The sequence below is a fragment of the Phyllostomus hastatus genome, unplaced genomic scaffold (genome assembly GCF_019186645.2).
Source record: "Phyllostomus hastatus isolate PE091 unplaced genomic scaffold, TTU_PhHast_1.1 phas_scaffold_501, whole genome shotgun sequence".
Taxonomy (NCBI): domain Eukaryota; kingdom Metazoa; phylum Chordata; class Mammalia; order Chiroptera; family Phyllostomidae; genus Phyllostomus; species Phyllostomus hastatus.
The window spans coordinates 67,514,246-67,586,122 of NW_025334033.1; positions in this window are offsets into that span (position 1 = coordinate 67,514,246).

Consider the following 71,877-nt stretch of genomic DNA (forward strand, 5'->3'; position numbering starts at 1 on the left):
CAAACACGCCGACCGCTCTACTCCACACGGTTAGATGTTCCTTTATAGAGAAGAGCACCGAGTTAACGAGAGAATAAATAGAGAAGAAAAGAAGTGCCAAGTGCGTATTTCATTCATTTGTGCCAGAAAGAGGGGCTGGGCACACAAAGACCCCGGGGCAAAAGGAAGCCTCTCTTATTAAAGGAGCTGCAATGAAATATGAATGGAGACTCGGCAGCCTTCTGGGAGCTGAAGCCAGAGAGCTGGGCAGGGACAGACCACACGGGCCTCACGGGTCCTTTTACACGACTGTGCTTTCTCTCCGGAGCTATGGAAAAACAATAAAAGGTCGTAAAAAGATCTGTAAAGTCCAAGTTTAAATATGGATCACCACAGTGTTGGTGGCCAGGGCTTCTAAGGAAAACTGCCACTGAGTCTCTGGCGACATCAGGGCTCCTGATTCGCCGGCCCCCGGAGCCGTCCTGTGATGTTTGCACACTGGATGTCTGTGAATGATTCATCGGAGCCTCAGAGTGTCTGTGGGACAGGAATTACCGTGATACCATCAAACTCAGCACCACGGCAAGGACCCACACTGGGAGATCCCTGTTCTCAGGGTTTTGGACACCTCACCCGTGGAACCCACCTGGCCGGCCGTCAGAGCGCCCGCGCACGGACTGAGCACTGTCCCCGCAGAGGCGGACCTAAGAAGTCATTTAATTCTCCAAACATCTCTAGGAATTACTCACGATTGTCACCCCCATTCCACAGGCTTAGAGAGGGTCACACGGCAACGCTGAGATCTGGACCTGAGCCTCCTGACGCTAAAGGCTGAGCCTCCATGCCCAGGACCATTGCTGAGTGGGAGACCATGCATTGTCCCCCATTCCGCATAGAAGGGTGTGTGGCAGAGCCGGTGCCTGGTGGAGCCGAGATTTGAACGCAGGGAGGCTGAAGCCAACCGGGCTCTCAGTCACCGCTGCGTGTTCCCCTTTGTGGACATGTACGCAGACGAAGCTGGCACAGACATGTATGTGTAAGCAGCACACGTCAGTTCTGATGTCTCCATGGGCTTTAGTCGGGACCTGTAGAAGAACTCGGTAGTGGGAACCCTCGCCACTAGTTGGCTGTCGTGAGCTGTCACCGATGCTGGGACCTGAGCAGAAGGTGCCACTTTTTAGTGCTTCCTCCCAGTCACCAGCCTGGTGATTACGGTGCAGGCACAAAACTCAATTCAGAGCACACTACCTCTTAGGTTCCCTGTGCCGGGGGGAAGGAAGAGATAACTTTTGCACAGCTACAAACCCGGGCAGCTTGGTTGCTTTGCAAATCGGGCTTTTAATAGCTGTAGTAAACATCGTCTACAGATGCACAGCCACAGATTAGGGCAGCAAGAAGGCGGAGCAGTGTGGTTAATCCACGGTGTGTTTAGGTCGGAGGTGGAGCTTTGTGCAACTGGGAGGCTCCTCCCTGTTTGGGGCAGCGTGACCTTCCAGGAGTCACCAGTCTACTGGCTGGGGGGGCCTGACAGCCCACTGGTGGTGCACCTAAAGCCCCCTCCTCTTGGCTCACCCACCTGCACAGTCCCAATCACAGGAATGCCTTTGGAGCCTCCATAAAGCACCCCCTTCCCCCAAACTCACAAAAAAAGGCTAGACAGTACAGGCTGTCTCAGGACGGCAGACAGCCGACCTTGGCGGTGAGTGCTTCTGTAGGATGTTGGAGGTTCATTTTAGTTGCTGAATGGATGTTAATTGAACTCCAAAGCAGGCACGACCCCAGGGACAGAGACACAGAGTGAAACCACACACATGCCCCATCTCTAGAGAGTTAGGCAGAGCTGGGGAGATGGACACAGAGGAAAGGGGAAGGCTGCACCCACATTCGCCCCCGGCAGCTTGGGAGCAGCCGAAGCCAGGGGTCTGCTCTCAGGGATCACACATGCAGAGCCATGAAACATCCCAGAGGGTCTTGGGGAGGATGCGCGATGTTCCATCCCTGCAGGAGGGCGGAGATGCTGGCTTCGGGTTTGAGAGATGTTTCAACAGGCCGTCTTATTTCAGGGGAAAGAGACTGCAAAGCCTCATTGGGACCCGGCTTCTTGCTCCGCAGGGTCTCCTCGCTCTGGGGTGGACAAGGCTCCGCAGACAGGGCCTCCTGGTGGAAGGAGCGGAGGAGTGGGGGACTCGTGCCTCAGTGTTGCCCCTTGGAATCCTCCTGGAAACCCAGGAAGGGGAGTCCTAGCCATGGCCCCACTGTCACAGCCCCCGGTTCATGACAGGCCTCCGTGTTGAAGCAGGACGCAGCAGGGGCCTTGGCGGCGGTTTCAGAGCCTCTCTTCGTCTCTCTTCCCCCTCAAAAGGCCCACTGAGGGGCTCGACAGGTTCCAGAAGGGCCACAGAATCTTGCCCATCATGCCCAGCGAGGTCCCGGAGCCTGCAGCCCCTTCCCTTTGCCAGGCCTCTGCGTCCAGACCCGTAGACGCTTGGCTCCTGTCCCCGGCCCCGGGGGCTTCTTCCCTCGGGGCCTGGGGCCGGCTGTCTCAGCAGAACGGCCTCTTCCTGCCCCGCTGGTTTCTGGGTCTCTGCCCTACAAGGCCAGAGCAGCCTGGCCTACTTTGGAGGTGAACAACGACCCAGCAGACCGGCGATGGGAGGAAGTGATAAGTGCAGCTGCGTCCTCAGCCCGTGCCTTCCTCCCGAGCAGAAACCCCGGTTCTCACGGTCGGTCGGTACCTGCGGGCCGGCAGCGCGGCTGGAGCTCTGCCCTTTGCAGCCAGTCAGTCACCGGCTCGGGCGGCTGCCCTCCCTCCCGCGGAGCCGGAGGTGACTGCGGCAGATAAAGCGGAAGGGCAGCTGAGTGCCGGTCTGCCCCGCCCGGGTCCGCAGAGCACCTCTGGGCAGCCCGGCTGCAGAAATCAGCTGGCACGGGCCTCATCCGAGGGCACTGTCCTTCCGGACGCAGGGTCCAGTGCCCTGCGCAGGGACAGAAAGGGCCCAGAAGCCATCCATGGCCTTTCTCGTGTCTTTGCCAATTCTGGATTCTGGTCTGAAGGCTCTGGGGCAGTGTCTCAATTACTCGTCACAACTCGTAGCTGAAACCGAGGTTGTGCACCTCGGCTCCGCTGCCACCGGGGCCCGGGCCATCCTTCGTGGTGGGGCTGCCCCTCACGTGCTCATTGCCAGCAGCGCCCCGATCCCTGGCTGTGACGGGAAAACCTGTTCTCCAGACACGGCCTCTGTCCCTGTGGAGGACCACTGAGATACAAACAGGGCACATCAGAGGTCACTGAGCACAATGTGGGAAACACTTGCTGAAAACAGGAGTCACAGCCGAGACGTTGTGTTATTTCCGTCCCTGCCTTTCATACCACCTGCTGTGTGAGTTCAGGAAATCCCAACCTCCACGAGTTTATGTCCTTGACTGTGGCTGACTTCACTGTTGTCTGCCTCAACAGTGATCACAGAGAGAGCATAGGATAATGTCCTCAGGGGGCACATGGAGGCGTGAGGGGTGGCTTTGGGGTGGGGCTCTTTGCCCTGAGATGGCAGTATTCTTTTGAAGGTGAACGAGTGCCCACGGGCGTACTGTGTGCTTAACCTTGACTGCACATTAGAACTCCCTGGGCCTCTGATGACCGTGGTCCCTGGGCCCCAGGGCATGGAGGTCTGGTCCAATGGGTCTGGGTGGGGCCTGGCATCAGCAGTCCCTAGAAACACCCCAGCGAGCTCCCTGCTCCCCCAGGGTGCACCCTCGCTCAGGGTCCCTCCTGTGTGCAGCAGTGGCTCCCGTCTCGGGCCTGCCTGTTGTCCATGCTAGGCAGGGGGCGAGGGCGTGTGGGTCACCAGCCTCCCCTTTGATGGGAAGGCCTGACACAGACGGTGCCACGGAGGAGCTGCTGGGCGGAGATCTTCCTACAGAGTCTTCAACCGCTGACCCAAAATATTTACCAGGTGGTACATACCTGAGGTGACTGCTGCTTAGGGGTTCGTGAGAAGACATAAACTATGAGCCTCGGGCCAGGTACTGTGTGTGATTGAATGCTTTATATGTTATTAAAATAAAGCCATGAAGAATTTTCTTAAGTGAGGGCTAGACAGAAAAGGTGGCCTTCTTTTTCTCTTTTCTTCTTCTTCTTCTCCTCCTCTCCCTTCTCCCTCCCTCCTCTTCCTTCACCCCTCCTTCCTCTCCTTCTCCTTCCTATTCTCCTCTTCCTCCTCCTCCCCTCCCTCTCTTCCCCTTCGTTTCCTCCTCCTCCTTTCTTCGACTGTCTCTACAACACCTATTGGCTTCTTCTGGGTTATTGCCCACCTGCAAACCCAAGAATGAGGCTGTGTGACCGGCAGGAGCCAGCACCGTCAGCTGCACGTCAGTGCCGAGGCGTCTGTTCACTAATGAGAACACACTTGAGGGACACTCCAGGGCCGGGCCACCCCGCCTGGTAGGTGGTACCAGCACGTGTCCGTAGCTCTCGTTAATTCTTGAGAACCCGACCTTGCTCTCCGTACCACCGTCTCTCCCGTGTCCACCTCTCTCAGTCACAATGCCCCTCCTCATTTCCCTTCTGTGGCTGTCCATGTGGTCCCCATATTGAGAAAGAAAATAGCGTAAATGAAGCTGAAGGAAGCATCCTTGCAGCGTCTCTAAGTAGTCCTCTGTTTCCTCAGGAAACATTTCAGGAGGTGATGTTATTGGGACAGAAAGAGGCATTGGTGACGTCACACGTCGTGGTGACAAGGAACTGCCTTCTATGAAAAGGACGGATGCATTGAGATCTCACCCCCCAGTGTGAGGAACCGAGTCACCCATCTTCGTCATCCGGATTAATATCACTCAAAAATGGACAATTTAATCACTAAAAATAGTACCTCACTTTTGCTCAAATTGCCTCTGTTGGATTATGGGAGATTAATATTTTTCTCATGTTTATTAGTTACTTGAAGATGTTTTGGTTGAGGATTTGTTTGTGAGTGTGGTTACTTTTCTGGCCTGGCTATCCATGGGGACAGCTTTTCTTTAATTCATAACACCTCCGTCTAAATTACAGATATTAATAACTGTCTTTGTGTTACAAACATGATTTCTCAGTTTGTTTTCATATCTTGTAAATTTTTCTGTGCTTTAGACAATGTTCATTATTTCTTTTCTCTCTGACATTTAAGAGGAAAATATGCTCATGAGAAAAATTTATAAAAACAAAGGTTGAAATGTAATCTATAAAACCAAACATGTTATGAGTTCCACCAGAAATAATCACTATTATGTTTTCATGCAACTCCAGCTACTAATAGGGTGCAACCATTTGTAAAACTTTCACTTGAGAATTGGAACTAAATAGTGTATGTCAAATTGTAATCTACTTTGGTGTGCATTTTCCTTGTTTGGTCAATAGTCCTACATGGCATGATACCCAATAGCTATAAACTCTTCCATTATGGGGATGAAATACATCATTTTAAACAGTTACCACTTGTTGGGAATTCTAGAAACTTCCAACTGTTACCCAGCATGTATACTGGTGAACACCCTTCCACAGACAGACCACATCTAATTATCCCCTTTGGATACAGTGCTAGCGGTCCGATTGTTAAGTCTAAAATCTGCCCATTTTCCAGACCATGATGAAAAGTAACCAAATCATCCTTAGAGAAAGAGCCGAGTAAAAAACCACGAGTAACACACAGTAGAGGCTTTTACGTTCAATGTGCTTCCTAGATGCTTATTCCTTTACCTTCTTTCTTCCCTTCTAGTTGAAATTCTGAACTTCAGTGAAGTTTCAAATTAAGCTTTTGGGGATGACAAAGTTATTCATCTTCACTGCTTGTTTTGTAAAGTGTGTGGCCACGTGAACGGTTCTGAGCTTGAACAACATGCATGCTGATGTCTCCACCCGCCCACCCCCCTCCATCACTCCGTCTTTCTCTCCACACCTCTCCCTCAATCATGTTTTCGCGATTTCCTCACGGCCAGGACTCAGAGTGACGAGTCCACACTGTGTCCGCCAGTGCTGGTTAGGGGGGCTGACGCCTGACGTTCTCCAAAGTGACAAGGCGGTGTGCTGGGACCAAGGCATTCTAGGGGGAAATCATGGCAGGGGAGCATGGGTGGGTGGCAGGAAGAATGCAGGGGTTATCTTGGTGTTCCGGCCAGCAGACACGAGGGTGCTGAGTGACCCTACGTGGAGGGTGCACGTTGCAACCGAGATAATCTTTCAAGAAAAGGAAGGAGTTTAGAGGCCCAGGCAGGACTGGGGGTGAGTAAGATTTGAAATCATTCTGAATATCAGCCAGGATGCCCATGTTTGGAGGGTTCGTTCTGGTCTAGGCTGAAGGCAGGCGCACTGTCTCTTATCTGAATAAAGTTTTATTGGCACACGACCACGCCCAGGTGTTCGCATGAGGTCGGTGACTGCCCTCACACTGCGTGTGCAAGGCCAAGGAGTAGTGGCAGAGACCCGATGACCCACAAAGGTGTGAATATTCACTGTTTAGCTCTTTACAGGAAAAAGTTTGCTAATCCTTAGTGTAGGCAGTATACCTTACAAACTGATTTTTACATTTTTTCTTTGTAGTTTGCTCACATATAAGTATTTGGTATTATTGTATCCTAATTTTAATAGAAGTATGTGTTCATTGTGGGCAATTGAAGAAATATAATTATTTTTATTCAAATCTAGGAAGGAAAAAAATTCAAATTACTCCTCTGATCTGACCCCATGGGCCATTTTCCTAGACTCTCTTCTATGAAGTGGCCACGATGTAAGGTTCAGCAGGGCTGTGATAGGGATGTAAGTGTGCGAAGCGCTGAGCTGCTCGGGTGCCCGCCTCTCTCAGCACATAGTTGGCCCTTGTAGTGGGATGGACCTTCTCTTGTGGACTTGTAACTGCTCCCTAAACAGCGAACATGTTACACTTTCCTTTTCCTAAGGAAACCGTAGACATGGGCCTGACCCAATGCTGCCAAAATTCCTTTCCTTTTCCCTGTAATCACTCCGCGCTGCGTGCTCCAGTCCTGGCCGCTTGCACGGACCGGGGGTAGCGCTTTGTGCCCACGGAAAGGAAGCAGTGCTATCAATCATTATTATCAGTCATTATGGATTTGAATGGACAGGTCTCCATCGGAATGGGAAAGTACAAAATATTTGGGTATTTGAAGCAGGTGGGATTTAATGCAGAGAAGTGGCTGCACGAGAGACAAAGACTGTGGGGACTCCACCAGGAGCCCCTAAGGCCATGGGGGGACCCGCAAAGGCAGGGAGCCGCCAGCACCTCCAGGCCGAAGGGGAGGGGGTGGGGCGTCCTGGAGACAGCCTGGCGCATGGCCCCTGCTCCGATACAGGACCTTCCCTGCTGGGCCGCAGGGGTCCGCCTGCTGCCCCCCGCTTCTGGGCCAGGACCCCCTGAGAGCAGAGTCCTCCTCGTCCACTCTGTTGTCAGCACCACGGGCCACGGGGCTGGTGCTCAAACAAAGCGTAAGAGAAGGAAGGACCGTGAGCAGTCGGGACTCCTCTGGGGAGGACGTGCATCAGGTAAGAAGAACACGGGCCAGGGGACAGACTCACCAGGTCTGGAGCCCCGACTCTGACCTTGACTGTCGGTGTGGCCTTGGGCTCGTCACACCGCCTCTCAAATCCCTTGCAGGAAACGTGGCAGGAAAATACTTCCCTGCAGGGTCATCAGGCTCAGCTAAGGAAGCAAAACAAATCGGGTGTCTCTGCTCTACAAGTTCAGAATCAAATGGGGCAGAAGACATCAATCTTTTCAGCTTTTTTAAAAACATTACTCTCAAAGTTGGGAAAGATTCCTATTTTATCAGAGCAGAAGGAGGAGGGTGAGTGAAGTTGGGGTCCTTCCTGGAGGGACGACTGTCCAAGCAGAAGGGCGGTGGCCAGACTGCAGAACCCCACGTGCCCCGGGCGGCGGGGAGGCGGCAGTGTCGGCTGAACCCAGCACAGCCGACGGCACAGGGCCAGCCGAGTGCCCGCACAGCGTGGCGGACACAAGGCTGTGCGGGTTCCGCGTGGCGACGTGGGCAGGGCGGGGAGTCCAGTGAGTCCTCATTTAATTAAGGCCGTCCACAGGTTCTTGGATCTGCAATAAGATGTGTATAATGACACCAATTTTACTACCGGCTAATTGACATAAGTAAGAGTGTAGTCCTTACAGCATCCCACGAATGTGCTAAAGAAATGGCTATGAAACAGCACCGTTTGAGGACCTGCTGCACCGCCATCCCTCTTGAAACAGGTAAGTGAGGTGTGGAGGGCTCAGGTGACCCAACCAGGGTCCACAGACCGTCACTGGGGGCAGGATTCGAGCAGGGGGGAGAGTTGCTCTGCAGCGTAAGAAGGGAATGTGACAGATATATCATCATGCATTCGTAGGGTACCCCAAAAGCAGGGGAGAGAGGGGACAGAGAGAGAGCCCGAGTCTCCCTCCGCCTGTCCCCGCCCCCACTGGCTGGGAGGACATTCGAAGACAGGAAACGCTCCCACCACTGCCAGTGTGACAGCAGTTGACACCTGGCGAGGGGAGAAAGCTCACTTTCTGTCTCTGTCCTGCTCGAAGCCAGACACCGGAGAACCCTGCAAGCAAAACTCATCCTTTGAAGTTCAAGTTTTCAACACTCTCTGGGGCTTGGGTGGACTTGAGCCTGGAGCTGGGGCTCGTGCTGTACCCTCCCCTCTCCCACCCCCGACCGACCAACAACCCCACATTCCAGTTGACAAGGAGGGGGGGACATACATCTTCACGGGCCCAGCAAGGCCGCCCCTCAAGAATGCGCACTGGGAGGCCTCGGGGACTGCGGTTTCTCCCACTGCTCTGGGGTCTGAGGGTCTGGGAGAGGCCGCCATGCCTCTGTTGTGGGTGTCCCAGAGGTGCCCGTGGGAAGGTCCGTGTGCCTTTATCGAGAACTTGACTTTGCATTGCCTTTCCCACCTGGAGTCCAGGTTGTTTTCCCCTTTACCTGTAGCAGGGGTGTCCCACCTGTGGCCCGCGGGCAACATGCGGCTCAGGACGGCTGTGAATGCCGCCCAGCGCAAAATCATAAATTTACTTAAAACATTATGAGATTTTTTTGTGATTACGTCACCATGTATTAACGTGTGGTTCAAGACAAATCCTCTGCTTTTGGTGCGGAGACGTCAAAGGGTCGGACCTCCTAAACCGTCACCGGTGGTCGGGGGGAGAGGCGAGGAGGGGCTGCAGGTGGACTGTGGCCGTGAGCCAGAGACCAGGGCGGGCCGCACTGCGCACTGACCGCTTGCTCACTCGCCTTCGCCCGAGTGTCCGTAAGCTGACCTGCGCTGACTCTCACATTCACGGGCACCCCCACCGTGCAGATGCCACCTGGACAGTCCAAGGGGCCACAAGAGGCAGGCCGAGCAGCTAGGAGAAGCAGGCCGAGTGGACTCAAGTGTGGAAGGTTAGCCATTGGCGCAAAGTCCCCTCAACAGTCCAACAGTCTGCCCCGGAGCACACAGCCGAGACGCGAGGGACCGGCGAGAGACAGGCACCGGACAGCCAGTGATTTCAGGGCGACACGGCCCCCCGCCAGCTGCCACAAAAGTCATTACAGAGTTAACGTCCTAGGAAGGGAGTGAACCCAAGACAGAAAGAAGGAAATAATAGCAAAAAAAAGAAAGAAAGAAAAAGAAAAGGAAAAGAAAAGAATGGAAGCATTTTAAGTTTTAAAAACATGTCAGTTTTCATTTTGGAATCCATTTAGATGCACAAAGACTTTGCAAACATACCACAGAGAGTGTCTGTACCCCACCTCTCGTGCCCGCTCGTGTGCCCTTGTCGTGGTCTGGGGTTCCCCTCCCTGGTGGTCAGTGTGTTGTTCGTTGAACACACATTCATGGAGCCCTCGATACAGTCGCGATGGAAGCCAGCGTTCGCTGGGCATTTACTTTGTCCCAAGCCCCGCCTGCACGGACTCATTCAGTCTGTTCGGTGACCCTGTGAGGGGCGTCTTTGTCCTCTCTGTTTTCTGCCCGAAGAAATGAGGGCACGGAGAGGTTACGCGTATGGTCCAGGGTCACGCCGCCCTGGCTGTGCGGTGGGACGAGACCGGGGTTTGAGTCCACGTGGTCGAGATGGGGGTGGGGGTCAGTGACACTACCTCGGCGGCTTGTCCCGCAACAGGCAGGACTCCGCTGCGCACAGGCGGCCCAGCCAGAGCCACAGGGAGCGTCAGCCGAGCGGGAGAGACACTTGCCAAACGCAAACACGAAATGAACGTGTCACTGTGGATCGTAAGACGGAAGGCCTGGAAATAAACCTCTCTGCGTCTCCCTTTTCTCCTCCGGAGAAGGGGAGCGTTGGGGTTCATGCTCCGCAGTCTGGGGTAAGGAGAGAACGGGGACCTAGGCAACATGGCAGCAGTAGGACCCGCAACGAGCGAGCCCTCGGTCCGCCCACGTCAGTGATGCTCTTACACTCCATCTCCCCTGCCCGTCCAGAGCAGGCCCGCAGGACATGTTTGCAGAATAAGAGCCTGGGCGGATGGATTAGGAGCTGGAAGAATACAGAGCATGCATCCCAGGTGACCGTGACATAGCCTCTTTGAGAGTGGGTGTTAACATGCCTGCCCTTGTGAGGCCCCCGGAAGATGAAATGCTTTCTGGGGAGCAACGAGGGCAGGTCCCCATGCTTCCCTGCTCTCTCTCTGTCTCTCGGCCTCAGGGACGGCGACCGGGGGCAGGCCGGCGGTCCCATGCCCGCCCCGCAGGCATCTGTCATGCAGTCACTTGCGGCTGGAAACGAACAAATACGATCACGTGCGTGATCCCGTGGAGGGGTGGGGATCCCCATCGAAGGCAGCTGCCTGGCCACCAGCTGCTTGGTAACAAACACATCTCTAATGAAATCAAACAATCCGGCAGGATTTATTGATGGAGAACAATTGCTTTTAAATACAGTCTAGTAGCCGGACCGTTCACATCCTTTTTCGTTCAATCAGTTCAGTTGGTTTGAATTAGGGACCCGTGGCTATTGGCTAAGACCAACGCAGGCTACTGGCGCTCAGCATGAATGCCCCAGCCTCCTCCCCCAACACTGGAGCGTGGCAGCGCTACCTGGCCAAAGGGGTTTCTGAGGGGGATCCCTACTGTTTGCAGGGAAGGGGGTCTTACGGGACAGCAAAGGTCCGACATGGAAACCTACCTCAATCCACAGCCTTGAACAAGAGGCCGGAGGAGGGAGGGACAGGTCCGATTTTCTCTCGCAGAGTCTGCCAGCCTGCCTGGGGTGTGGGAAGCCCTAGGCTGGGTGGTGCTTCCCAAACCAGATTGCAGAGCTGGGCCATCGGAGGCCTTTGCAGGATGCTGTCCTATTTACTTCACGGAGTGTCTTGGTGAAAGGAACCACGGCCCACCCCGTCACTCAGATGAGGAACCTGGGAGTTACCTGTGGAGTCTCCTCTCTCCCAGCCGGCATATCGGACGGGTCCCCAAACTCCGGGAGATCTCTGTCCTGCGTCTGTCTCCATCTGCCTGTTCCTCCCACCTGTGAGTCCTCAGGGAAGGACCTCATTGCGACTTCTCGTGCAGGCCATGCATGCACGTCCCTTCTACCTTAGTCTCCCTCGAAACTGGGAGGTGTTCATGTCCTCGGGTGGCCACAGTGAACACCGCAGACACGGTGGCTTAAGTAGCAGGAATTATTATTATTTTTATAGTCCTGGAGGCTGGAAATTCAAGACCAAGCTGTTCACAGGTTTGGTTTCTCCTGGGCTGTCAGGTGGCTGCCTTCCTGCTTTGTCCTCACGTGGTCGTGCTTCTGTCTGTGTGGCTCTGTGTCCCGTTTCCTCCTCTTAGACACACACCAGTCACACTGAAGGACGGGCCACCCGTGGGACCTCATTTTACCTACTTACCTTTGCAAAGGCCCGAACTGCAAATACAGCCGCATTTGGGGCTAGGACTTCAACACGGGGATTTTAGGGGGACACAACAGGCGGTTCCTGAATCAAAAGCGTAAGCAGCACGCTTTCCCACAGAGTGTCCAGTAGATCCCCATGGTCCTGGGGATAAGGGTCCAGTTCCTTAGCTCCACCCACGGAGTCCTCCAAAGTCGGGGCCCTGAGCACCCTCCGGCGCATCTCTTCTCTCTGCCCTGAGATCGGGTCTCTCCCACTTTTCAGTCCCAGGTGACACTCGCGGTGCTCATGAATGCTGACCCCGGTCCCCCTCGTAACGATTAGATCCTGGACACCCTGTCGAGGACCCGTGCTCCGTGGGGACTCCCCTGGGCAAGTCCGTGTGGTAATTACTTCCCAGTCCTCAATACCCAGCACAGTGTCTAGCATACAATAAACCCCCCATCAGAGATTATTAAGTGAAATATTTTCAGACTGTGTTTGGCCTTTACATAGCTGTATTTACTCAGAAGCCCTGGAAAGCAAAGGATGTTTAGGGGGGAACTGAGTATCTGCCTGCGGGTTCGCAGGTGCACTTGAAACATTGCATTATTGCTATTTCCGACTAGGGTGTACACTGCTGCCCTGGGATGGGCATTACAGGGTCGTCTGCCATCCCTTCCTCCCAGGGCACCCACTTCAGGAGGCTACGTTCACAGACTGTGCAGCTGAGAGGAGGCTCAGCCATGGCCTCTTTGCCTTGGGAGCAAGCCTTCCATGGGCATCTTCCTGATTTCTTCCTCCCTCCTTTGCCCCTCGCTGTGCAGCCCTCTTCCTGGCTGAGGGATGGGTCTGCCTGGCTCTGGGCATGCTCAGCAGCCCCCCCAGTCTCTCCTGTAAACCCCAACTTCCTCCCACTTGGCTGTTATCCATCACGAAGGCAAACTGGCCTCTATCCTTTTCTCTTCTTTCTTGTCCTTCCGTTTGTTCAGGCCTCAGGCGGCGAAGAAGGTTGATAGTGCGGACTCTCAAGCTGGGGCAGCTGCCTGGACTGCTGCGAGGTTTGAGGACGCAAACCAGATTCGAAGGTGTTGCAGCTTTGGTGGGGCCGGGCGGTCTTGCGCCGTGTGGGTGGCGCAGTTTGACCTTGGCAGTCGGAGGACGCTCAGATGGCCCAGGTGGACCTTAATGACTGTGCAGGTGGCTTCTAACTGCCTGGGCCCAGGCGAGCAGCTGTCAGTCATGGGGCACGTGGTGATTTGACCTTGGTGACTGACCGAAGCTTGGTGGGTGACCGTGACCGGTGGAACAACTCTCTTGGGCAGCAAACTGCATCCCTTCGGCTGCACAAAGGCCCAGGCGCCGTGGAAATGGCTTTCGGCACAAAGCAGTCGGGCAGGTGAGCACTTCTGGAAGGGCACCTGACCTCGGCCGGTGACCTCAGCAGATGTTCTCCCCGTGAGGCCTGCAAGCACCTGCAGGTGTGCTGGCTGTAGCAGAGGCATGGGCGCTGGGCAGCCACCTGCAGCCTCAGGGTGCACCTTGACCTTGAAATACACATGTGCAGGAGACAAAGACCTCGGGGAGGGTGAAGACCGCCTGCCAGTTTATTGGCTCTCCAGGCCTGGCTTTTCCTAAACAGGTGTGATGGAAGCTAAGGCTGGGCTGGAGGGGAGAGAGCCCTTCCACATATTGGGGGCCTGCCTTTGGGGTGCAGGGTGGGGGTCCTGCGGCCCCCCAGGAAGAGAAGCTGTCTGCGCTCACTGTGGTAGGCATCACCGGATGAGCCACACCAGCTGGGCTTCTCTCGGAAGAAGAAGGAGGAGAGACAGGGTTGTCTCAGGACTGGGGAGGAAGGGGTGTCAGGAGGAGATGCAGCCCTTGGGGAGACTCCAAGCTGAGGGGGGACAGACGGGCCAGGGTTTCAGGCTCCGCCAGGCTCAGAGGTCACGTGGTGAGGAGGCGTCAGGGCCGCGAGCCCCTGGGCACCTTCTCCAGCCAGAACCAGTGCCGGGACCAGCGAAGGCAGGTCCGTCTGCTAAGCGGTGTCACAGCACGAGTATGTGGGTGACCACGGTGTCCCGGGCCTGAAAATGACTGCGCGAGAGCTGAGACAGCCCCAGGGAAGACGGCCCACCCTCGGGCTGGTGTGCTGGGCGAGAGCACCGGCCGGGAGGGAAACCGGGAATGAGGAGGCTTTGCATGCCCCGCCCGGGCGGGGGGGAGGCAGCCGGCCTTTCCCGAGAAGTGAGACAGGCGTGCAGGCAGTTCAATGGGCAGTTCAAGTTCGCTGGCTGATGGGTGGCTTCCCACAGTTGGATTCCTTTTCCCACCTTTGGGAGCCAGACGGCTGGTAGGGTGGGCCTGGCAGGTTTTTCCCCGCCCCAGAGCTGCTGCGGACCTTTAGCGATGCCGGGAGCTGGGCTCCAGGATCCTCGTATGTCCCGGGCCAGCGAGGAAAACCGCTTCAGCGTCGGGCGGGGGGATGTTTCCAGCGGCTGGTGGTCTGGGGAGCGGCACTGACCCTGTCCATCCTGCTTGTGTGGTTCACCCTTTCAGCTCCTGAGTGATGGCCTGGTGAGAGAAGTGCCATGAAACTAAGACATTGTCGGAAGGAAGCACACCCATCGCAATGGGAGACATTCTAGGCTGGAGCTGCTTAAGGAACCCCAAATCCCCCCAGGAATCCAGGGCTCCTTAGACCTAGCCTAAGAAGTATAAGAAGTCGGGGAAGAGATTTCTGATCCTGTGGTGTAAGAATTTTGAACTTTGGACTTCTAACTCGGAAGGACCCCAAATCCCATGATTCCAGTCTTTATTTGAGATTCAGCTTGCAAGGGGATTCCAGCTTCACACTCTACCTTCTCAGCAGGAGCTTGATGTTTTAGGAAAGCTTTTTTTTTTAAAGATTTTATTTATTTATTTTTAGAGAGAGAAGGGAGGGAGAAAGAGAGAGAGAGAGAGAGAGAGAAACATCAATGTGCGGTTGCTGGGGATCATGGCCTGCAACCCAGGCATGTACCCTGACTGGGAATCGAACCTGCGACACTTTGGTTCATAGCCCACGCTCAATCCACTGAGCTATGCCAGCCAGGTGTTAAGAGAGCTTTTTATTCAAATTGGGAGCATCTTGAATGTTGGGTGTGGCGAGCAGGGCGCCCCTGTGTTAAATGACCAGCCAGTGTTCCCAGGTCACTTTGGTCGATGGCAAAGCCTTTGGTGGGCGCGGAGTGTGGCTGCGATCATCAGAGCAGGAAGAGCGAAGCCACTCGCGTTCACGTTCCTCTAAGTCTCCTTGCTGATGCACTTCAGAGCCTTCCGGTGGCAAAATCTAAGCTGCCCCCAGTGGCCCAGGGAGCCACGCACAAGAGCAGGTGTTGGTATCAGGCTGCGAAGGTGAGCAGGACCGACTAGATGACCGATGGCTGGACAGACTGCCGCTCTGTTGAGCTCCTTCCAGGGACAGGGACGCCACACACCTCACCTTCCAGCCCGCTGTGTTAGGGACGCGCTCACAGGTATGAGCCAGGGAGCTGCCTCCCCCCCTGTTCCGCTCTCTGGGCTTCCCACTGTCTTTCTCCTGCCTGGTGGGCCTGGGGGCGAATGAGGGCAGGAGTGAATGAAGCACACTGTGTCTTCCCGCCACCGGGGCCAGCCCTCCCAGGCTCCACCACACACGGGCCAGCCCCAGCCCCGCAGAGCCCAGGGCCGGCGGGCAGAGTGGGCCCCTGGATCTGGGGTTCACCTGCAGACCCATCGGCCTCTCAGTCCAAGCTGCGTCCTCTGACTGAGCTGGGGCATCGTACGTGTATGTTGGCGTTGGTCTGTGCTATCCCTCGTCCTCTTCCTCCACTTGATCTGAACCTGAGTAGGAGCAGGAGATGCTTTTACTGAGCGGAGACCTCGGCCCTGAGATCTGTGTCCACTTCGGTTTTCGTGGACTCCTGGCACACCAGGGAGAGAAGGCATCGAGGGAGCCATGCCGTCCGTTGCGGGGAACCAGCCTGGGCCCACGTTCCGGAGAAGATCTCTCTGCTCAGCACCACACACTCTGCTGCCTGCATCCTCTCTCCAGCCCATCGTTAGGTGTTGGGCACCGTGCTACCTGCGTAGGTCGCCTCCTTGAATCTTCAGAAGCATGCTGGCCTGCCCCTCGGGGCACAGAGCGTCAGAGAGGTTAGGGGACTTGCCGGAGGTTGTGCGGCTCCTCGCATGGTGCAGCTGAGACCCAAGCCAGGCCGAGTGTCAGAGTGCCTCTGCTTCCTGGGACCAGAACCCGTGGACCTGACTCCATCTCTGACGTTGCCACTTTGATGGTGAAGCCTGGGTTGTCCCTGAACTCCCAGGGCCCAGACCCCATTGGTGGGAGGGGACGGGCCCTACCCACGGAGTGGTCGAGAGGAACCGGTGTGGCTGTGACTGTCACCTGCCTCATTTCCGTCAGGAAAGCGCCATCCAGCACCGAGGCAAACAAAACCGCGAATAGGAGGAAACCTCTTTTGTCCCCTTTCCATTCCCACTGCAATGGTCTTCATAGCTACCTTCTCATAGGCGTCTCCCCCAAGTCTTCAGAAATTCAACTTGAATTAGGACCTGAGGAGGAGGTCTTTTGCTAGGGTCTTCTTGTCTTTCCAGAACAAAAGAAAAGTCTAAACATGGGCGGCCTTCTGCTCAGCACTGTGTGTTTTCCTTGTAAACAGACTGACTGCCCAGTCCGACCAAACAGACCTCCACACCCCGACCCTGGGGCTGTCAGCACCTGAGCTGCTCCTCTGCTCTGGCCCCCGAACGCCCCCTGCCTGGCCCCCTGCATGGTGAGGAGGAGCCCACAGTGTCCGAGGGCTCCGTCTCCCATCAGCTGTGTCGTCTTTGTTCAGCCCCTCTGTTCCAACCCCTTGGGGCTCTGGCTGGGTGTCTCCCACTCAGGGCCCGGCCCCCGCTCCCCACCAGCTTCCCACGGCCCTGCCTGTGGAAAGCATTTTCTTTGGGGACCCAAGGGGGCTGCTTCCCAGCCGGTGCCCAGGCTGCTGCCCCTCCTGGGCAGGTCCCTCCTGGGACCCATTTCCCCTAGTCTGACCGCTTGTGAAATCTTCACCCCCCAAATTTTGTGAGATCCCCAAACTGGTTCTTCCTTGAGATCCCCTAGGACTCCTGAGACAGAAGGAATGTTTTCTCTTCCACATGAACACAGCCTTTGATCCCTGACCCCAAAAGCCGCGTCCTTCTGACCACATCTCACCCTTGTATGTGTGAAAGCCAGTCTCCCCGTGGAATATGAACTCCCCAACACGGGGGCCACTGCCTGCGGCGATGTGCACCCCCAGCCCCTCCACTTTAGACCGTGCACGATGCGGCACTCCGGGAACACCCCCGGAAGGGACGGAGACGACATTCCTTTCTAGGGCCACCCCATGTCCAGAAATGTACCACCTGCTGGCTCTTAGGGTGTCTCCACCGGGGACACCCTAAGACACCCACTGGGCACCCACTGGGGTGGATGCGACCTTGGGAAATTTGAAGTTTACTCGAGAGCTTGAAGTTGACCTCCTGATCTGTGAATAATACAAATAGGTTAATAATGCAAATTCTCGTGGATTCTCCTGTGGAAAATGAGATCATATATGAGGCAATGTCCAGCACAGGGTCAGCTTTCGGGCCCCTGCTCGGGGCCACGCAGATCCTAACGGCTCTGTCCCGGGGGCTCCTCTGGACCCCCTTAGAGGCCATTGTCTAATCCCTGTAGCTTTTAAACTTTCGAAAACACATTTTTTGAGGCCTGTGTTTGTAGTTGCCTTTCCTGTTCTATGCTATCTACTCAAAGACTTGACCATTTTCTTTGGGCAAATGTATTAGGAGAAAAAAATAGTCCATGGTCAGACATGCCTTTTAAAAATTGTTTTCACTGTGGTAAAATACACATGACATAAAATTTACTATTGTCACCCTTTTAAGTGGCAGAAAAGAGTTCATTCGCACGGCCGTACGGCTATCTCCAGCCCCGCCCCCGCACCTCCTTTCATCTTGCTAAACCTCAAACAGTAGCTTCGTTAAACAATAACTCCCCGTTTTCTCCTGGCAACCAACACTCCCCCCTTCCTGTCTCTATAATCCGTCTGTTCTGCGCACCTTCTATAAATGGAATCAGACAATGTTTGTCCTTTTGTGACGGGCTTGTTTCATTCAGCATAACGTCCTCAGGGGTCACCCACGTGGAGGTCTGTGGCAGAATTTCATTTGTTTTTAAGGTGAAATAGTATGGCTGTGTATGTATATGCTACATATATGCTACATTATCCATTCATCTGTCCATAAACACTCGGTTTGCTTCCAGGGAAAGGACTGTTTTTTGCTTGAAGCAGATTCGTAGAAGTTGTTCTCAGGAATCCTCTCTGCTCCTTCTTGTTAAGGACGTGACTAGATCGACCTGGGTCCGTACTTCAGCTCCGGATTTTGTAGGAACTGTGGCTGCCTCTGGGTCTTCCTGTCTGACCTCCCTGAACCTTAGTCTATCCTTTCTGCTTGAGGGTCACAGTGCCCGCCTGACCGAGGGATGGCCGGAGACTGGGGGCACTCGGGGCGCCCCGCTGTGGGCCGCGGCGGGCCGGGGAAGGGCTGCCCGCTGTTATGTTACAGTGGCCGTGGCAGAGCCAGGCGCTTCCCTCTCTGGTGATCTCCCTCAGTGGACAAGGACGTTTTGGACCCTTCGGGGGCGGCCACCTCTGTTCCCTGTCGGGGTCTGCAGACATGTGGACAATGAATGAGCTGGGTGGGGGGGGGTGTGAGTTGCAGATTGCCGTCTTTGGCTCCACATTGACTGTTGTTTTCTTTGCTTCAAAATGAAAACTGAAACCATGTTGGCACGTGAACTGTGAGACTGTGTTAGTCTCCTGCTTTTACTGTCTGAGATGTCTCCTTGTCCTTCCGTGCCTTCGAATTGAACAAATACTTCCTGAGCATGTACACTCTGGGCCGTGGGTACTGTACTCACTCATGATCTGGTGCAAGGTGACAGCCCTGGGCTGAGTCCCCGGCCTCCGGGAGCTCCCCCTCTAATGGGGACACACACCACCAGTGTCACCTCTCTACTGCGGGACAGGATGGGGTACAAAACCCTTGTTTCGGTTGCTGTGCATGGCGTGTTAAACTGCAGGACTTGTACAGAGAAGACCTAGGCTGGACTGTGGCTGCATGACCTTGAGGAAAGGGGCTCAATGACCTTGAGCCTCGGTTTCTTCAGCTGCCAAGGGGAGAGCCTGCCTATCTTAGAAGGTTATTGTTCTAGAAATAAGAACAAACTACGGAAGCTGCCCCAGCATGGGAAACCCCATGCAGATTATGCTAAGAGGAAGAAGCTGGACCCAAAAGACTTCATACTGTATGGTCCCATTTATATGATATTCTGGAAGGAGCAAAAGTGTAAGGAGTGGAATCAGATCAGCAGATACCAGGGGCTGGGGAGTGGGGTGAGGAAATGCCTGCCATGGAAACCTTCTCTATCCTAACGGTGGTGCTGGCAAACAGCTGGGTGCTTTTGCCAAATCCTTAGACCAGTGCATTTTAAAAGGGTGAGTTTGACTAAACGCCTTCATAAATACCATGGTACGTAAACAAATGATCAGAAAAGGCCCTGGTGGACTCAACGAGATAATGTCTCTGAAGGACCCTGCCAGATGCCCTCTGCCCAGTGGGTGCCCCCTGAGAATTTTTTTCGTCTTATCTAAAACAAAGAAAAGAGAAGTTTCTCTGAAGTACAAAGATCCCAGTTCACACCTAGTGTCTTCCATTTATTAGCTTTGAAAATGTGGACCATTTGCTGAAACTCTGTGAAGTTCCTCATTCAGAAAATGGAAATAAAACGGTGATTTTGCTGGGTGGGGACTTGCGACGATCCAATTGCACAATGGGTGTGTTGAATAGAAAGTTTTATTTTATTTCTCTATCCACACTAACGCCGTGCTTATTGCCCATTCGGCACCAGGCTGAATATACTTTCATCGGCAGTCGGTTTTGCCCGTTTGATTTAATCACCATTTGCAATTAGCCCCCTCGATACAGGAAATCGTTTCTGTACAATCGCATGTGTTAAAAGTTCTACCAGGGGAAGCAAGACTTTATTGTTTTTCCAATGAAGCCCTTTTCTGGAACTCTGTCGTTGCTCCAGATGACAGGGCTGGCTCTCAGAGACGCCGCGTGGTTCATGGAGGCAGCTACCACTTCACCCCAGACCCTCTGTCCCTGACCTTGGGCTTTCTTTCCCAGCATCGGTGTCTAGGTCCTGCCCGCTGGTCCACACACAGCAAGAAATGAGCTCCCAGGCAAAGGTTTCTACCTGAGACCCTAATAATCTCTCTCAAATACTGCTGGCAGGACTGTGAATTAATCAGATCTTTCCCAATGACGACTTGGCGATATATGTCAAAAGTCTTGTAAATAGACTTTCTCTTGGATTTAGAAGTTTTAGCAATGGTTTTTCTAAAACAACAATTATACATAGACAAGGATCTCTACACAAGCAACTTCATTACATGGTCTATGCTGCTGCACATCTGGAAACATGAAATGCCTACCAGGAATGAAGTGTTTAACCAATTCACGGAGAAGTCATTCAATGGAATACTAAGTAGCAATTAAAAATCACATTTTAGAAGTGGTTCACAACACTTAACATTTCCACAGTGTTTTTGAAGAGAAAAGGCAGAATTATAATAAAATTATGCTTACATGGCTATAGAAAAGTAACTGGGATGGGAATAAAATACATGAATAAAATAAAATACACGAGAAAGTTTATAGATCTCTCAAGGTAAGAAGATTATGGATGATTTTGTTTCGGGCTTGCTTTCCTAGTTTTTCTAAATACACACACACATTCTGGTTTCTCTATGTTGTACCCACTCAAATAGTGACTTGGTTTCCCCAGACACAGTGGACCTCTTGCCTTCTTGACCCTTCCCCCGTGGACTCTGTGCACAGGCAGTTTTGGGTAGAGGCTCAGGGCTCTGCGACCCTCAGTAGCCCAGAAAAACGGAAGCTCGAGGTGGCTGGGAGGGAGCTGGCTGGTCCCCAGGGCAAGCATGTCCAAGTCTGCAGCCCTGACGAGAGGCCACCTGTCTTCTCCTGAGCGGCCCCAGGGCCAGGGAGACCCGCTGGGGAGCGGGGCCTCCCTCTGCTGTACAGCTCAGGCTGCCTGGAGATCCTCCTGCGGAGCCCGCATCTGCGGGTTCTGCCTCCTGGGGCCACACAGCACGAGTCAGCTCCTTATACAGATGACAGCGTTCCCAACGTGGGAAGGCAGGTCATGTGTCTCCTGGGCCATTCCTTTCCCAGACAAATGTATAAGAAAGACTGTCGTGTTTTTTTTTGGTCAAGATTGGTCAGCAGCATGGGCCTCTGGCACAGCTCCACTGTGACGGGGTTTCGTCCTTGGGAAGTCCTCTCAACGCCTTCAGCAGACACAGGGCTCCCCCCACCCACCTCCCCCGGCAATCTGTCCCTCAGCATGCTGTGAGGGTGGGGTCCCTTTCCTCGCGCTTTGGGACCTCCTCAGCTCAAGGGGGTCTTTTCCAACTCTCATCTGCCTACCCAGTGCTTCACACGGGCATGGGTGTCCACACATCACATGCTTATTGAGCGCCTATACTGAGCCAGGCACTACGGTAGCTCTAACGCACATCTGTGAACAAAATGGGTAGGAACCTTCCCTGGGAGGAGCCCCTGGTCTGTAGAGGAAATCAGAATATAAACACATGGAGGGGAGAGAGAGAGAGAGAGAATGGAAGGATTGGATGGATGAGTGGGTGGATGGATAGATGGGTGAATAAATGAATAGATGGATGGATGGATGGATGGATGGATATGTGCATGGAAGAACTGAATGGTAATTAATTAATTAATTAATTAATTGTAGGTACCCACTGTTTTACATTGTGACACACATTACGAAGAGAAAGAAGAGGGGGTGTAAGAGGAGAAACAGGGCGCATGAGAGTAGTGCAGCAGTCAGGAGCAAGGATTCTGGACCCAGAGGGTACGGCTCTCAGCTCTACCTCTCACTAGCTTCATTGGGTACAGGTAAGCTTTTTTTTCTCACTGTGTTTCTTTTAAGCCCAACCAGGCAAGTCTATTTTTGTGAAAATGTTGAAAGCGTGCACGTACAGGTAAGGGCTGGTCATTACTATTGTTGTCAAGATGTGCGTGTGAAGGGCTCAGGGGTGATGTTTCTGGGGAAGGGCTCCTGAGACTTCAAGGAGGAGGGAGAAGGGGCCGGGGGAGCACAGGGGCAAGGAGGGAAAGAGCATGGCTGAGGCATCCAGGCTGGCAAAGAGCCTAGTGTGCTCCAGGGACCAACGGCTGGGGAACTCGGGTGTGAGGGCAAAGGGGAGAGGGCCAAGGACACCCAGGGGTGGAGTCAGCTGGTCAGCTTCTGCAGGGTCTCTCTGGTGCCTTCCATGTGTTTAGAGCGTGCTGGGAGGCCCTGTAGGATTTCAGCAGCGGAGGGGCCATGTCTTACCATTTGGGCTCTCTGGCTGCTCAGTGGGAAGGAGGGCTGTGGGGCCGGGGGGGGACGGGAAGGGCTGAGCAGGCCTCCAGGTGATGAGGGGGTGCTATGGAGTCAGAGCTGATGCCTGGGAAATGAGAAAAAAAGAGGCCAGCAGACACACCTGGGGGCCAGTGAATAACGTCCAGTGAGTGGACCGCAAGTGGGTTTAGTCCGAGTTCATGGCCTTCTGCAGGAGCGCTTCAGAAAGAAGTGACTTGTGGCACTTGTCAGCGACGGTGAGGCAGACTTGATGAGGGCCCTCCTGCTCAGCCCGGGGCCCCAAGGCGGAATGTGGCGATGGGGAGAGAGCTTGGACACGACTCTGACGAGAGCAGGGGTGGGTAGGGATTTCTCACCCAGGAGAAGCGTAGGGGACTGTGCATAGAAAATCACCAGGGAGAAACATCAGAGTGAGAGAACGCTCTGGCTAAACCAACCAAGCAGGACTCTTGCTGGAGGCAGACCAGGGTGATCCGATGTTACCGTGGGGAGGGTGGGGGAGGAGGAGCCCAATCTCGTGCTGAGGCGGATCAGGTATTGAGGGTGGTGGTTTTTGCTAAAATGACTTAGCAGGGTTCTTGCTGAGACTGGATTTTACTAGGAAGGGCACAGACAGACCTAGAGGAAGGTTCAGGAGGCTGGCTAAAGAATCTTGGTCACTCTGCACACACATGCTCGGTATTTCTGTTCAGATACGTGTGTGGCGGAGAAGCTGGATAATAATTCCTTCGCAGGGACAAGAAATCGATGACCCTCCGACTAGGTTCTCAGGACTGCATCCAGGGTCAGTCTTCTGTTCTCCCTGGAGTTGAACAGAATGAAATGTGTATTCTTAGGATTCAAAAGGTGGGTGAGTATTGACTCTGCAGCCTTTTTAGGGAAAAGGAACAAGGGCAGTAAGATGAGAGGCTGACACCCTGAGATAAGTGAATAAGAGACAGCCTGGGGGAGGTGGAGCCTGGAGAAAATAGCTCAGGCACCCAGGTTGCTGTCACCAGACACTGGAAGGGCTGCAACCAGACAGTGAAGCTCAACTGGCCCAGCACAGTCTGATGAGGGGATTAAGGGTCATTGGATGGAGCCAACAGTGTGTGAACATATACTTAACATTGTTAGTCATTGTGGAAATGCAAATCAAAACCACAATGAGAAATCACTTCATACCCACAAGGACGGCTGTAATAAAAGCAGACGGACCACAGCCAGTGTCGGGGATGATGTGGAGCAAGTGGAACCCTCAAGCATTGCTGGTGGGGGTGCAAAACTGTGTAGCTACTTTCCTCAAACTCAAAGGCATAGAGTTACCATGAGGCCCAGGAATTTTACTTAGTTACATACTCAAGGAGAGAAGAAAAACATAGCCACATAAAAAATTGGCATAAATATTTATAGCAGAATGATTTATAATAGCCAAAAAGTCAAAACAACTCAGATGTCCATCAACAGGCGAATGGACGCACAAAATGTGGTCCGTCTATACCATGGAATGTTATTCAACCGGAACACGGAAATACTGAAATATGTGAGAAGTCAGTTGACCCTTAAAAATATTATGCTGAGTGAAAGAAGCCAGTCACAAAAGGCCATGTAGTGTAAGTTTCCGTGTACATAAAATTTTCAGAATTGACAAATCCATAGAACCAAAAACTAGATTCCCGGCTGCCAGGGGAGTGATCACTAATGTGTACAGGGCTTCTCTTTGGAGTGATGCAGCGATCTGGAACTAGATGCTGGTGATGGCTGCACACTCTTGTGAGTGCACTAAAAATCAGTGAGTGATACGCTTTCATTGGGTGGGTTTATGGCATGTGAATTACATGTCAATAAAGCTTGTATTAAATAAATAATACAAAAATTATGAAAAAAAGTAGTTTCTACTTAGAAAAGCGAGTCGAAAGCACCTTTACCCTATTACCTAAACTACAGGATTATTTGTAATAATACCTTAACTGAAAACATATCAAATAAAAGATATATTCTCTATATTTTTATAATAGTAGACTCAACCTATATAATAATCTGTTATTACTGAATTTTAAGTTTATTATGAGTATTTTCCTACATCAGAAAATAACTGTACACTACAATATTATATGGCAGGTAATATTCCATGTAGAAATACACTGAGCCACTTACCTAGCAGTGGCGATAGGGGGTTTGCAAATCTACATTTCATCAACAATGCTAGATGAACAGCCTAGGCACATACCTTTGTCCACTTCCCTGACAATTTTCTCAGCTTTAATCTACATCGGAAGTCTCTAGACCAAGCCTCTCTATATGTTTTCAGGCAGTGGACCCTTCTTCTCCCTGGCTTACCCGTCTTTGTTGATCCACAAGTAGAACGTGGAATGAACTCCCATTCGAGTTTCCACACCCGGGCATATGATTTGCTGGGTTGAACATGTGCTTGTCAGGCTTGGGGACAGGGACAACTAGAACGAAGGCTCATTGGGCAGGTCCTGGGTCTCCCTAAAGCCTGACTTTTGGGACGGATCTCTCCCTGTATCTTGACCATTGAGGGCTCAGCTAAAGAATGGGGGAAAAAAAGACAATTAAGCCAAGTCAGGCCTAATTGATGTTGAGGCTTTGAGGCATTCGGAAATGCTAAGGATGTCAGCTCTGAGTCATTGTGGGCTCTAGGTTGGGCAAATGACGCGATCAAAATGATCTTAAAAATAGCATAATTGGCAAACTGTTCTACAATTAGCATCTTAATAGGGTGACCCTTGCCAGGTGAGTGGCACAGACCGGATGCGGGTGAGGTGCTGCGGGACCCTGGCTGGAAGGCAGGTTGAGCGCAGGGAGGTATGTGAGCTGCATTATCCCATGGACGGGTTGCTTTGTTCCAAGGCAAGGATTAGAGCTAATAATTTCTCCCCAGGGAAGCGCTATCTAAATCCACATTTTCTGCAGAGTCTGTAAATACTGCCAGCGTCCTGTGGGGAGCAGAGAGGAAAGGCACGTGGAAGTAGGTCAATCCCAGGGCTTTTGTGCGACAACAATGACCGAGGGCATCAAAGTGTCCACGTTGCTTAGGTGATTATTCTGTCTGTGTGGACCAAGTAAGCTAGAAATCCAGGAAGGAGGTGACTCACGGCATTACAAGTCATCGAGGCTCCTGGACCCCCCAGCCCCGCTGCCACGCACGCATTTTACGTAGAGTTGAACATTTCTGAGTGATGAAAGTGTCGCTTTGTACCTTTCTCAGCCCTGACTTGTCACTGGATCTTAGGGCTGTCTCCAAGCTGTGCGGTGCATTTGGCCACCACGCACTCTGAGAAGTAGAAGTGCACCAATGGTTATGTGTTACACACCTCCTCTGGTGCAGATTATCATAAGAGTATGTGATGTGTGGAGGGTTCTGCCTGACCCAGGTTAAGTAGAACTGCGTGGAGAAAAGGAAACACCACAGGCTGTGGACCAGGGGACTTGGGTTCTAGTCCTGGCCGGGCAGCCCGCTTTCAGTGCTACTTGAGGCCAGTGATGCCTCCCCCATATTTATCAACATCACTGTGTTTAAAATTAGGAAGTGGGCTGGGTGGCCTCTAGGACCCTTTCTATATCGATAATGATAGTAATTATACAATTATCTCCTAAGCCAAATCTGAATTACTTGGGGAGGGATGACATGAAGATAATTTGAAAGTGTGCTAATGATTAAAGGGTTATTGATGAAAAGGAATGGACACTGATTCTATGCCTACTATGTGCCAGGCTCCCTGCCATGTGCATTTTCACAGAATCCTCAAAAGCACCCGTGATTTCAGATTTCAGATGTAACCTTCATTTTTGCAGCTGAGGTATTTGGGGCTCACAGAGTCTGCAACTTATCCACACACACGCAGCTAGCAAGTAGCAAACGTGGCTCCTTATTCTAAAAAGAGTCATAGAAAACATGTACCAAGCACTTACATGAGTGTTTATTATTACTATTGTTATCAATTTATTTAATCTTTTTTTTAAAGATTTTATTTATTTATTTTTAGAGAGAGGAGGGAAGGAGAAAGAGAGAGAGAGAAACATCAATGTGCGGTTGCTGGGGGTCATACCCTGCAACCCAGGCATGTACCCTGACTGGGAATCGAACCTGCGATACTTTGGTTCTCATCCCGTGCTCAATCCACTGAGCTACGCCAGCCAGGGCAATTTATTTAATCTTTTTAGCAGCACTGTGAGGTGGGAAGTTTAGTGACGTACAGATGATGAAAGTGATGCTCAGAGTAGATCAGTGGCCTTTTTGAAGTCAGCAGGTGAATGAAAAGTTATGAAGAAATATTTCTTTTCAATTGCATGAGTGAGTGAATGGGTGGGTGGATGAAAGAATCAGAAAGCTAATTAAAAGTCTCTGGTGAGGCTTGGACAGGCAAACCACCTGCCAGCCATGGTGGCCAACAAGCTTTGAGGAGTGATCTGGCCATGTGCTTCTTCCAAGAAGTCTTGAATAATTCCACATTGTCTGGGGCTCGGGGGAAAGGATTCCTCCAACTGGTATGTAATAACAACACTATGATTTACTGTACATGCATTATATGCTCCAAAGAAGTGTGTTCTGCATAAATTATCTCATTAATTCTCACAGCTACACTGTAGAGTATTATTATTATTTTGCCAATTAACCCAGTAAAGAAACTAAAGGTCACAGAAGCTAACCAGTTTGGGGATATACCTGGGAAAAGGGTGGCCACATAATCGACAATCAGAACTGGGGTAGTTTTGGTCATGAATGGGGAATGCTTTGATGATTTTGCTGGGACATCACACATAACTGGGCCTTTTGCCCATCTGCTGGAGGGGTTGTCATTGTCACTTGGGAGTGAGAATCCTGCCATGCCAGTGCTCTCTCATTCCAGAGCTCCTGCTCCTCACCTCTGCCCCTCCAGCCCTGCCAATATTTTCTTTCCTACCTGTCGTCCATGGTCCAGGCTCAGCAGCCCTTGCTAGGTCCCTCATGTCTCTCCATGCTGCCATGTTTGATGGGAGCATGTTTGGTGGGAGTCAGTGAATGTCCCCTGACTTGAAACGATCATGAGATTCCGCTCCTTTGCACCTCCCTCTGCCTGGTGTACCTCCTTCCTCTTTGCCAAACTCTATCGAAACTCTACCTGTCCACACGTCCTCTGGGAAGCCTTTTGTAATATTGAGGGCCCTTTCTCAAGATGTTGCGTTTCTATCTCTTTATCCTTCTCTCCACTCCACAGTGAGGGCTCTAGGGCAGACACTCATGGCTATAATCCCGGGATCCAGCACCAAGCTCATCACTAAATGGGACTCGACGATTTTTAAGAAAAGAAAGAAAACTAGAGGAAAGAGAAGTATGAATATTTGTGGTTCTGATGGGAATTGAAGATGGACCGTTCGTCCATTCACTCAATTATTCAACCAATGCCTATTGAGCCCCTCTAACAGTCTAAGGGCTGGAACTGCACTGTGAGTAAAGCAGAGGCAGCTGTTCTCCAGGCCCCTGTTTCCTAAAAGGAGACAGATAATCCGTAAATTGCCCAATATCAACCACGAAACTGCTGTGTTGTGTAAAGGTGGGGCTGAGCACCCTATAGAAATGGAGTGATTGGTAAAGTGCATTTTTGATGACGAGAGCATGCTCCCCTCCATCAGCCTGCATTCTTTGTGAGGTGGGGCCACGGTCTCAAGGAAAACTTCCCAGCCCACCTCAGCCCTCTCTTTGACAGAACACTGGGAGGCACCGATTGGCGGTTTCAAAGACAGACGATGGGAGCAACAGAGAGATGTTTCCTGTGGGGCACCTGCGTGGGATGTGGATGTCCAAGTGGCACCTGGACGTCCACACAGACCTGCTGACAAGGTATTTCTTGGGACTCTGATTAATGAGAACAGGCTCTAGCTGAAAAGAGTCACTCAAAAATCCTATTTTAAAAATGACGTTTAGCCATGTCTGGTGTAGCTCAGTAGATTGGACATGAGCCTGTGAACCAAAGGGTCACCAGTTTGATTCCCAGTCAGGGCACATGCCTGGGTTGTGGGCCAGGTCCCCAGTCGGGGGCGTGTGAGAGGCAACCACACATTGATATTTCCCTCCCTCTCTTTCCCCCTCCCTTCCCCTCTCTCTAAAATAAATAAAGTGTTATAAAAATGGCATTTATAATGCTAAAATATACTAATATATATAAACTCATTAGTTTTCTGTGGCGGCTGTAACAAACGACCACAGACCTTCTGGCTTCAGGCAGCAGAAAGTTGTTCTCCCACAGCTGTGGAAAGCAGAGGTTTGAAGCCCATGTCATCAGTGTCCCTGAGCTGAATCAAGGTGTCAGCATGTCTGTTTTCGCTCTGGAAACAGCTTCTCCCAGCGCCAGCTGCCGGCATTGCTTGGCTTGTGGCCACATCCCCTGCGTGTAGTCCAACCTCTTCCTGCGTCCTTCTCACAGGGACACTTTTTATCACGAGTAGGTGCCTTTCACGTATTCCAGGATCATTTCCCCATTTCAAGATCCTTAACTGAGTCGAATCTGCCAAGAACCCCTCTTTTTATTTTTTGGCATGTGAGGTAACAGTCACTGGTTCCAGGAACTAGGTCATGGGCAGTTCTGGGGGACCATGTTTCAGTCCGCCCCAACAACTAACTCCTACCTGTGCTGTCCTGAGACCTGGTAGGTGCCAGGGGCATTTCTCCACGTGTTATCAGATGCCCGCAGCACCTGTGAGACACCACGTGCAGAAGGCTATAGGTGCTGAGAAGGAGGAGAGAGGTTTTCCATCTAGACTTAAGCTCCGGTCCCAGACTTCTTTTACCGCTTTCCATGATTACAACAGGACATTTTTTTCTTGGACCAAAGTCTCTCATGCATGAAGCAGCCCAGTTTGCAAAATAGAAACTTTCCCTCTGGCTACATGTTCCTGGGATGGAAAGCTGTATTTTCCATTTTGCCCAAGTTTCGGTTCTTTAATAGCAAATTTTGTATTCTGTTTGTGCCAATTATCCTTGCTGACAGTGATGGGCAAATGTTCTTATTCCAAGAGAGTTAATAGATCCCAGCTCCGGGAAAGCCATCTCTGCCACTTTCCCCAGGAGCAACAGGGTTTTTTTTTTCTCAGCCCCGTTATGTGCTGGCAAAGAAGGGATCTTGCTCAGATTCACTTGGAAGAACTTGGTTGGGGGTGGGGGGGCTGTGTGCATCTAGTCTTCACTCTACTGACACAAAGCTCAGCTGAAGGGGTTCTGGGGACCCTATATCTCCTTTCCAGGGGTGATTCCAACCTGCCTCAGGCTAATTCAAGGTGATCCTTATGACAGCCAATATATTTTTTTCTTCAAAAGTGAAGTCCAAGTCAGGTAGTCCTGTTCTATGAATAACAAATGCTAAATAATGTTAATAGTTAGAAGAGGCGAATGTCCCCTAAAACATGTCAGGTCTCTTTCTCTTCCTCTTTTTGCTGCCATTTCATCTTACTGATAGTGTGTGAAAGGCAAAGTCGTTCCCCTCCCCAGCTCAGACTTAATACAGTGCAGGCGAGCTATTTGTTCCAGCTCCCCAGAGACATCTGAAATTGATTTCAGAGGCTGAACACTCAAATTAGACGTTTAAAGCGATGGAGATAAATTTGAAGATGGATTCATCCTGTCGAAGCTCAGAGGACAACTGATGAAATATTTTTCTTTTAAATGTGTAGCCCACAAAGTGGGTCCTCATCCAGATTGTCATTTTCCTGGAATCTTGATATGCAAATCAAAGCACTGTAGGGTCGAGTGCCCATCTGTAAGTGTCAGGTATTGTCAAGCACCTGTCTAAGTTTGCCTGGGAACCAAAGTATGGGTTTGGCAAGTTGAGTTCAAAGCAGGGAGGCATGATGGTTCAGGTTGCTTCTAGAACCCCAGCTTTGCACAGTTTTGACTTAATTTAATTTCAGACCAGCCATTGTACTTCACTCGCATACACCATTCTGAACCATTGATTTTGTGCAAGTCTGCGAATCATAACAGGGGTGTCCAACCTTTTGGCGTCTCTGGGCCACACTGGGAGAAGAGTTGTCTTGGGCAAAACATTAAATGCACAAACACTAATGAACACTGATGAGCAAAAAAAAAAAAGGTTTTAAGAAAGCTTCCAATTTTGTGTTGAGCTGCATTTATAGCCATCCTGGGCCACACTTGGGTCTTGGGTTGGCCACCCCTGGTAGGGTATAATACCGCAAGAAGGGTTTTTCAAACTAAATACTTTACGTAAAATATATGCTTACAGATTTGTACCTTAGAAGCAAAAGAAAATTCCAATAAAATATAGGCAGCAAAACGCCAAGGCCCAGAGTCAGGGTCAGGATGTGAAATATAATGAAGTCAACAAAAATAAAAGGTGGCATCTCTTCAAACATTCCCACGGTTTTCTGTGCCTTCATTTCATTTTATTCTCCTCTATATACAAAACATATGCATGACACAGCCTCTTTCTGGAGCGCTTCACTGCCCTAGATATTTCACTCTTTTGGATGTGAAAATAATTGCAAGTTGCAGCGTTGGTCTGAGAGGGTGGAAACAAACGGCTCAGTTTCCCAGTGGAACACAGCAAACCTTAAAGACACAGCACACTGTTCTGATGAGAGCAAAACCTTCGCTTTCCAAGGCAGAGACTCGGACTGTGGGGAGGGAGAAGGGTAGGGTCTTGCCTTGACCCTTTGACTCCCGAATGAGACCTCAGTAGAGTTCATTTAACCTTCTGAGATGGAAGTGTTGGCTCATATGGTAATTCCACTTAAAACTTTCTGAGGAATTTTCATACTCTTTTCAAAACTTTTTTTCAAAGGGGCAGTACCACTTTGCATTCTCACCAGTGATGTGCACAGGGTGCAGTTTTGCCATGTCCTTGTCAACACTTGTTATTTTCTGTTTCAACGTGTAAGAGCCATCGTAGTGGATGAGAAGCTGCATCTTGTGGGATTGATTCCTATTCCCTAATGGCTCGTGACATTGAGTACCTTTCCACATGCTTCAGTTGCTCTCATAATATAGTTATGTGGGCACTTGCCTTATTTCTCCACTCCTTGGACTAACCCTAGCTCCTGTTTCTTGCAGCTGAATCTCAGTTCCTGCTGGACCATTTGCAGCCCTAAGAACAGTGCCTGGTCCCAGGCAGGCTCAAGATAATGTTTAATAAACCTGATGACAAGAATTATCTTTATCATCTAATGTTTCTGTAAGACTCCCGACTTACGGATGCATTTCTACAAGTGGAACTGCCCTGGGCTGAACTTATGGGTGCCACAGTAACACTAGAATGTGACTCAGAAACTAGCAAATGCCTTAAAATATTTCCTGCTAATCTTCAGAGGGGGCTTGTGTAGTAGATATTGTTATCCCCACTTTACAGAACTGGGAAACTGAAGCACAGAGACAATGGCATGCACCGCCAATTATTTCATCAGTTTTGCTCTATCTCTCAGCCTCTTTGTGGCTAGGGCCGGTAGGCTGTGGGCAAAGCAGCATGTATCGCATCCAGGCTCAAGCAGTGAAGAAGCGGCACACGTTCTTTGGGTATCTCCTCTTCTGTGGCAGCAGCCAGGGAGGAGGTGCCTTCTGAACCATGCTGCTCCCAGATGGGGAGCCCCCCCCTTTGAGGCTGCTTCCCAACTACAAGTGTGATACAGGTCCCCAGTAGACACGTTGTGCGACAGGAAACAAACCTGTTTTGTGTTACGACACTGGTATTTTGGACTTCGTTGTCACAGAAGCATAACCTAGCTTAATGCACAGACATGAGCTGGTTCTCCTAAAGCCACCCAGTTAGGATATGGGAGAACCTAGGCTGACTGTCTCCAAAGTCCTCTCTAATTTCACGTGAAAAGGGCAAGTGTTATCGAACTGTGGCACAGATGACAATACAATCTCATAGCCATTTCCCCTAGGAGACACTTAGAATCGAGATGACCTGTGAGCTGGTATAGACTCACGCCCTTCACACCCCCCTAAACTTGTAATCTTGCCATAATTAATTGGAGGATTTAACCCTTCTGGTAGATTTTAGGAACTGGTGAACAATCATACAACTCAGAACGGTGCCTTCTCCAGTAAATTCTCTCGCTGTGGCCGGGCAGGTCTAAGCTCGATTCTGTTACTGGGGATCAGGAGAACCCACACCGTGTGTGTTCAGCAAACAGTGAGGAACCAGTCTGACCGCAGCATACGGGGAACACGAGTGTGGAACAGTATGCTGGGGTCTTCTTATGAGGGCCTTTTGGACACCAAGCTGAAGAGGGCACGTCGAACCAGGGAGCCACTGAAGACGTCATGACAGTGAGATGCCTAAAGCCACCACGTAGGGAGACCTCTCTGGCAGCAATGCCTTTGACTCTCTGGGTTCTTGTCAGCGCTGGTTTCCTCTTCAAGGGCAATGGAGGGACTGTGGCAGGGCAGTTATACTTGCTGAACTATAAAGCAGAAAACAGCTCTTCATTTTTTGCAATAGAACACTTCTGATTTAATTCCTCGTGAAATTGCAAGTCCAGCTTCGTCAGTGTATATCTTTTCTCTTGTGTGGGAAGCACAGTGCTGACACACAACCATGACTGTGATTGGGTCTGTGACTTGAGGGGGTTTTCAGATGAGAGTCTGCAAACATCCTGGAGTGTCCCTAATATTATGGAATGTGGATTATAAGAATGTCCCCAGGGTAGAGAACGTAGGGTTGGCTAGTGTCCAGTAAGCATGCTTGTGATCCTAATTCACTGCATTCTTATCCCTGAACAGGGTGGTTGGCCTGGGGAAAGGAACGGAGCCTCATCCTTGGAGCCACAGCCTTCTGGAGCACTCACAATTTTTCTGGAAGACATAAAGATCCTGGCATCCAATGGCTTGATATTCTTATGGAACTTAAGACAGGAAATAAATTTGTTAAACAGCTTAGTTATAAAAAGAGAACTTAACATTTAGTTTAATTATTCATTTTAAGTAAATATATGTAGCCTCCATGATTTAAATTCAAGCTTTTAAAAATTCTCTTCCTTCTTTCTTTCTTAGTTCTCTTCTTCTAAATATAGTTAAGATGCATTACTTTTGCTTTTAAGAATGTGAGTAGAGTTGAGACACTCTCAGCCTTTAAGTCATCACAGACCCTTTCCAGCAGATGTATCCATGTGTCTTCTGTTGGTATGGATAAAATTTGAAATAAAATGATGTACTAATACCATGAATTCTTTCTGTGGGCTTTGAGTAATGCAGCACGGTACAGCTAAATAGTATGCAAAACCCCACCAAAAATATCTCCACATTTACTTCTGAGAAGATGTCCAGGTAAACTTGGAATCTGCACAAAGCAGAGTGAGCCCAGTGGGAGGAGCAGTGGTATGTTTCTATGACAACCACCATGGACCCTTCCTCAGCTGGACTCTGTGCCAGGTGAGTGCACTGAGCTTGGTGGGTCAGCCCTCAAAATCTGGTTCCTATCAAAGCAGCCTTTGGACCGAGTATAAGTATCAGTTGGCAAGTGACCCAGGAAGCTCTGTGTGGGTGTGGGGACATGAGGCAAGAAAGGGAATGAGTCCAATGAACAGTGTGTTAATGAGAAGATTATCACCGTGGGCAACTGGAGCTCACATCTCGGAGCAGCCTCTGAGAGATGCACTATAGGTGCTCAAAACGTTTTCTGGATGTTATCTGGGATTTTATTAGCAGATCTGATGATTATGGAGAAGTGACAGAACCAGTAGCAAGTCAAATATCTCTGTAGTATGAACAGAAAAAATACCGTGTGAGTTCTAGATTCAGCCAATGGCTTCCACCTCTTGAGTAATTCACTACCCATTCATTTACCACAGAATACTATGGTTCTCAGTTGTAAATTTAAGTAAACTAGTTTTGCTAAGATTATGCCATGGGACAGTTTACGTCTAGATAACTGTAGCCGAGATTTTGGGCACGAACCACTCGAAGATCAGAGAAAAGCGTGCAACGGAGTACACTTCACGCCAAGAGAATGGAGACGCTAGTGTGAGCGTTCAACTGTTGGGCGATTCTGCTTTCTGTCACTACCCCGGAGAGTGATCTTTCCAAACTCGTGTCTTAACTTGCCATTTCTTTCTTAGCACTTTCCAGTGGCCGCTCATCCACCATGAGAAGGAACTCAAACACCTCGCCCAGGCTGTCAGGGCATGAGTCCCAGCTCATGTTTCCAGTTTCACCTCTACTTCCCTCCACACAACCACACCTCCACTTACCCAACCTAGTGTTTCCACCTGGGTTCGCACTCGCCGTTTCCTGTCCTAGGGACGTCTCACCCACCTACCACCAGAGCCTGTCACTCCCTCATGCTTATTCTCACTATATGCTTTGTTTACACTTTTGTTATATTATTACCTCAAGTTGCAAACACTTGTTCATGTAGATAGCTGCACCTACATGATTGTGGAGACTCTATCTTATTTATTTTTGTGCCTAGAGTCTATCACCATGGCTAGTATATGGTAGGTTTGCGCTCAGGAAGCATCTACATGAAGAAAAACAAGATGATTGAATAGATGGATGGATGGATGGATGGATGGATGGAAGAATAGATGAGTTGATAATGTTATCCCTCAAAAAAAATGCAAAGAAAATTAAAAGTGCAAGAAGGAATAAATAAATTTTAAAGGTTTTTATAGTTTTTCATTCAGGGAATTGTGTTTATTTTGAATCACTAAAGTCCAAACAGAAGACATTTTACTATTCTAGTTGCCCCAACTGAAGAGTCTTTGAAATACGTGTATCTCAACCTATCTTTACTACTGTCTTCTATACCTGTGCATACCAGTATGGCAGCCTCTATCCACACATGGTCATTGAGGCTTAAACTGTAGCAACTGGATTATGGACATAAACTTTGAATTTTATTTGATTGTGACTAATTTTAATTTAAAAAACTATACTTCATTCAGTTAGTGAAAAACTTCAAGTGTGTTTGAAACAAATTGGATATGTGAATCCAATTTTTCAACTGTAAATTTTATGAAACCTAAATACAAATTATTTCTGCTGAACATGTAGCACCTGAATTGCAATGTGCTGAAAGTATAAAATACACACTAGATTTCAAAGACTTACAGCATACATATAATCAATACTTTTCAAGTTCTTTACATGTTAAAAGGCTCAAAATCTGGGTGTATTGAGTTGAGTAAAATATGTTACTAAAATAATTTCACAGGTTTCATTTTATTAATTTTACTGTGGCTACTAGGAGATTCTGCATCGCTTATGTGGTTCACCTTCTACTTCCACCACACAGGGCTGCTCTAGGTCAGGACACGGCAGGTGCTTGGTCTTGTCTGTTCTCAGCAGGACAGTAGTAATCAGCTTCAGCTTCAACTCTCCCATGGAAATTCTGCCTTTTGAGTGCACCAAGGTGGACAGAAAAGAGCACCAGACTTAGATAGCAATACTTAAAATAATTTAAAAGCATAGTTTTTTTGGTTAATTAATTATTGACTTTTAGCTCAAAAAACACTGATAGTGCTTTACTGTGTAATGCTGGAGCTGAGACTTTACAAACCCCATCCCCCAAATTCTCCAGTCCTTTGACTTCCTGTAGGCAAGCTTGGGCCAATGGGAGGCACTGGAAGGAGCTTGAGAGCTGGGAGGAGGAAAACAGGACTCCCTGTCAATCTTCCTGTTCTTGTTCACTTAGCCTGGACCGCAGCAGTTTTGCAGCCTCACAGCACTCTCAGCCCTCCCAGAGCCCCTCCCAGCACCGCTCCAGGACCCCAGCAGCTGCAGGGCACCAGCCACTCCACTGAGACCTGAGCACCAGCACCTTCTTTGCTCACTTCCAGCCCTGGGAGTGGCAGCTACGTCTGCAGTTATTAGTTCAGAGTTATCTCACTGTTTGATTTTTGCTCTTTCATTTTTTAATACATCTGCAACTACTTAAATCCTGTTTTGAAATTCATAATGTGGTTCTGTTTTCCCTGATGAGGACCCGAATGGTACACGTGCATTGGTAAATGTAAAGCACACTTAAAAATAACTCAAACATCAAAAGATAAATCATAGTAAAAACCTGAAAGTAATTAGGTTAAATTTATAATGAATATACTATGATAAAAACATTGTGTGATGCAGCTAAAGCAAGTTTTAAAGGGAAATGAATAGCCTTAATTGCCTTCACTAGAAAAAAAGACAAAGTCACCAATGTACATATACAAATATAGGAACTTTTAAAAACATAAAAGCCAACCTTAAAAAACATCGAAAGGGATAAAAAATAGGGGCAGAAATACAGTAATGCATTTAAAAATAAGCAAAATACGAATAAAATCATAATCTACCTCTTCACAAATAATAGAGTTGTATCTGGTGACATAGATCAAGTATGGAGAGAAAACTATGAATAAGATGGAATAAATTTTAAAAACGTATAAATGGGAAAATTTCCAGAAATACCAAATTTGTAAAACATGCTTCATGAACAACTAGAAAACCTAAATAGAATTAAAGACATTTAATCACTACTTAGTCATTATTGCTAAACAAACAAACAAACAAAACTAGTGTGTTTTACGTGAAAGAGGAAGTACTTTCCAAGGTCATCACACACCAATTATCCAAAAAGGACTCCAACAGAGAATAATTCTTCTTACTATCTCAGAAGTCTTCTTTTTCTCAGGATATTTCTGAGCTTTTTACCATTTTAGGAAAGATTCAATATTTGCTTTCTCTTACCTGATCAGCACAAGAGAAAAAGTAAGAGAATATTTCACACTTTATTTTATGAGTCTGGAATAACCTTGACCTCAAAACTAGAGAAAGAAATTATAAGAAAAAATTATAGGCAATTTCATTTATGAATACATTTATTTTATGAGGATAAGTGAAATAGTCTGAAATAAATTACTATAAAATGAATTAAGCAATGTGCAAAAAAAAAAAACAGCTTGAGTTTTACCTAGTAACACAAAGGTAATTTTAAATTAAAAGACAAATTAATATATTTTATTATATTCACAGAATAAAGGAGTAAAACTGTATAAACAATAGATGCAGAACTATTGATAAAATCTAAAACACATTTCAAACTTTAAAAAATCTCTTAGCAAAGTAGAAGTAAAAATTAACTCTTAACTTTCAAAAAACTGAAATAGCAAATACACCAGTGACACATGGGTATTCCATTAATAATGAAATAAAAGACCAGTGACTATCATGGAAATGCTTAGTCCAAAACACTGTTGAACTAGCTAGAACAGGAAGCAAGACCACTCAATTACATCATAAAGATTATAAGGGAAGAAACCAAATGGTTTTTATTATCAAAATTAATAAGAGACTTCAATAAGTTAGCTGTATACATTTCCAATTTATTCAATTAACCATATTTCATAAATCTTAGAAAACTTTTCTAAAAATAATTATAACAATAAAATACAGAGCCTTATGTAATAAATCTAACTAAAATTTTACAATACTATAGAAACTACTCTATTTATTAACCTTAACTATGGCTCTGTGTATATGTGCAATTATATGTATGCCAAAATAAGGATATGCACATATTTATCTATCTATACCTACAATGTCCAGGTTGGTGTCCTGCAATGCTATTGAGATGTCAGTCACACTCAATTCAATATATACATTTAATGCTACTCCAATAATAATCTCAAAGGGGATTTTATGGAGCTCGACAACTCGTTCTCAAATGTGTATGGTAGAACAAAGGGCCAGGAAAAACCAAGACAATTTTAAAGATCCATGTGGTGGAACTTAACCTCTCCAGTGTGATATTTATTATAAAGTTACACGAACAATGAGAGAGTGTTATTAGGTACAGGAAGCAAATAAAGTTCCATGCAAAACCCCGAAATCCAGGATCTGACCCGTGCGTACGTGGCAACCTGATTTACGGTGTAGGTGGCAATGCACTTCACGAAGTCTGTTATTTCAGAAAGTGCCAGCTGCTGTACAAAAAATGAAGACCACCCTGGTTTAACATAGTGGAAATTTAGTTCTACCTCATGAGAAGCTCTGGTTGGCAGGTGACTTTCCTCAAATATGTCATTCAAAGCACTTTCCACATGTGGCCTTTGTCCACTTCAATCAGCCAACTCTAGCCAGTGGAGGGGAAAGCATGAAGTATTGCTTGCGTGAGTGTTCTTAGGGGCCAGGCTGGGAAGTGTGCACATCTTGGCCACTCATATTCCACCAGCTGGAACTCAGTCATATGGTGCCATGGAACTCCGAGGGGGGTCGGGGGTAAGAGGTTCAGCTTGCTAAAAGGAGGAACAGAAATCAAGTTGGATGGCTAGTTTTTCAGTTCCTGACACAATTTGCAGATGACATGCTACCTGATGAATGATGTGAGATAAGTGGTTTTGCTGTGAGAGTAAGAGGACTAGAGTTCTGTATCACACCATTCACAAAAGTGCAGTTGAAGTGGGTTAGAGACAAGTTTAAATGCAAAATCTCAGAAAAAAGAAAAGACAACATCTTCTGGTCTTCAGTTAGGCAAGAGCTCTTTTCTAATACAGAGTACATAAATCTTGAATGAAAATGGAGAGACAAATACATTTTACTAACATTTACTAATGACACCGTAAAATTAGAAAATGTAAAGCAGTGAATATAATCAAGAAGACATCAGCATTCAGAATATGTAAGGAAAACCTACAGAATAATGAAAACTATAAACAGCCATAGAGAAAACTTTGGAAAACGGTATCGATGAGCAACTCAGAAGAGAGGAAATCTGAACTGCAAAGGGTTTGCAACATCACCTAAACCAAGGAGGGAAATACCATAACTCTGACAATGAAAACAGTTTGGTAATACTAAGACTCGACAAGGGAATGTCCAAGTGGGACTTCTCAGTCATAGCTGGAGAGTATAAATTAGTACAAACACTTTGAAAAATAAATGGCCGTATCTGGTTAGATGGAGGATATTCGAGTTCTGGGACCCAGCAATTCCATTTCCAGCTACGTGCTCTAGAAAACCCCTCCACACACGGGGCCAGCCATGCACAGTGATTTTCTCGGTGGCATTGTTTGTAACAGCAGAAAATGCAAACCACTTAAATAGCTACCAACAGAAGAACTTATTAAAATAGTGCATACAGCAGTTACAATGAATGAAGCAGGGGTACCTACAACAACATGCTAAAAATCTCAGAACTGCTGTGTTTAAGAAAAGTGGGAGGGGAAAGAAAGTGTCCTGCGTGATTCATATCATCTGATACAAACCATACAAAGTTCAATATTAAGCAAAATAGTATCTATTAGGATTATGGATAAATGATAGTGTGCAATTCACATGGGAAACATGAGTAATAAATGTGACATGGTAATGGTTTGACTCTAAGGAGAGAAGGGAAAGATCTATTCAGGAAAAGGGTGAACTAGAGGTCTTCACTGAAGGGAGAGAGTGAGAGGAAGAGAGAGAAGCTATGATTCCGTAGACACGCTGTTCATCGTCTTTTCTACCACCTTCTGTTGTGTGCTGAATGTATTTTATTGTTTAAAAAGATTTAGGCCTAACAGTCTTTGATCTTACCTCTCTTCAGGCATCTCACCTTTCCCCTTAAACGTCTATGGAGAAATCTTTACGTGACTCTAATTTCTGTTTCATCTGCCCCAAGCGACGACTCTCGAGATCCCGTATTGGACATCCCAGAACTTGGACCGTCGCTGTGACCCCTCCTCAGGGAAGCAGAATCTGCTTTTGAGAGCAGGTTGCACAAGGGATAAAACCCGAACAGTTGTCTGTTACCAAATCTGGTCAAATGGAAGAGCATTCTCAGTGCATAGGCAGCCCTTGGATGGGGTGGCGCAGTGGGTTGGAGCGGCATCCCCCACCCCAAAAGGTTGGGTGTTCCATCCCCGGTCCTGTGGGAGGCAGTCAATCGATGTCTCTCTCTGCCTCTCTCTCTCTCTGTCTTCCTTTATGTCTCTCTAAAATCAATAAAAACATTTTTAAAAATTAAAAATTAAAATAAGTCCATATGTAATTTAAGAAGATCTGAAAACAAAGACGCAAATATGGGGAATACTGGCAGCTTAACCGGTTGGGTGATGGACACAGGCCCCCTGAAACCTAACCTGTCCGTCCTCGGCGGCTACAGGCTGCTGAGAAAAACGAGATGGTGACTGCGCCTCCATTAGCCATGTCATTCTAAAGGGCCCCACGCAGGTGTCCTGGGCCAGCAGCTTAACAGAAGAGGGACAGGAAAATGGTGAGCGTGACTGTGACATGTTCTGTGTCTTCTATGCCTGTGAGCTGCTTTTGGGAGCCATTGCTCTGATGCGCCAGCGGTGATACAAATCAACATTATGCCATTGTAACGTCAGGAGAAGCAAATGATATAAAGTTAGAAAACTATTAACCATAAAACTATTATGTTGATTACCATTGCAACTGCATGTTCATTGCAATAGCGATGACCATACACATGTGTATGAGCTCTTATGATGCCCAGTAGAGGGCCCGCACCCTGACATGCCCAGGACAGTCCTGGTTGACCCTGTTCTCACTTAATTTGGGTCTCAGCTGTCCGTACTGCCTCCTTTCACTCTCAGAGTGCCCTGGTTTGGATTCCCCATCGTAAGACACATTAAGCAAAAGAAAAAAAAAATCTTAATTTGAGTTTTGTCTCTGGTACTCACTGAGAGAGCGTTGGGGATTTACTTCATCTCTCTGAATGGATTTCCTTGCTGGTAACAATAAGGTGACACCGTACCTTTCTGTCCCTCACGTCTAAGTCCGTCTCCCACCAAGTCACGTTGATTCTCATCACAATTCTTCTCCCATCTCAGCCTCTGGTCAAAGCGGCCGTCACTTCCTATCAGGACAGACCACATCATTTGCAGAGTCTGGTACAAAAAGAACTCAAGGGGCCCCTTGTTCACATAGTAAGAATTTCAAGTTCACGACAGCAGATCATGACACCAAACACAAGGGACTTCTAAGTGCAAGGCCCTGTGAGCCCGGACAGGCCTCACACCCAGGGAGCCAGCCTTGACTCTCATGTGGACCAGTGGCCATCGCCTCCTTCCTGCTCTGCCCGCATCACTGGGCTCTGCCTGCAAACCGTACCTCACCCTGGTACCCAGCCCCCACCTCTGCAGCTGCACTGGCTTGCCCCTGTCCCTGCGGGCCCTGCGTGGCTGTCCCCATCGCCACTGACTGGCAACCTGGGACCCACGGGTCACTCCTCCCTTGCTCTCCCCATCTAGCCACGCCGACCATCCCTTAGCGAGGCTTTCTAAACCTGAGCACATTTTTGGCCCAGTAATTCTTTTCTTGTGGGAGCTGTCCATTATCAGAGAGTTAGCGCCATCCCCAGCCTCTGCCCACTAGGTATCAGGAACAACTCCGCCAGCCCAAGTGGCAACAAGTAGAAATGCCTGCAGACACAGCTAAATGGCCCCTGGGTTGTGATGTCGCCTACTGAGGAGAACCACTGCTTCGGGCCCTTCCCTTAGTGTGGCCTACACCACGCACGGCCTCCTGCACGCTGCAGCTCTGCGAGTCTTTCCCGGATCCCCCTCATTCTTCCTGCAGGGCCTGGCCAGGGGAAGCCCCACCCACAAAGGTCAACCGCACCATGGAGATGACCTCATAAGTTTTCCTCCTTCTTGCATTCTCAGTACCACATGTATAGATTAGATCATTGCCTGGAACATTGTAGGCCCACAGCAAAAACGTGTAGCATTCACTAATCAAGATACTAGATAGGAGCACAGGGGAGAACCACACTAAAATGTTGTAGGGGATGGTGACCATAAGCATCACACAGGATTTGACTTCAACTCCTTAAATTCACTTTCAGATAATGTGAGATTTAAATGCAACCACGTATATAAAGAGGCGTTACAAACTAACGCAACCACGTGCAAGGTTGCTAGTTATTTTTTAGAGTCTCTCATCTGATTTAGGGCATTTGCAGTAAATACCACATGCTGCGCAGCAGGGTGGTCTCTGGAAGGGTCTGGGCAAGGACCCCTGAAGCCCTCGGGGAGCTCAGAGTGTAGCTGCCACGGCCGGCAAGCGCCTCACCCAGTCACGAGCATGGGCATGCTTACGCCAGTCAGCGGCCCTGGAGTCGGACTGGCGGGAAGAGGTGAGTGATTGCCTGAGGCTGGGGTCACAGAAGCAGGGTCCCCGTGGGTGCTTCCTCACCCCTACTCCCCCTGCCCCCTGTAGCGAGGGGCCTGGCTTTGTACCTTACCCAGGAGGTGGGACAGGGTACATCAGCCAAACTGTGAGGTGCCCGTGAGGCAGCCTTAACCCCGTGATGTGCTGGGGAGATGAGGAGACACGGGCTGGCCGTCATCCTCACGGCCCCAGGTAAGAACAGCTGTTTGTGGCCTCGGGGCAAGCAGTCAGGCCGAGTCCTGGTTTGGCTTTCTCATTTTCACGGGACACAGCGGACGCTGGTGACGCACCTCTGCACCTGGGGTCTCAGGGCCAAGCTCAGGATCCAGCCCTGCCTTCCGCCTCTGTGCTCCCTGGTGTGTGTCCCTTCTGTTCCCTGACGAGGACATGTCAGCGAATCCGGGCTCGGCCTGGCCCCGGATGCACGCCTCTGGAGATACTTGCCCGAATTGTACATGCCCAGACCTTCCAAGTAAAGTCATCAGGTGGGTCTGCGTGGACATATCCTCGGGATCACAGTGCAACCCACTATGGGGGGGGGCACAATCCCTGTGTGCGGGAGCCCCGTGGACTGGAGACGGGGGCTTCTGTCTCTCTCCACCTCTCTGAGCCCGGGTTTCCTCCTCGGCCGAAGGGGGACCAGCCAGTGTGTAAAAAGGCATGGAAGAGGGGGCAGGCAATGCTCTGAGATAGCTCTGGTCTCAACCCACGGCACCGGCTTTAATGACGGCTCCTATTTTTCTGGGCGTGGCCAGCCAGAGCTCTGCTGGAGACCCTCAGGACCACACGGTGAGACCCAGTGAGAGAGGGTGGCCCCTCACTCAGGGTCTCCACCTGAGTCACCTGAGAAGCATGAGAAAAGCCGAGGCCCAGACCTCACCCCAGAGTAACTGAGCTGGAACCTCCCTGTGCGGGACCTGGGCAGTGGGATTTTTCAGTACCCTCCCCGTGAGCCCAGTGACGCACAGCAAAGAGTGAGAGTGTCAGCTGTTTTGTGACTGAAATCATGAATGGAGCTGACCTCGCTAAGACGAGGGGCCTTGCAAGCGAGGGTCGCAGCTTGAGCGAAGATCTAGGAGGGAGGGGCCGGCTGCCCTGCTGGGTACCAGAAGCGTATGCAGCTGAGTGCCCAGCAGGAGGCGATGGCCGTCCTGGCCGCACAAGGAGAGGAGGGGCTCTGAGGGCTGGGTGAGGCTGGCTCCTGAGGGCAGGGAGTCCCGGTGATGCCCAGCTAGCAGGGTGTTCGGGCGCCAGTCGGTGTCTAATTAAGAGAGAGTGAATCTGACCCGGCGAAGTGGCAGATGGGTCACAGACAGAGCCCTCAATGGTGTTTGCAGGCGAGGGCAGGAACTGCTCGGGCAGCCCCTTTTGGTCGGCGTTTGATCCTTAATCCCAGCCTCAGGTGGGTGCCCCTTGCGACAGGCAGCTCTAATCGGGGCGACAGAAGTGACACAATGAACGCGAGTGGAGCAGGGCTGGGCAGACAGACAGAGCAAGAGAAAAGGAGTCGGTGGGGGGGGGAGCGGGGGAGAGTCTTCATGGGATAAGGTTACTGGCCAAGACAGAAGGCTCGGAGGCAGGGGGGCAGGCTCCCCCGCCCTGGAGTCTGCCCTGGGTCTCCCCTGCCCCCCGCCTCCTCCTGGGCTGGGACAGCAGATGCTCCCAGCCCGTGATGAGAGCCTGGGGACAGGAAGGATAGGGTCACAGACACAGGAGCCTTCTGAGCGCAGAGGAAGAATCCGGAATGGACAGGGCCCCGGGACGAGACCACCTGCTGCCTTTGGCAGCCAGAAACCCCGTCCCCTCTGTCCTGTGCTGTGCCAAACCGAAGCCCAAACTTTACCAAAAAAAAAAAAAAAGACACAGCCAAGGTTTACATTTATGTTTAAAATTTAATGAGCACTTTAAAAAATGTATCCTAAAAAAACAAAAAGAACGCCAAGGTTGCAGGTTCGATCTTCCGCCAGGGCACAAGCAAGAATCAACCAATGAGTGAATGAATAAATAGGACAGCAAACAGATTGGTCTCTCTCTCCTAAAAATCAATAAACTAAAAAAAAAAAAAATGATGGCTCTGAGATCTATGCTGCCACTGAGGCTTGGATGCCGATCACTTATCTGGATAATTAAGCAGTATCAGCGAGCAACCAGATCTCGGAAACTTGATATTAATCCGCCCCTTTTAATAGCCACACGCAACGGCGGCGGCAGAACTCAGCCGGGACCTCCTAATCCCTCTTTGCTGGCGTTCCGCCCTCGGCGCACAGCGTTGCTTGCACGGCGGCGCGGCTCGAGGCATGCTGTCGGCAGCTCCAGGCCTCATTTCGGCTTTGGATCAAAGTGTACTAGGGAGTTGGAAAGAGTCGAGGTGACGGCAGAGTTTACAGGGAGGGAGTCACAATGGCCTTTCCAACGGGCAAGGGGTGAGGTGCCTGGGGTTTGTGTTCAAACCAAAGGCGACCGGCAGGGGGCGCTCTCCAAGGTCACAGTGTCTGGGAGGGTGCAGCTGGGTTGCCCTGCGGCTCCCGCGGCCGGACGCACCGACCTGCAGCGTGCCCCGAGGTGACCTGGGAACTCCTGCGGGTGTCCACCTCCCACACCAGGGCCTGCTTCGGTCAGCGTGCTGCCGGCTCATTTCTCCCCGTTGGCCCCGCCTACACTTCCGGCTCCTTCCTTCCCAACTCTGGGCCCCTCTTGTGGGCGTTCTGCGTGGTTCTTTGGGTTCCCAAAACCACGGGCAACACTCAGGTTGATTTAGTGAGTAGATGTCGCTTCTGACAGTCCGTGGGATTTGCAGTAAAAGAGAAAGCAGACGGGACCCTACCTGCGGGCAGATGGGTGAGGCCGTGGAGACTTCTGGGCGGCTCCTGCCTGCTCCCGCCCACCTGGCCGTCTCAGACCCTGGGCGTCAGAGGGTGGTACTGCTCCCTTCGCGTGAGGCTCTGCAGTCTCGTGACCTCGGTCACCCTCTGTCACTGTATCTCTGCGGCTCCTGCCTCCACCCGCTGCTTCTCTTTGGGATACCTATCAAATCCCACCCAAAGGGGGCTTCGGTTGGCTCGCTCAGGCTCTCCCAGAGGTGGGGGCACTCGGTCTGCAACGACCTCTTAGGGTGACCGTATCTGATCCACGGGGAAGGTCCCCGAGGCTGGGCTTCCTCAGGCAAAGGGAGCCCCAAGAGAGGCTGGAGGAGAATCACAGTGATTTATGCCCGTGGAGAAATGGGAGGACGTGATTGGATCGTGAGGGGCAGCGTCAAAGACAGAATTCCAGGAGCAGCTCCAGCGCCGGAGGGCGAAGTGGACCGTGCAGATCGGGGCGGATACCAGCTGGGGGCGCCGCGTTGCTTCTTTCTCTGTCCCGATCCTGCCTGAGGGCCCACGAGATGGTCAGCTGTCCCAACAAGGGAGTGAGGAATGGGAGGCTGTGGGGCGGAGGGTCGTGGCGGTGGGATCAGGCCCATCGAAAGGACAGTCTGGCTGTGCGCTTAGGAGGTGCGTTTGCAGGGCAGGAATCGGGGGGCACGGGCGGGGCTGGCTCCAGGCCGGGCAGGCGTCCCCAGGGTCTGTGGCCCCCCAGGGCTAGGCACTCCGAGTTTCCCACCCTTTCCCCACGGACCTCTTTTCCCTACGTTTCTTATGCCTTTTAAAAAATACCTTTGCACAGAAAATCCCATTTTTAGAAGGAAGGTGAAACCCCCATCACAAAAACGCACTGTTTTTTAAAGGGGAAGGACAGACGAGACAGCTGGGTGCGCAGCCGTGGGACGTCCGCCTGCCCCTTCCCCCGCCGTCCATCCCCAGCCTCCGGGGCCACCGCTCACCCTTACACGCCCCCCTGCCCCTCGGCTTTGTAAGGGTCACCCTAGGCTTAGGGTAAAGGGTGCGAAAGGCTGGGGGCCGTCCCCAGTGCAGAACACACTGGGGGGTTCCCAGGAGGCCTGTTCTTCAGAGGGTCCCGCTAGGACTCCCTGCCCTGTGTCCTCACGTCCCATCCTGCCCTCAGGATGGACCGGCAGCCAGTCTGCGAAGAGGCGGCTTTGGGACGCCCGTTCCCTTCCCGGGACCATTGGTGCCGAGCAGGAGCCAGGGCAGGGCACCCACCAGCCCTTTATTTATAAGGTAACTGTGATTCCGACTCTTCCGTGACAAAGGGGAAGGTGGCAGGAGGAGGGGGCGCGTGTATATCAACAACCGAGAGGGTTGCTACCTTTACCTTTTCAATTTTTTTATTTGCACAAAAACGGTAAAATGTTTTTACAGGCTAAGCCAACGGTGCTACGGAATGGAATTAGAGCGTCCTTAATTAGTATGTCAGAAGATAAGAGAAACGAGGGAAATATGTATAATTAAATTCTTGCACTAAAACAGGATTCGAAAATGCGACAAAAATAGCAGCACGGCTTCCCCCCTCTTCCCTCCCGACCTTCTCCCTCCCTGTTTCTCCCAGAAAAAAAAAAAATAATAATAAAAAAATAAAGTGTTGAGGCTGTGGCAGCTGCCACCTGCATCAACCTCAAAGAAAGATTGGGTTGCCAGAGCTGACAGCCTGGTCACCCCCAAAATTAGACACAAATTGTCGAGATTAGGAATCCTCCCCCCTCCATCCGGGGCTGGCTGCCTTATTTTCAGACTCCGACGCCGCAGGCGGTGCGCCCTGACAGCTGGACGGACCCGCCGGTTCCCACGCAGGCGCTCGCGGTGAGGTGGCGGCGGGAGACAGGTGCTCCAAAAAGCCAGCATCCTGAATAGACACGCGATTACATTCCATGGGGGCAGGAGCGAAGGGTATTTTTGTTTTTATGTCTTTCTTTTGGGCTCCAGCCTGACACAAAGGTATCTTTGGGCATGGCCCTGCAGGCTGGCAAGGCTGTTGTTAACCTGGATTTTACAGAAACTCGTGGGGACTCATCGCCCCTCGGGGCCCCATCCCCTTGGAGTGTCCAGGGAGTCTGGGGACAGCGCGGCTTGTTCGTCCCTAAGGGGAGGGACTCAGAACAACAGGGGCCACAGACACAGGGGCACCCGTCGTTTCCTTTGGGGAAAGAAAGGAAAAACTCCAGGGTGCTCTCTGGGGATTGGGTGTGGAGAGGCAGACTTTTTGTTCTGTCTGAGGACAGAGTTCGGTCGTTTGGGAGGTTTCCGTCTGAGGCTGGTCCACTTCACGCCCACGGGCGGTGATTTCGAGGCCCCAGCCTTCCGGGTGCCCTTCCCATCCGGCTTCCACTGGTGCAGGGACGAAGGTGCAGCTCCAGGACAATGAGGGCGGTGATTGAGAAGCACATGGCAGACGAGACCGTCTTTGGGAGGCGGGATCTGCTCAGTACGCACGTTACTGAGACGTTCCAGAGCCACACCCTGGTTTTGCCACCTCCTGTTGCTGTGACCGTACGCAAGTTACTGACTCCGTTCTCTCGTCTACAAAGTGGGGATGACGTGACCCGTCCCCGAGAGGGGTGGTGGATGTTAAATCAAACAGTGTACGTGGTACAGTCCTGTCCAATGGAGGTGGGCGGCCCAGGTGACCCCGCCAGGAAGGGGTCAGCGGGCTCCCAGCTCTCAACCCCACGTATGCACCTTCCCGGAGACAGCCCACAGCTGGCAACGGAGGCAGGTGGGGCTGCCTGGGCCGCCCCACCTCCATTGGCCAGATGGGGTGGGCTGGTCCCCGAGGATCCGTGTCCCCATGGAGCTGCGCTGGCCCGCAGCTGGGCTCTCCTCCGCTCCCCTGCCTCCTTCCCCTGCCTTCCCCAGCTACTGGCCCTTCCTAAGCACCCTGCTCCCAAACTCCACGTCAGCTGCTGCTTCCCAGGAATTCCTCCTGGGCAACATCTCGGCTGCGCCCGTCGCCCAGAGCAAGCGCCCCAGGTGAGGGCTGCAGTACTGAGTTCCCGAGTCCGCCGGAGCCGAGGGTGTCCATACCCAATCTGTCGTCTGGCACGCTCCCCTCTCTGAAGACCCGGCAGATCCCCAGGAAGGGACCTGGACCACTGGGGGCCTACGGGGTGGGGGGGACCAACTAAAGGAAAAGAGAAGGAGGGTCAAGTGAAAGTGCTTGCTCAGCCCGCTCCTGGGTGCAGGAAACGAGAGAAGTCCGGCCCCGCGATCGGCGTCCTCGGGGTGGGGGAGGGCCTCTGTCCCTCACTCAGCCCAGTCCACGGGCAGCACCCCGGCTCTCACCCGTCAGTCTGGACTCTGCAGTCCTTTGGGGGCAGGGAGAAAGGACGTGGGGAAGACGCCCAGTCTGGGGGCTGGGAGTAAGTATCCCGATTCCGACTAAACACGGGGCCTCGCACGAGTCCAACGCCAGCTCCGAGGTTTACAGAAACAGCCACACGCTTTTCCCAGGTGTGTCTGAGAGACAGGTGCATGGACGTCAGGAAATGCCCAGCACTGCTCCCAGCACTGAGGGCAAGGGCCACCCACTGCCCCTGCACAGAGCCTGGCCTCAGGGGCCTCTGAGTCGCTTGCAGGGGCTGCTGGTGTTTTCTCTGTCTGCTGTGCAGCTTGGGGCCCCCCAGTCAGCATCTCTGAATCTGAGGTGTCTCATTTCTCCATGTATCAGACAGTCTGTGAATCCAAATTCCACCCCCGCTTCTATGAGCTTCTTGACCAACACCGATTCCATGCACTGGGCCCTTGGCACTGTTGGGTCCCTGCGTGTCTCCTGAGAGCGCACATAGTAGGCATTCAGAAACTGCCGAGTGCATGCAGCAGTGGGTGGGATACCTGTTCCCAGCACAGGAAGGACTTGATTTTTTCTGGGTGCCTGTGGGTTTATTTGAACGAGGAAGACAAACGAACGGATGTGTTTGTTCAAAGGGGAGACGGCATGCCCCGTTTCTTTCCACTCAGCACAAATCCACGCAGCCAGCACAGGTGGAGAGCATTCCGTGCCGCGTCCCAGGAACTTTCTACCCTCGCTGCAGTTGGGCCCAGGACCACCCATCACGTGATGCCCAGAGGGCGGTCTGCCAAAAACCAGAGATTCCCGCCCCGGCCCCTCGGCGGCGCCGATGTTCCCAGTCGCTGCCCAGGCAGAGCCGCTGCCCCAGGTCCTTCTTCTCCGGTTGTTCCGCCCTCCTCACCTTCCCTGGCGTCCCACTGCCCACCTGAGAAACAGATCCCTGCCTGCCTTCTCACCCCATGGCGATGCTCACTGCAGCCAACCGCAAATGGCTAACCGCTTTTCTAGAAACAGTGGGGTGTCCCAAGAGGACTACAACGCAGGGCAGGTCCACTCAAAATTGGACGTCACTCCATGTATCAGACCCCACTTCGTAAACTGGCCACCCCTGCATGGAGCGTCTCTCTGGGCTTGCTGCTGTCTTCCTCACCCCGTCCCCTCCGAGGACTCGGGCCATGTCGTCCTCACGTCGGGGGTTGTCTCCTGTCCCAGTGGGTCTTCTCCCCCATAGCCCAGGGAGCCCCTGACGACTATCCTTGACCAGTTCTGCACTCTCCGAGGAAACAAAGCATTAATTCACATCATGCTTACATGCTTCTGTATGCTGAAAAGGGGAGGAAGGCAAAAATGAAAAAGTAGGGGGTAGGAGGGAGGGAGGGAAGGATGGGAGGAAGGAAGTGAAAAATGGAGGGAGGGAAGGATGGGAGGAAGGAACTAAAGAATGGAGGAAGGAAAGAAGAAAAGGAAGAAGGAAGGAAGGAAGGGGAAATTATTTTACCATAGACTGAATGTTTTTCTCCTTGCTGTCTGAAGTCATCCTTTAAAACTAGGCTTTCATTCTTAATAAGCAACAAGTCTATTAAAATAATTTCTCAAACGTAAGAGCAGACCTTTTCTGAAGACAACTATACCTACTCTCCAACAACCAAAATAGAGACCTGTCTACAGCTACTTTTTTTAAAGATTTTATATTTATTTATTTTTAGGGAAGGAAGGGAGGGGGAGAGAGAGAGAGAGAAACAAACATCAATGTGTGGTTGCTGGGGGCCGTGGCCTGCAACCCAGGAATGTACCCTGACTGGGAATTGAACCTGGGACACTTTGGTTCGCAGCCCACGTTCAATCCACTGAGCTACGCCAGCCAGGGCTACAGCTATCTTTAACAAACAGGTTTTTATGTGCCCTCGCACCCAGACACAGGCACACAGACATGGGGTGAGCCACTGGGATCCTCCCGTGCCCTCCCGGCTCCCCTGAAATCTCTCCATGTGAAAACTCTTTGCCTCCCACAGCGATGCAAGAAGGGAGACTCTGTTTTTACCCCAGGTTGGCAGGTGAGGAGACCCACCCGAGAGAGCTGCGTGATTGACCCCAGCTGGCCGGTGGCCGAGTAGGACTCGAGTCCAGGCAGCCGGGCTCGAGAGCCCCCTCCTGGCACCTGGCCCTCTCACGGGTGTGCACGCATGCAGAGGCAGTCCTGGCATTTGCTCTCAGGCCATCCCCATGTCAAAGGAAATGTCCTTTCTGAGCCCACAGCCCGCAGATGGCAGGAGGGATACCGGCAGCAGTCCAGGCGGGCCCCTGCTGGCGACTGTGAAGAGCTGCCCAGGACTGGCACGGCATGCGCTCTGTTTCCCTGCCCTTGACAGAGCTGGGGCAGTCACTGCGTAGGTACCTGGATCAGGCCCACGTGGCCCGGCCATTTCCCCAGGCCACCCTGGTGTCCTGGCTCAGCCCGTCGGAGAGCTGAGTCTCTGCCCAGAGAGATAGTTTGAACGTCACAGTCACCCCCAGCCCCCACTAGCCCCAGCCTCTCTGAGGGGCGGTGTCAGGAGCTGCCCTCGAACATGAGGCCGCAGCTCCTGCAGACAGGTCTGGGGGACTTTGTTGTCTTCAAAGAGCCTGGGAAGCATTTTCTCCAGAAAGAACAGTGCTTCTTGGAGGAAAAGATTTGTTTCATGTTCTGGGCACAGAGATCCCTTTCCACCTTGGGAACCCCAGGAACTCACGTGACTTCTGAGAAGCACCCAGGGCCTCTTTTGGAGCACTAACTTATCTACCCCGGCGAAATGTTTCTTTTGCAATATTTTCTCATTTTCCTAAACTCTTTACTTGTTTCTAATTTTCTGCTGGAGTAAGTTTCAGCAAGCTTTCTCGAGTCCTTGGAGGGAGAGGTGACACACTCGTAAATGATAAAAGCACACCTAGTTGTTGATGGCTTTTGAGGTTTTAAAAACGAGATCGAATGTTTCAGCGGGGCTGAGCTGGCTGCTCTGTTCTCATACTTTTTGTCCGTGGCCGGCCGAGAAGCGAGTTGCCAGAGGAGAAGTAGGTGAGTTTGCAGTGGGGGAAGGGCCCATCCTGTCAGGCTGCCCTCCAAGTGGCTGGAGAACTCGCCTCGTTTTCCAATAGCCAAAGGTCTGCCCCCAAGGGCTGTTTGATCAAACCTTGTTAATAGGCTTGGGAAGCGCTGGCCCCAGGCCGTCCTCAGGCAGGGAAGTGGCCTGTCTGGGCCCTGAGGTGGGAATCTGGCCCAGCTGCTGCTGGACAGGTGTTCATGTCTCAGCCCTGCACCCCGCCCCCCGGGGAGCTGCGGAGGGAGAAGGGATCAGGTGTTCTCATGGGTGCCCCCTGGACCCATGAAACCCAAGCTCTGTGGCTGGGGAGCGGGGCTCAGACCTCATCAGGAGGCTGCCCTTCCAGCTGGGGCCTGTGTCATGCCCCCCAGGGGGAGGGGACGGGGGACGTGGGTCACAGGAGAAGCAAACTGCTCAGCAACGGAGACATTCTATTATATCGCATTTGTTTAATGAGTGTCTCCCCCGCCGGACTCCGTAACGCAGATTCTGTGTGCTCTAGCGGGGCACAGCACTTGCCCGTCCGGTTCACCAGTCCATCCGCAGTGTCTGGAGTAGTGCTTGGCTTATAGTAGATGCTAAGCAAATATTTGTAAAAAAAAAAAAAGAAGGAAGAAAGGAAAGAAGGAGCGAGGGAGAAAGGGAGGAAGAGAAAGGAAAGAAAGGAGGAAATCTTCACCTGAATGTTGGAAAGCATGTGTTTGAATATTAAATGTGTTTCATAGTGGGGCGAGTGATACTCCAGGGGGGCAAAGGGAGACAGGGATGAGATGGGTCCCAAGCAACCAGAGAAGATGTTTTCAGATGAGGTGACGTTTTTTTTCAATTAGGCTTTCAAAGTGGAAGATGCTCAATTATCTGTCTCAAAGTATTTTTTGTTATTACAAACATAATACTTGCTCATTCGAGAAAAACTGGAAAACCTAGCAAGTAGAAAGACAAAAATAAAAATATCATAAATGCGTTACCCAGTCAAAATTTCTACTGCCATTACGGTGTGGGTGTTCTTCCAGTCTCGTCTTTCTCTATTGTTTTCACAACCGCACCCACTGTCTTTTCGGAAAACATTTTTAATATCTGCATCGGGGTTTACCACATGGATATTTTATAGTTTACCTGGCCATTTTAAATTATTTGCTGTTTACATTAGCAAATTTTTATCGTTATGAATAATGAGTTGTGAGGTCTCTTTTTCCAGAATTATCTGCATTTGGATTATGTTCTGAGATGACAAATGAAGATGAAATCACTCAGTCAACTGACTGCATGCTCTCGGCCTGGATGTGCACGAAGAAGAGGAAAGGCAGGGAGAGTCTTACAGGCTCGGGGAAGACCTGCGCAGTCACCTTCTCGCTGACATTGAGCGGGCAGGTGAGCTGCAGTGCTGGCCTGAGGGCGGTTTGGAAGAGGAGGGTGATGGTTTGGAGATGATGCTAGTGGTTGCCATGGTGACGATGGGGCGATGGTGGTGGAAATGGCAGTGGTGAGGAGGGTGATGGTGGTGATGCTGGTGACAGTGGCGGTGGGTGAGGTGGCGATGGGGCTGGGGGTGGCTTGATGGTCGTGGGGCTGCTGCTGTGGTGGTGACACACATCTTCTCGTTGGAACTGTGACAATAAGTGGGACCGAGAGAGAGCTCCCTTTCTTTCTTTGGCTTCTTACCAGCCTACCCAATTTCAGTATTTAGTTAAGGACATTATGTCAATAACAGCCGTTGTTGGAATAGAAGGAGCCCTTTATTTGGATGGATTACAATAATAATTTGGAAAAACAAGGTTCCTGGACAGCATTCGCAACAGGCAGTCTGTGTGAAAACCCGTCTCTGCCCTCGTACATGGGACTGGCTCAGTCTTGCTTGCGAGTGTGTGCTTGCAAAATCACGTGTTCTAAGGAGAAAATATGTTCACTAAATGATAACTCTGGTTCGCTCAATAATTATGTACTAACCAACTTTTATGTCTCCCCTATAGAAGGATATATAACCACTGAGGGCATGGATCCCCAGCCTTTGCTATTTCACATTTTTCTTTCTATGTACCAGGAGTCAGCAAACGATGGCCCATGAGCGAAACCCAGCCTGCTGCCTATTTTTATATGGCTCACCAGCTAAGCATGGATTTTATATCTTTTAAGTATTAATTTTTTAAAAATCAAAGGAATAATCATTTCTTTTGATCCATGAAAATTGCACGGAATTCACATTTTAGTGTCCATAAATAAAATGTTTTTGGAGCCTAAACACACCCATGGGTCTGTGGTGGTGAGGCCGAGTGTGAGAGAGACCACATGGGGCACAACCCTGAGATACTTACTGTCCGGGCCTTCGCAGGGAAAGTCAGCTCTCCCTGCGTTGGACCACAGCCTGGTCGACAGGGTGCCTTTGCAGACCCAGGCACGATGTTATGTTGGGACCTGGGCGGAACAGAGGTCCTGGACTTAGCTCAGACACTGAGTGCTGAAGTGGCTTCAACCTCTGACCCAGGGGACTAAAACTGGCATCATAATAGGACTGGCGGCATTAAAAATTTTTTTTAGTAGTGTAGAAATGCAGGGCATTCGGTGTTACCTAATCACATTGACCTTAAATTTTGCCTTGAGCTTCCTGGAAGCTAAGTCAACAAAGGCAAGGTGTTCATGAGTTTCATTGTCCAAGAGGAGTGGAGTTCTTCAGGAAAAGTGGACTCTTGTCCAGCCTAATACTCTGAAACAGACGATTCTCCCACAAGGTTTCATCAAGGGGTATGCACGGGGCCCTCAGCAACACCTCCCAATAAATACAGAGAGCTTGGTGTCCTTTTTTAGGGAATGCTGAGGTCGAAAGTTCACAGGACATTTGGCAAAAGCAATTCCATGATTGGGCAAAACAGTGCTGACCGAGTACTTACCAGCTGCTTGTAGTTCCATTTGATCTGGAGACACATCCAACAAAGATAGATTGTCCCTGACTCTTCTGGAAATGCATTCATAACTGTCATCTCTCTTACTTGCTTTTTAAAAAAATTGTTCTCTGTCTTTCTCTCCATCGTGGGGCCCTGGGGACCTCAGAGATGGGCTCTGGGACTGAGGGAGGGCAGGGCTGCGCAGAGGAGAAGCTCAACGTCCCCATCCGAGAGAATTTAACCCAACACAGAGGCCGGGCCTCACCAATGCAAATAAATCATAATGTATTTTCAATTAGTTTGCACTCTTACTAGCTGCTGTCCTGAGTAATTAGGAAAACAATTCACATTCTGCCAGGAGCCGGTCTGAAGTGTTATCTCTGGGATAATTATCTGTCTGCAGTTCAGCTCTTGCCCCTCTCGGGTCAGCCCGGCTGCAGGAGGACACCCGGAGAGCATTAATGAGCTCTCATTGAAGATGTTAAAAAGCGTGTATTGATCTGTTTGTCCAAGAAGGGGATATTTAAGCCTCTCTGCTGAGGGCAGGAGAGACAGGAACCCTATCAGAGAGCCTTTTAGTGGGCCTGGCTGCTCCTGCCTTCCCCTTCTTCCTCCCAGCGGGTCTCCGCCCCAAGGACGGACTTTCAAACTCTACCAAAGGCTTTGTTCCCTGACTCATGTGCCACTCTAGAGCATTTGTGTCCTTTGTGCGTGTGTGCGCGTGTGTGTGTGTGAGAGAGAGAGAGGAGGAAGAAAGAAGAAAGGTGGCCTATTGAATGAGTAGGAATCCATAAGACTATACCAATTAAATGAATGAATAAATAAATGCATAAGTAGAGAAGAGAGAGTTTTGCCTTTTCATGGATTGGCAGCTAAGAAATGCAGAAGGGGGAAGGAAGAATTAGACAATCAATGTTTGGCAACTCTCCTAATAAGAACTGATGCAGGCAAGACATATCAAACACCAAAGTAGGATGAGCAACGGGATATTTGCCTCGCTTTAGCGTATTTTACAACAAGCTGCTTCGTCATTAAAAAGGGGGAAAAGAATAACTCCACTATGGAGAAACCTGGTGGACGCCATCTTACCAGGGGATCAAAGGCAACGTCAGCAACACTGGGACGAACTTCCACCACTGGCCTCCCAGGATGATGGCTGCAGGAGGAAGATGGAACACTGCTTCTCTGGTGTGCCTGCTGAAATTGCATAACCTGACTACAATCACCAGGCAGCAGCGGGCACACACAAAGTAAAGCACATCTTGCAAACTAACTGGCCTGAACTCCTGTAAATGTCAAGTTCGTGAAAGGCAAAGACAGACAGACTATGGAGTGGGTCCGGGCAACGGAGACTAAAGAGGCAGGAAAACTAAATGCAATGGGGGGCCCTAGGTTAGATCCTGGACCAGGAAAACTAAAGGTATTTTGCTCTAAAGAATAGTTTGGGACAATTGGCGAAATTTGAAAAAGGTCTGTGGATTCGTTTATAGTGCACATTAGTGTTAGTTTCCTGGTTTTTTTCATTGCACTATGGTGATATAAGAGAATGTATTCCTTTCTCGGAAACACTCGGAAGTATTTATGGGCAAAGGAGCTCATGTCTGCAATCTATTCTCACATGGCTCAGTAAAAACAAGTACTAATGTGTATTTGTGTATCTATAAGTATCTATGTCATCTATGTCTATATCTATAGCTATCTATCCATCTGTCCATCTGTCTATCTATCCATCAATTCACAGAGACTGTGGTAAATGTTTATTTAGGGAATCTGGGTAAAGGGCATAGGAAGGAAGGGAGGGAGGGAGTAACCCCCTGACTCCCTCTCCAGAAATTCCCCATACAGGGCACTGGGCTCTGTGAGGGGTCATCAGCAGGACTCAGCCCAAGGAGGACACTGTGGCCTCAGTCCTCACTCACTGGGTGTGGAGCTCAGCAGACTGCACGTGGGAATAGCCTTGAGCTGGGAGTTGGGCGATTAGGAGCCTTGTCCCAACCTGTTACAAAGAAGCTGGGTGGCCCAGAGGAACCCCCAACCTTCCCAGGGTTTTGGGGTTGCCTGTCTGTAGTTAGAGCTGGACTTGAGCTTTGAAGTCTATATTGAGTCAGAAATAACTGGAGGGGCTTGGGTAGGTCCTTGATGCACCAGCTCACCGAGTTAGCTGAGATAATCACGAGTAGGAAGCATGGTGGGGAGGGCAGGCATTACATTCAAAGCTAGGACACCTGGGTTTGCATCCTAGCTCGAGCAGGGACCAGTTGTCATTCTGGAAAATCAGGTCACCTCTCTGAGCCTCAGTGTCTACATCTCGGGAAGGAAGGAAGGTTCAGACCCTGGCCGGCGCATGTACGACCAGCAGTCACTCAGCAACTGGCACCTGAACGGAAGACCCTCGGCCGAGAGGTGGGAGGGGGCTCTAGGGCGATGAGACCAATGGAAACATGCTGTGCTTGGCGCAGGCCTTGGAGCCAGATGGATATGGGTTCGCTTCCCCGGGTCTGCTAATTGGTAAGTGCTTGACTCACTGAGCCTTAGTTTCCTTGTCTGGAAAACAGGGACGGTACATGGTCTGTCTGCCTGGGTAGTCGGAGGTTTTAAGATAGTGGCAAAGGCAGGTGTTCGGGGAAGAGCAAGCTCCTTGGCAAGGTTGGCTCCTTCATCTGCCACCCCCATCGGGCTCTCCCCCTAACCCCCAAACAAGCGGTGATCATTACTCCATCAGCTGGTTGGTGTTGGAACAATTCCATCTTTGTCCCCAGGTCTAACCTAAGCATCGGGTGACAACCCGCCCCCTCCCATCTGCCAGCTGAGAATATTTCATGCTAAACGGCTGATTCTTCTCTCAGAATAAAACCTCGCCCCCCCCGCCCCCGGACTCTGCATGCTCTGGGTGGGTGCTGAAAGGCACCTACTAATAAGATACAGGAACAGGTGAGCCCGTGGGCTCTGAGAACACACCTTTTGTCTCCTGAGAGGTCAGCCAGCCATGCGGCCCTAATTAAGAGCTTATATCTGAGATCCATCTGCCCAACTTCACTGTGGCTCTTCCCCTGAAAATGTATTCCTTTGTCTCCCCGGCCGACTACGCAGCCCTGTCAAAAGGTCACTGTTCTGGAGCGTGGGACTGGGAGGGTGGGGCCGCCCTCGGGCGGGACGGGAGGGCTGTGGTCAGCCCTGGCGGGGGATGCACAGATTCACCGGTTAGAGCAGGAGCTTGCAAATTCACAACCACCGTAATGAATAAACAGAAGCTGCCACCAACAGCGAGCGTGTTTGGACCAAACAATCGTTTGCAACCTTTTGAGAGGGGCAGGTCCTAGCAAATAAGGACATAGGATTGATATGGTAATTTTTTTTTTTTTTACATTAACAAATGTGTGCTAGAAATGCTGTGATTTATTTTTTTTTTCTTGGAGGGAAAAAGTGGAGCTTGCATGTGGCATCAATAATGATATGCTAATGACCTGCTTCCCAATTTAGATTAAAAAAATCTAATTGGCAAATCTCAGATAGAGCTGGGGAGATGATGGCATTCTTGGTTGCGACCCAGTTTTAAGGCCCCAATGTAAGCAGGTTTGGCGAATCGAAATTGCAGGCCCCGGTGTGCGAAGGGCGGCTGTAAACTGAGGTGTGGACGTGTCTAGCGAGCTGTGGACTAATTATACTGTTGGATCTGGGGACGGCTCAGATTCGCAGCACCCTCGCTTGACAAGAAACACACAGCAAATGTCAGCCGGGGCTTGACGGTCCCCCTTTCGGCTCAGGCGTGGATGCGCGCCGAACACCCATGTACACGCACACAACACAGGCACGCACATGCACACACGGTAAGCATAAAAGATAGTGAAGTGAACCGCCAAGAATGGTTTTAAAGTACAGGGGCGACTTCCCAGGTGAAAACAAAGGGGAGTTAATTTTGTGAAAACTTGCAAAGTAAGTTTTGGGCCTACATCCATTTTTCTTCCCATAACCTAGAATAAAAGATGTTTTTTTTTTTTTTTTCAAATGAGAGTGAATGGTATCGGTCCACTCCATCTCCACCAAGGAAGAAGTATCACCAGGTGGCTGAATGTGCATTAAAAGAATGAAGCAGGAACTGTTTTATATAATAATGAGTAATCCCACTGTCTCCCTCAGACTCATTCTTCTGCTTCACTCTTCCTTCCTTCACTCTTTCCCTGTGCATGTGCCTGTTCTTTCCTGCTCGCTCTCTCACCATCCGAGTCCCCTTCCCTCTACCCTGTGCTCCTTCCCCTCCCCCCTCCGTCTCTCCCTCCTCCCTCCGCCTCCATCTCTCTGCTCTCTGCGCCAGAGCTTTAGGGAAGTGAGGTTCTGAGCAACAGGAAGGCTGGGGCCAGGCTGGGCTGAGCGTGGGCACTTCCGATGAGTCGGTACACACCTCTAGACCAAGAGGACCGCGGGGCTGGGCTCCAGACAGCCCTTCGGCCACGCCGGGGCGGAGCCTCCTCGGGGGGGGGGGGGGGGTGGTGGTCAGCAGAGTGCAGAGAAGGAGCTGGGGCTCTGGGCTGTGTCTCAGCATTTGGGGCTTGTCCTCCTCACTCACCGACGCAAGCTGGCGTGCAGGGGGGCTGGGTCCCAGGACAGCCTCGAGTGCTTCTCGGCGGAGGCTGTTTTCGTGGGGACTTTTACCGATATTAGGAGCTTTCAGCTCATTTGTTTCATTCCCTTAAAAGTTTGGAATCAGGGGGGAAATGTCAGTTCTCCAAAGTTCCAGGGCGTAGAATTATACCTTATTCAGATAAAAGTGCTGTGTCTAAAGCACTGTATAGTAAGTAATAGACAATATGTAAATGCTTTGCCGTGTGATAATTTTTTTTTTACAATTTAAATCTCTCATAGCCTTCTAAGATACCGTTCTTACAGCCAGTGAAGTAGATGGTTTCCCCAAAGGGCACGTTTCTCAGGCTTGGGGTGGGGGGCAGGGGACAGATCGAGATGCCACATTATCGGATGCTGGTGCCTGGCACATGGCAGACACTCAGTGGATGCTGTTTGAAGCGATGAATGAATAAATAAACTGCAGTGAAGCAACATAAGGTATTACCTCCGTGTACTAAATTCGGGCTAATAGCCCTGATTACTGATGAGGGAATCTGTCCAGGGCAGGGATGGGGGGCGGATCCAGGACTGGAAGCCCAGCCTTGCCTCCTCACCTGTCCCTCGCCTGTCTTCCCAGCAGCCTCTCGTGACAAAGGGGTCTTATCACTGACACTGCCAGCTTCCGTCCTTGCTAAGTGTTTCTGGTTATTTACTGGAAGGGCGAGGAAGCAAATGAGGACAGCGACTGTGCACAGTTTAATTTATTTTAATGTCCGGTCTCCGTTTTCTGGTGGCAGCTCCAGGGACCTGTGGACCTGTCACCGCGCACTAGGTGTTGGAGAAAGGATGCACCCCGTGCCGGGTGCTGAGGGCGGAGAGGAGGGTGTGGTGGCATTGGCTATGCAGATTAGGAGGCTTCTGGGACTCGGGGACCAGGGACAGCAAGAAGGAGGGGTGATGGCAGCAGACAGCTAGGTAACCACGATGCCTGAGGAGTGAGGGCAGCTGCCCTGCCACCGTGCAGGACAGGAAGTCACTGTGGAGAGAGGAGGAACATCGTGAGTTCAGAGCCACACAGGGGGCCGGCTTCCCTGTCCACAGCCGGTCCTCGGGGACTCAGCCTCCCAGGCTCTGGTTTACAGGTGGTGCTGCCTCACTCTGCGCCCGTGGACAACTGTCCGACTCGGTCTGCACGTGGGGCTCCTCCTGCTTACGGGTGGGAGGAAAACTGCCTGTCTCGAGAGGTCACCATGAGATAGTTAAGTAACTACCCCCGTGTCAGTGCCCAGGGTCCTCCTTACAAAGAAATGCGTACAAAATATCTCACCGATAATTTGTCATGCTGATTACACGTTGAAGGTACTAGCTTGGGGATCTATTGGGTTGAACATAATAAATACTATCCTTCAGGGGTGTCCAACCTTTTGGCGTCTCTGGGCCACGCTGGAAGCAGAAGAGCTGTCTTGGGCCACACATTACATACACAAACACTGGCGAAAACTAATGAGCAAAAAAAAAGGTTTTAAGCAGATTTACGGCTTTGTGTTGGACCGCATTCATAGCCACCCTGCACTGCCTGGGGCCCACGGGCCACGGGTCGGACACCCCTGCAGGGGCCTGAGATCCTAGCTGTTGCTGCTGCTCCTAAGGGTCCACCCTGCCAGCCCGAGGCATAAGCTTCTTTTATATGTGGCTTTCTGTTGCACGAGGATGTTTCCCTGGCCATGACTGCTTGCTTTTCTTTATCTGTCCTGCTGTGTGTTTTGAGGTCGGATGGGCAAACTCACCTTCCAAGTGTGAAGCCACCTGACCACCTTGCTCTGAAGTAGCCACGCCCTTCCTGCTGTTGCACCAAAGCTCTTGGAGCTGGAGGGAGGCTGTGCTTTTTGGTCAGTGACATACAGAGACAGCCTGGGTGACTACTAATTGTGAAAAGTGTGCATTATTTATTTGCGGCTCAAGGTGGCAGAGGTAGGCCCGATAGCATCCTTTTAGTATATTAAGTTGCGATAAGGCACCTGCCACAATTGCCCTGTTATCTGATGTCCCAGGAGCTGAGTGCAAGCACTCGGGGTCCAAGCAGAGGCCCCAGCGGACACACAGGTACATACACACAGCGCATTTGACCATTCACCATCGGGGACAGCCTAGGAAGTTTCCCCTCCGACTGCCTTGCTCTCGCCCCCTTTGTGGTTCATGGTGCTGAAGGGTGACAAAGGTGTTTCATGAAGACCTGTCATGTAAATGAATATTTGGACTAATACATGAAGAAACAAAGAGTGGATGGATGAATGCATAAATTAATGAATAAATGAGTGAGTGAGTAAATGAACCAATTAACTTCTGCAAAGTGGATGGATGGGTAGATGGATATTTTAGTGGATAGGTGAGTGAAATATTGGATGCCTACATTTCTGTGTAATTGGATGGGTAAGCAGCAGAATGGCTGGTTGGTTAGCCGGAGGAGAGCATGTATGCGTGCATAAATGAGGAAAAGGATGCATGAATGGATCCAGCTTGGTGTTTTAAATGAGGATTTTTTTTTCAACTGAATATGTCTGCCTCTTCCCATTCTTGATGTTCCTTTCCCCTCTCTGCTCAAATTTTTTTTCTCTTAGTGCTGACTGCTATCAAATACATCATAGAAGTTACTTATTTGTTCTTTTGTTGTCTTTCCCACTAACACACGAACTTCAGGATGGCAGTAAATATTCCCTATTTTATATACTGCACCCCACTGAGCCTTGCGCGGTGACGCCGCATGGACCCTAGGGACTAAGGGAAACTCGTGCTGCTGGGGAGACTGACGACAAAGTCACCAGAGCCCAGTGACGCCTGTCACGAAAAAGTGGCAGGGGTGATGGGGCACCTGTCCCCGTCTATCTGGAGGGTCTCAGGAAGACTTCTGGAAGGAGGGACATCTGAGCCAACGTTGTGAGGGCTGGCTGGTAAGAAGTCAGGACGAGTACGGCAGGCTAGGGCTGAGGGCGGAGATGCTAACTGCACAGAGATGAAGCTGGAGGCCAGGCGGGAACCAAGCCGGAGTCCCGTGCGTGGGCTGAATCCACTCCGAAAAGCCCCTCAGTTCCCACAAAAGACTCCGAGATCTATTTCATTAGCCAGGTTTGTGGGCCGCAGAGTGATGGACTCTGATATCACTTATCTAGGGCCCAACCTGTGGCTTTGCGGTCTGTCCTGCAGGGTCTACGCAGGTCCCATCACAAGGACTGAGGCCACTGAAGTCTTAAATGAAGAGTAGGTCTTGATGTCTGTTCTCGGTACCTGTGCGGTTACCTGCCATTCAGCCCCTGCTAACTTGTTCATTGATATTAAAGAAAAAGGTGGTTGTTGTCCTCAGTGCCCGGCACAGAGCTATTTAACTCTTGGGGCTTCCTGAGTGATAGGAGTGTCTTTTGTTATTGATAAGGAGGCCCCTGAGATCACTCCTGAGTTTATGCTAATGAGTGAATTAGCCCGGAGAAACCTCGCTACCTTCAGGATAGGACTGCTAGTCTGAAAAATCAAGTGATTAGGTGACTGTAGCTTGCAGCCCTACTGACCTCTAACCTCTGGGGGTGGAAGGGCAGAGAGCTGGAGGTCGAGGTCTATAAACCCTTAAACACTGAAACCAGGAGAGCTTCTGGGTCAGTGGACACGTCCCACTGCTATGAGGGGGGTGGTCCTGGAGAAGGTGTAGCATTTCCCACGCCCCCCTCTGACCTCCATACTTTGCTCGATGTGTCTCTTCCATCTGGCTATCCCTGAGCTGTCTTCTTCATAATAAACTAGTAAAGGCACGAAAAGTGCCTTTCTGGGTTCTGTGCATTCCAGCACATTAGCAACTCTGAGGCGGGGCTGCGAGAACCTTCCATTCACAGTCAGTGAGTCAGAAGTGCAGAAGCCTTGGACTTGTGATTGGGGAGTGAGGTAGGGGTGGTCATGTGGGACTGAACCCTTTAACCAGGAGAGTCCGGGTCCCTTCCAGGTAGTCGGTGTCAGAACTGGATGACTTGCTGGGCATCCGGCGGCACCTAGAGAACTGGAGAATGGCTTTCTGGGGTCAGAAAATGCCCTAGACCTCATCAAGCTCCTCCCTACGCAGGGCCCCAAAGGCAGAAAAAGACAAGCAAGTGCGTGTGTATTTGAGACCTCACTTCGTGTACCCGGATGTCTCTCACCCAAGGAAAGGGGAGATCTGGGGCTGGGGGGCTGCTGATGAGTATTGAAGCTATACAGGTTGTAATCCCAATAAATACAACAATAACTGATAAATAACAAAACGAGAATAAACTCACAACCGAAAACCTGCTTTTGCCCACCCTTGCATTCACGGGCCTGGCTTCGTACTTTAAAAAAAAAACCCATGCATCTCAACGGGCACTATCTGAACTGCTTCCTAAAGAAGTTTTAAAATCTGTTTTAATTAACTTGCAGTGTTAAAGGTGACCTATCTGGTCAGCTGGAAAAGGAAGAGGAAGGAAGTGAGAACAAATTCTCTTACTCAGGTATAAATTACTTTCCTGGGCTTGCTCTGCAATATGGTATCTGTCAGTCAACTGAATGGGACTCATCTCTTTGCAGATACAATTTAGTCATTGTTTTTTCACTCAACAGCCAGTTCTCTTGCTGTGTATGAAGAATTGTCCAGGATAGTGGCACGGTGAAGCCATTTTATGACTCCATCACCTCTCCCTGTGCCAAGCCCATTTCCCAGGTGACTTCACAGGGTCGGCTCACCTGGGGAGGGGAAGACTTCCCTACCCCTGACTCTGGATTTGACCATAGGGTTCTTTTTTTTTTGTCCAGATAGATGTTAGTAGATTCATGAAATAAGCAGGGAAAAGGTCTTGCTTTCTTGCATGTCTGTTACTGCCTGGGCTTGTCTTCTGGTTCCCGAAGGACAAGGGACCCCTGGAGCAGAGTCACTACACGCTGAACTTAGCCCCAAACAGGTGACCCCAGCTGACCGCAGGCGCATGAGTAAGCCCAGCCCAAACCAGCCAAGTCCAGGCCAGATCGGAGATGGACTCAAGAGTCAAATAACTGCTGGTGGTTGCATTCTGATGAGATTTTGTGGTTGCTTGTTACACAACATTTTCATAGCATGAGCTAACTGATGTAAAGGTAAATCATAGCATCCTACAAGTGCTAAAATTCCAGTTTGTGCCTGATCATGTAATGTGAACGACGTTCTGAGACTATTTCCATGTTAAAAGAATCTGCTTGTTGGTTTACAGAAGTAGATTGTTGATGGTAAATGTTCGCCTGTAGAAGAAATTCAGTGAAGTGATTGTTGGGGGCGGGATGGGGCAAACTCCCCAATGTCTCAGGTCTTTCTCAGGCTTGAACACCTGTTTCACCAACTGAACTCCTTCACCCTGGGGTTTCTGACCCAATAACTGCGGGTGACCTCCACCCCAACACACACGTACACTTTGCATTGGCCCTGGGTTTTTCAGATGTTGCCTTTTATTCTACTTTTTTCCTTCAAATAGAGAAAGCCATTTCCAGGTAGGGAAAGGAGGCTAGATATTCAAGATCCTAACCCACGTGTCTGGGAAGAGCTCGCAATCACAGGGTCCGCACGCGTCCTCGGGGGTGTGTCGGGAGTGATACACTACAGTGACAGTCACGTGATGGATGTTGGAAATAAACATTTGCTTTCAGCTCATGGCGCGTCATCTCTGCACTGGTGACGCTCACTCGCCTGTCACCTACTGCGCTGACTCCCGGGGACTCAGCTCATTGGTTGACTCCAGATCTTCCCCAGGCCCCTTCTCCCTCAGCATATTCAACTAGAAAGGTTTGCAAAGGTAAAATTTCACTTTTCTAGTTTCCTTGAAGCTAAGGTTGGTGTTACGGGTTGAATTGCATCCCACTCCCCCCCAAAAAACACGGAAGTCCTCACCCCCAGTATTTCAGAAAAGGAACTTGTTTAGAAATAGGATCGGTAAATGTGTAACTAGTGAGAGCAAGACGAGGTCCTGCTGGATCAGGGCGGGTCCTAATGCAACGTGACCCTTGTCGTTATCGGAAGAGAGAGGAGGGTGTGGGCACGCAGATGGACAGACAGGACAGTGAGGACACGGAGGAAGGATGGACACGTGAAGACGTTAGCAGAGATGGGGGCGATGCTGTCACTCGTCAGGGGACGCCTGAGCATGCCAGGAGCAGGAAGAAGCAAGACGGGACCCTCCCCGGGGCACCTGGAGGAAGAGCAGCCCTGCTCTTCCGGTGATTTCGGAGCTCTGGCCTCCGGAACTCCGAGACGATGCATCTCTGTTGTTTCAAGCCACCCAGGCAGTGGCGCCTTGTTCCGGCGGCTGTGAAACCAACGCAGAGGGTCTCCCACGCACTCAGAGCCGTAGAAGAGCTATGCTAGGGGTTCCCCTAGGCCTACTAGTTCTGCCAGGTCAACCATCGACCGGGGACGTGGGAGAAAGGTTTCCGTTTTCTGGTAGAAGGGCCAGATGGGGCTGCTCCCAGTCACGTGTCCTTCTCCCCACTGCCGATGCAGGTGTGGCCGGTGGTTCTGATGAGCCACGCAGCAGCCTGGCAGCAGCCACTGTCCACTAGACACGAGAGAGCAGGAAGGCACACAGAGCCCGAGTCTCAGATGGCATTGTTGAGTCACGCTGCCCCAGCCACACACTGCCGACCCCTGCAGCTGAAGTTCGGGCAGAAGAACTTCCTCGTGGTCTAATGAATGAGTCATTGGACTTCTTGTAATTTGCAGCCCAAGGTCTGCTTTTCTGATTCAGTAGAGTTCAGTTTACTGCTTCTTCTTTGTACATGCCAGACAGATCTCACTATTCTCCTCATAGTTTACGAACACTGAACAGTTTTAAAATTGTTTAGATAAAAGAGTCCTTGATTTATTCATTGAACAAATATCTGTTGAGTACCGACTATGTGCCAGTCTGCACCTGGGGTATATTAGTACATGACCCTGACCAACACCCACGCCCCTGTAGGGCAAAGGTTACGCCTGCGTCTTCCCCTCTGTGTAGGTCATTGGTCCTTCCCCGGTGTGCATCTGTCACGTGAGCATTGTCCTTCAGGTGTGTCTCCGAGGGAAGCAGAGCTGTGCAGAGCCTTCAGAGGTCCCCCCCTCGTCACAGGGCCCGGACCAGGAACACCATCACGTTTCTCCGACACAGACACGGCAGAAAACACCGATCGCAATTTAAAAATCAGACAACACGTAAACGGCACAGGAGCTTTGCACCGTCAACCAGTGAGGTGGCGATACTGGTGTCAGCCTGACCACGGGGCGATGTGGGATCCTTGGACCCGGTGTCCCTTCTCCGTCCCCCTCTGCTCCTGGGCAGAGAAAGACCGCACCCTGTTCCTGCGGAGAAATGCTCAGAGGACACCCAGGTCTCTCTCTGCGGCTCTGGCATTACGGCAGATTCTCCGGGTCTTTACCAAAGATGCGGGATGCCCTCCTAAATCTTGCCTTCGCCGTCTTTCTTGGGTGACAGTCCAACTTGGGTCTACACATCCCACTGTCTATTTTTTTTCTCTTTTTCACAGTCTGCTGTGGATCTTAAAGTATTTTTAGGATAACTGGGAGGTGTTCAAAGTATAGATGTATGTTAGGCAGTCATCTTTGCCGGGGCCTTTTCGATCTTGAAAAAAAATCTACATTTAAATTTAGTGAGAAGAAAATATTTTAAGTTGGGCCCTTCCAGAGAGAGGGGACATAAATCTAGTCTTCTAATATTATAAATATGTCTTCCCAGTTGAGACGTGTTGGCGTCATTTTAAAAGAAGGAAGACTCAAGTTGCGGTAAAAGAAAAACTTTCCAAATAGGGGGGAAAAAAGTAGAATCTAGAAACGGTTTCATTCAAAGGGCTGTTTTTAATGTTGCTGTGGTAACAGATTAAGAGGGGGAAACTTGAACCAGACTTTTGACCTGTCCTGGGGTCAGGGGTCGCCTCCGTCTGTGTTGGGACTCCTTTGACAACTTCCTGTATAATTTGACTATTATTTGCGTGTCTGGGCACTGTCTGACCTCCGAGTCTGGAAAAATGAGAAAGGCGGCCCGCATCCCGGTGCCAGATGGACTGCAGCGAGGGCGGGCGCGTTTAATCAGATTTGGGTGGGAAGCGCCGTTTGATCCCAGGTTGGAGGAAGAAGCCGGCCTGGGGTTTCCAACGGACCGGGGGGGGGGGAGGACGGGTCAGATGACAGGCACGGCTGTGATTTAGGGCCCTGTCCCCGCCAGCCAGACACCGGTGAGGCTGCAACTAAATTTCGAATTTGGAAGCAGATCCATTACACAAGCAAGCAAGCGAGGTGCTGATGGCCTTTCAGGTGGCAGGTGGGCTTCTGCGGTGAGGGTTCAGACAGGCTGGGTTTCCCTCTTCCAGGGAATGTGCTTCTATCTCTCAGGCTCGGGTCGCAGGACCAGGGGCGCTGGGGCAGGGCTGAAGGTCTTCTGTGTGAACTGTCAGTCGAACAGAAGGCTCTGTTCGTATAAAGCAATAACAATACTCTAGTTCCATAATTGTCCATGGCAGGTTTTCAGTGCAAAAGATATCTATATCTGTATCTAGAGAGAGAGATTTAAAAATTTTGGCTTACTAAAAATTACAAACATATTTCTCAGCCCTGGCTGGCATAGCTCAGTGGATTGAGCGCGGGCTGCAAACCAAAGTGTTGCAGGTTCGATTCCCAGTCAGGCCACATGCCTGGGTTGCAGGCCACGGCCCCCAGCAACCGCACATTGATGTTTCTCTCTCTCTTTCTCCCTCCCTTCCCTCTCTAAAAAGAAATAAATACAATTTTTTAAAAAAATTATAAACATATTTCTCAATTTGGGGAAGTTAATAACAGCACATGTAACAGTTCATCTGAGCTTCTAAACCGCACGAAGTAGTTTGCATGATCTCTCTGATGCCAGCAAAGCAAACCCTGGACAGTCTAGCCCCGTAGAGTCTTCCCACGGTAAATGGATACATTCACAGATCTGAGGGGCCACAGGTTTCAGGAGGGAAAGTCCTGAGACCAATGACTTAACTTGTTATAAGTGCCAAGTACCATCATCTTATGTGACCCCTGTCACAGCCTTCTGAGATGGGTGGGGACGGAGGAAGAGCATCGGGGCGGGCATCCGAAGACCCTCCTTCTTCATCAGGGGAAGCAGGCTGAGCAGCTGGGAGGAGCCAGGCTACGGGGCTGGAGTCAAGGACCTGGGCATCAATCAGGTCCGTAAACGGAGTGCTGGGCAAGGTGACCAGCACACCTATCGTACGGAAATAAGGACTGTGAGGAAATAAGGGGGGCGGGGGGGGGCTGGAATGAGCCCAGCGCATGGCCGAGGGGCTGGGGCTTCCTGCAGAGGGGGTTGGCAGCCCCAAGCGTGGCCGGGAAGGCTGGGGAGACTCGAAGAAGACAGGAGAACGGGAAGGTGCGGCCAACAGACATGCTGAGTTCAGAGCGAGGTCAGACTTTTCAAATGTCACCACACTCAACTCCTTCCATTCCAGACACAAGGAAACTGAGTGAGAGCCAAGTTCAACAGCTTGACCTAAGCTGCCTCGTTGAGTACAGGCGGACCTGAATTCAACCCCAAGTGAAGTGACCCCCCAACAAGGGGCTGACCCCAAGGTCACCCCGAAAGCAAGGACCCCAAGACGTGTACTTTTCCGGACTCAGCTGATACTTTCTGGTTCCAGTTCAGCAAGATAAGTAACCTCACTTCTAAAACCTTTTAGTATCCTTGGGTTTTAGGTATGGAAGCTGGTTTTCAGTTTTAGTGACCACACAGAAAGACGAAAGGTCAGAATCAGGGAAGGTTTGGCCTTGAACTCTCTCTGACAAAGACTAGGATCTTAACCCAAAACTCACTTCTTTCTTCTCCCAGGGTCAAACATTGCAAAACCCTTTGGCTAATACCTTTGGGGCTTTTTCATCTAAAATACATCATCTGGCTACTCATTTTTGGGGGGGGGAACATTTGTGATGAGACCAATCCGCATACACACGAACACCAGGTATTGAACAGCTACTATGTATCAGATATTGTCCAATGGCTCTCAGCTGCATTTAGTGTCCTGGCCCAAGTGGAGGATGATGCTGGTCACTGGGTTCTAGCAATGGAGGCACTGCTGCTCTCACGAGGCAGAGCTGGGCCCCTGCCAGTGGCCCTGCCCCCTCCAGGCGCCTGCTGGGTGTCCCGCCCACCACCTGGGGCCCCCCCCACCCCCCCCCCGCGCCATGTGGCTGACTGCTGGAATGGAGGCGCTGGAAGAGGCGGTCTCGTTTTCTACATGAGGGTTGCCTGTGCTTTGCCTTTCTCACTTCTGTTGGATTTTTTGAAATTTCAATATTCTGCGGCCCTGCGAGAGAATGAAAGGGAGGTAGCCCCTGAAAAGGGAGCCCGTCCTGCAAGATCCGGGCTAGAGACGGGGCCATGGTCCTCCGTGGACTTGAACCACTTGCCCACTCTTCCTTGTGGGCCTCGGCGGCTTCATCCAAGAGTGGTGCAAAGTGTGTGGGGGGTTAGATCGACTCCAGGGGCCCAGACCCTGAATTCCAAGTGCGGGATCACGTCGTCTTTGGTGTTGGTCTGGCTCTGGCTTGGTTTTCAGAATACCGTGCCCCTTGGGCCCCGTGTCCCATTTTAAGGCGCGCCTCGGGGGATGTCAGGCCCTCATTAAGTATCAGGAGCCTCCATCTGCCTGTGTCTTTCCTCTGAGATGACTGCCAGACAGCCGAGGTCAAGGCCACATGTGCCCTGCCGATCCCAGAGCAGGGGGAGGGAGGAAAGGGAGGGGGGGCGTGGAGCTGCCCGTCTACGCGGAGCCAGACACAAAAGGGTCGCTATTCGGAAGGCTTTTCTGCAATCTGCACCACCCTAGACTTGCCTGCCCACCAGGAGCCCTCCCCAGGCCAGTGGTTTCTGTTATTTTCTCCCCGTGAACTGCACCCGGCAGCCACACTCAGCCAGAAGTGAGGACTGGCTCCAGAGTCAGAAAATGCAGATACACTGGCCGGCTTTCCCCTCCCTGGTGTCTGCTGGGTGGCGTGGAGGCCAGGGGCAGCCGCCTGGGCTCTCAGCCCCTCCCCGGGACTAGAGGTGGCGTGTTCCAATGCTCGGAGCCACGTGCTGACTGATGCAAGCACAGAGGCTTGGGTCCGACCCCAGAGGGGATGATTCCTCTGGAGGAGAATGCTAGTGACGTCTTGGGACAGACGAGAGGGCCTCCCCCACACGCCCCTGGCTCCCCACCTCCCCGCCAGTGTCCCTGGACAAGTCAGGTCCCGCCTCTCTGCCTCCGGGGGCAGTAAGAAGATCTACTGTTTTGTGCGGGCTCTGGGGGAGGGCTGAGCGTATTAACACCTGAGAACAGGGCCTGGCCAGCGGTAAGTGCGCAATAAACACCGACTGTCACCCTCCTTGTCATCATTGTCATTGGGGCATTGCTTCATTGCCCTGCCATGTGCCCCACATTGTAAGATCTGGACGCAGCCAGGCTCCTGCTTGTCTTGCAGCCCAGGGCCGAGGTCCAAAGGGATGAGAGGGTCCTGGTGTCCCGTTCGGCGAGACCTGCCGCAGCACGGGGGTCCTCGGCGGGTGGACCGAGGGCTCCCGTAGCCCGGCCCCCCAACCTGGCTCATTTCCGAGGTGCCAGCTCACCCTCAGAAACATAAAAAAGATGGAGCAGAAATGAGAAGACAGCACATAAGCAAGGCACAACTTGCTTTTTGTCACTTGAAAGTCCTCATTACAAGGCCGTTCCCTTGGCTCCGGGAGTTCTTGTGTCATTATCTTCTGTTAAAAGGATTCAAATGACATTATTTGCATGGAAACTCGCATACCAATGATGCCATCTATGCCAGCGAGTTGCATTACAATGAAGGGGATGATGACTGTGTCACATGGACTTGACATTCTTTATGCTGTTAAATTGAAAGTCAAGGCTGGCAGTTCTTAACTGCTCAGGTCCCCTGCAAATACATCACTTCTGATATGGAATGAATATTTTAGGGTGCCAACTGCAGGCACATCAAACGGGGCTAACCTGTGCTGTCACTCCGGGTCGGGCCCGGCTTTCGAAACCACGGTGGACGTCAGGAGCCTGCCCGCTGTGGGTCTGCAGGGCAAGGCAGCTTCACACACCGCACTCTTTCTTCACAAACGTCACGGTGACTCGACAGTCTCTTTCATGTCTTTTAAAGGCAGCTGCACTCAGGCCTGTCTGCAGAAAAGTTTAGGGATGACTCGGTTCAGTACAAAAAAGAAATGGCACATTTGGGAGGGGACTGAGGGCCCACACTGTCTTCCCATTGGACGAAACTGGTGTCAAAAGCAGCTGGTTCCAGCAGGCTGCTTGCTTTCTTGCTGGGTAGAACCAAGTTCAGGTGGTCCAGAGAAAGGACATTGGGGAGCATAAAATGGGACAGAAGAAGGGACAGGGGAGGTGTGACAGCGTGTCCCAGACAGAGGATGAAGGAGAAAACACACCCAGCTAAGAAACCAAACATACAGTTACAATGAGAGCGAGCGGCCGAGGGAGGTGACTCACTGTTGTGGGACTGGACCACAGGACGGGACGGGAGAGCTGGGACTGGGTTTGTCGGATGTCCCGATGGGGCAGATGCGGGGGGTGCGTCACCCTAAGTTCCAGGCTGCCAGCCTGGCTCAGCACCTGCAGGGTGAGAATGCAAATAAGAGGAAAGGAAAAGAGGGAGTT